The sequence below is a fragment of the Panulirus ornatus genome, chromosome 14 (assembly GCF_036320965.1).
Source record: "Panulirus ornatus isolate Po-2019 chromosome 14, ASM3632096v1, whole genome shotgun sequence".
NCBI classification, from domain to species: domain Eukaryota; kingdom Metazoa; phylum Arthropoda; class Malacostraca; order Decapoda; family Palinuridae; genus Panulirus; species Panulirus ornatus.
In genome coordinates, this window is record NC_092237.1 from 52,774,876 (window position 1) to 52,846,964 (window position 72,089).

Here is a 72,089-nt window from a genome sequence, read left to right on the forward strand (position 1 = left end):
TTGGGGATATGGTGTTGTCTTTAGGGTTCAGTAATGCTGGTGGTGATGGCGCGATGGAGATGGTATAAGGGTACTGTTGTGAAGGTGTTGATATGATGGGGAGGGCGTAGTGGTATTGTGGTGGAAATGCAGGCACTGTGGAGGTAGCATAATGGGTGAATTTTGTGGCGCTGGTCTAGTGGCGCTGGCGTAGTGGCGCTGGTATAGTGGTGCTAGTGTAGTGGCGCTGGTATACTGGTGCTGATTATCTAGTGGATTTACACACTGGTGTTGTCGTGATGTCACTAAAGCGATGGATGTCGTGGTATCGGTCAGGTGGTATTGGTGTGATGACGTCAATGTCTTCATGGTAGTGGAGGCATGTGATGTGTTGATAAACTGGGACATGATGAGAACTGATAACACGAGACATGAAGGTCCATGAAGAGGTTCGTATTGATAGACTGTGTTGTGGTGCATTGAGATGCAGGGCGCTGGTGAAGTGGTGTTTGGAAAGTAGCGTAGTATCAGTGGAAGGATAGTGATGATAGTGTGGATGCATTGGTATAGTGATGATAGTGTAGATACATTGGTATAGTGATGATAGTGTGGATGCATTGGTATAGTGATGATAGTGTGGATGCATTGGTATAGTGATGATAGTGTAGATGCATTGGTATAGTGATGATAGTGTGGATGCATTGGTATAGTGATGATAGTGTGGATGCATTGGTATAGTGATGATAGTGTGGATGCATTGGTATAGTGATGATAGTGTGGATACATTGGTATAGTGATGCCTGTTTGATGGTGTTAGTATGATACATAGCACTGGTTTGGTGTGATAATGTGTGTGAGGGTGATGAGGTAATGTTGGCTGCGTAGGTCATTTTCCTGACGATGGCGCGGTGGGCTAGACGTGGTTGTGTTACATACTATGCAAGTGTGATGCTCTCGCTCTGCCTGTGTGTCTGTGTCTGTGTAACAAAGGTGAAATGATGTTCCTCAGGGCTGTTGGTTTCTTGCGTACCTTCGCCAGTAGCTTGGCCCTGCTATGCTTCTGAAGCTTCAGCGTCGTGTTGGTATGGTAATTTAAGAGTGGGCCGTTTTGATACCTGTTTCTTCCCCTACACCAATAAGCTTTGGAACTCCCACCTTTCTCACGTCTCTCGTGACTACTACAGCTTGATCCATTCTGAAACACAATATCTTCCACTGTTCAAAGACCCTTAAGTATTCTTCTCATTATTTCTCTATCTATTTTGTCCTTTTCCACTTCTATTCACCAGAGGGCTAGATCATCTTTTCGATTTTCCTCGGTTGTAGATACTGTTGTGATGAATGAAAAAAATAATCACATTGGGAGGACGCTTTTATTTACACATTAGACATTTTATTACAAATGTTAACATAACATAGATTGGTATAAACAAGAACATTTAGATTCTGACACTCCACGTGTCTTCACATTCACACCTTACGCACACTCAGTCAACAGACCCCAGTCGCTCGGAACACACACACAACTGGATGTTGTTATCAACTATTTACAAACACTATATTTACAGACTGGGACACTCATATGTCCCAGATCCTATCCACACTATCCCAGATGTGGAGCGCCTCTCACAGCAACTGGGACACTGGCTCTCCTTGATAGAGGAGGGCAGGGAGGAGGGGATCAGAGCATGTTTCTTGGCGTCTGTTCTCCACGTCTGTTGGGAGCTGGCCCGTCGCTGTGACGCTCTTTATGTACTAAACCTCGCTTGGTTAACACTCCAGTATTGTACTTTTCTTTCTTTTATACTATTCGCCATTTCCCGCATTAGCGAGGTAGCGTTAAGAACAGAGGACTGGGCCTTTGAGTAAATATCCTCACCTGGCCCCCTTCTCTGTTCCTTTTGGAACAGTATTGTACTATATATATATATATATATATATATATATATATATATATATATATATATATATATATATATATATATATATATATATATATATATATATATATATATATATATATATATATATATATATATATATATTCACCCTCATAAGGGATAAGGGATGAGGCCTCACGAATACTGAACTCCTTTTCCATACTCTACAAATAGATAATTACACGCACACACACACTCACTCGTACACACACACACACACACACACACACACACACACACACACACCCTCACTCGTTCACATGCACGCACACAATTGTTCATTACTGAACGTCCTTGATAACAAGACGGGAGGATGGTGTGGAGGTAGTTGTATTATCCTTGGGCTGTTAGCACCAGCCTGTTGTGAAGGCACGTGATCACCGGACCTGACCAGTAACTGGACAGACTTGAGCAGGTGGCTGCCATTTGCTCGAGCAAATGGGCCGTGAGCCTGAGAGTGTGGACGCTATGAATCAAGTAGTGCAGGAGAGAGAGAGAGAGAGAGAGAGAGAGAGAGAGAGAGAGAGAGAGAGAGAGAGAGAGAGAGAGAGAGAGAGAGAGAGAGAGAGAGAGAGAGAGAGAGAGAGAGAGAGAGAGAGAGATGTGTGTGTGGAGGTCGTGAGGTTCACTCCAAGGGTGCTGAGAGGTCGAGAGGTCGCTCCTAGAGGGCTGAGGGGGTGGGGGATTGTGTGGTTGTGAGGCCTTCCCCTCCACAGGAGGTCTGAGAGGTCGCGAGCTCACATTCAGAGGTCTGAGAAATTGCAAGATTACCCTCACAGGCTTGCGGGGGAGGGAGGTCTGAGAGGTCGTGAGGTCCTCCTGGCAGATCTGAGAGGTCGTGAGATCACCCCTAGATGCTCCTCTGAGAGGTCGTACGAAGACCACCCTACCTCTCTCTTCACAGGGCGGGGAAGGTGCAAGATCGCCCTCAGGAGTACGAGGGGTCTCATGATCACTTCTGAGAGCGCTGAGAGATTGACGAGGCGTCTCTCTCACAGCGCATGCCAGGCACACTTTAGTGTCCAGGACGCATTTGCGTTAGGCAGACGGAGTAACACAGGGGGGTGTGTGTGTGTCTGTCCTAATCGGAGGTGGTTACACCTGCAGGTAACATTCCCGGGGGCTTCCTCAAGCGTCACTTGGATTTGATGTTACGCGAGTGGTGACTGAAGTCTTTTTTAAGGGTGTTACGGCTTTAGTCGGTTGGTGACGCCGTCACTGGGTTTCGTAGCGACGTCACTCGGGTCATGGTGATGTTGATCGGATGGAATGATGATGATAATGATGATAATGATGTCACTTGATTGACTGGTATGTCGCTCGACTGACGGTGATGTCACTCGAGTGATCATGTTTATCAGGTGATGTGACGTCGTTCAAGGCTCAGGTGATCCCGACGTCACTCAAGTGATGTCACACGAGTGATGTCGACGTCAGAGGATAGCGACGTCACAGGTGAATGACAGCAACGCAGGGGGGATCGCTGATGTCACTGAGATACGTTAAGTCTTGTCAGGTATTACGGGAATGTGAACTTTCGTGAACTTAATTGTCAGATATTACGGGAATATGAACTTTCGTGAACTTAATTGAGAAAAAGTTACGAAAGACTGAAGGCTCTCGGTTCGTGATGCTTCGAACACCTTCGTCGTGTCATAATGACGTAGAAGTCACATAGGAAATTGAAGGAGTTGAGAATCATTGTTTTCTGACGTGAGCGAAGCCTCGAGCTGGGCGGAGGCTGAGGAAGGGGGTGAGGTGTGTGTGCGTCGGCAGGCATGAATGATGGTGCTCAGCCTTACCCAACACCCAAAGCGCAGGTCGCCAAGCCGGTGGAGTTGCGTCCTCGATGCACGAGTGAAACTGGCCGAACAACAGTCTTGGTGAGGCTGAGACATTCTTTGAGTGGGCACCATAGTCTGTGGGGGATAGGAACTCCTCTAACCTCAATGTCCAAGTAAACGAGTTCGAGTAAAGTCTTTGGTGATGACACGTGCATCGAAGTCGAGGTGACTCTTTTGCTCTCCTGTTGTGGAAGGTTCACTGACTGGGTTTGGGAGGGACGCGGCGTCTAGACTAGTGGGACAATACAGTCTTAAAAAAGATTCTGAAATAATTTTCATTTTCGGAAACTCACCGGTTCAACTAAGGATTCGCAAGACTGCGGAGATCTGAGTGAGTCAACCATCTGGACTTGTAGTGTGTCAGGGAATTCAACTAAGGATTCGCAAGACTGCGGAGATCTGAGTGAGTCAACCATCTGGACCTGTGGTGTGTCAGGGAATTCAACCCTGGTGCTTGCAACCCGAGGTCAGGGAGGGGTGACCTCAGTCTTGCTCCTGGTTCTCTGTCGGATCCTTGTCGCTCCTGAAGGATAACCTGATTGCGTCTTGGTAGGACGGCAGGAAGACGTCGTCCTTCTCGTCGCACGAGTCTTCAGCCGTGCCGTCCACCACCAGGTTGGGCACAGTTAAGAACTCCATCTTGTTGAGGAACTGTTTCTCGGGGTCGTGCGCGACAGTCTGGCTGCGGGGTTGCGTTGGGGTGAGGTGGAAGTGTAGGTCGTAGGGAGGCGGCTTCACCACGGCCGCCTCATAGGACGGAGGCTTCTCATTGGCCAGGTTCTCGATGGCTTGCTGCCTCGCCCGCTGCTCCACACCTTCGCTGTCTTCCTCGTCGCCTTCTTCTTCCTGCTGCAAAGGAGCGAGATGGTGATATTAGCACAGCGCGGGACTACCAGGAGTATTCGATTTACCCCGATCAAAGGAGGAGCAAAGCCTTGACAGCCTCAGTAATGCCTTGAGAAGTTTGGCCAACTGTTCCGTGTCTAAGCAACTGCTATACAACGGAAACTCATAAGACTTTGAGCTCACTCTGAAGTCTTTGAGGCAATATACTAATGTAATTACGTATGACTAGAGCAGAATTCTAAATTAATCTATACATATATTGATGTATCATGCATAAAAATCTATACATATATTGATGTATCATGCATAAAAATCTATACATATATTGATGTATCATGCATAAAAATCTATACATATATTGATGTATCATGCATAAAAATCTATACATATATTGATGTATCATGGATGAAAATGTATACATAGAATGATGTATCATGCATAAAATGTATACTTATATTGATGTATCATGCATAAAAATCTATACATATATTGATGTATCATGCATGAAAATTTATACGTAGAATGATGTATCATGCATAAAAATGTATACATATATTGATGTATCATGCATATAGATATAAGTTTGGGGTCATGCACCAGTCGGAGGATCCCTCGTTGTAGTGATTCTTTTGTTTCTTGTCGCTCATTGAAATGAAACTCTCGGACAAGATCTAACTCGTTAAATGATGCTGCTGATGCCATACTGACATGTCTGAATCATCGATGATTAGACGCATGAAGGAAAACCAAAATCGCATCGAACACATTAACAACTTATAATGTAAACATTCTTTCCTTCTCTAAAAACGATTTTGATCAAGCGAAAAAAACCCAAAGAAAGTAATACATGAAATACGAATTATTGACAAAGTCAAACGATAAAGACGCTCAAGAAAATGAATGAAAAGAACATAAGATTCCTGAGAAAGCAGATGATGGACATCAATAGACACGGTTGCCAAAAGGTTCCCACAAAGTCTAAATAGGTTCGTCCCATTGTTCCAAGACTGTGCATCTTCATTCTCATCCGGTAAAGTAACGAGAAGATCTGCTCTTGCTGCTAGTGACGAGAGTTCTGATAAATCTAGACCGCTCCTTTTGTAATGTCGTTGACTGAAAATAGATAGAAATGTAAGGCTGGTGGTGTCAAACTCTGACGAACAATAGCCAACTTAGTGCCCAGTGCAAGTCAAACAGCAGCTGGATACGCAGGAGCAAAATGTGGAAAGAAATTCCCCACAAGAATGAAGAGAGAGAGAGAGAGAGAGAGAGAGAGAGAGAGAGAGAGAGAGAGAGAGAGAGAGAGAGAGAGAGAGAGAGAGAGAGAGAGAGAGAGAGAGAGAGAGAGAGAGAGAGAGAGAGAGAGAGAGAGAGAGAGAGGACCTTCTTGTTACCTGAGACGCAGTACCATGCCCGATGTCGGTAGGTCTATACACGCGAAAGTAGACGAGGGGAAAAGTGAAGATCTAGTATAAGATGACGAAAGAATGTGAGCTTGAAGAAGCACCATTGCTATCGGTAACGAGTTTGAATCAACCTGGGAGAAAAGCGGTGAGGTAGAGGAGGATATGATAAAACTTATGGATCACTTTGCTCACTATGTAACACCACTAGGTACACCATGTGTTATCTAGCCCTAGTGACAGAGCTGAAGGGAAAGGGCAAAAAGGGTGTAGACGCACGACTTTGCCAAATATATAGACTTCGTAGGATTGGAATCCAAGGGAGAGTATGTGTCATTCAATGTCAAAGGTGAGGTAGGGGAAGATAATGACACTCTAATTCGTAGTGTCGTATCGTTGATCTGATGTTGAACAGCAACATCGTAAACCTTTTGTGTTTGTAATATACGAAATAACTAGCATGCTAAATATCATATATCCGTAACTGTCTTAAAGTGGAGTCGTGTTCATTGAAGTATTTTGGACTTAAAGTGGGAATCGTGTTTATTGAAGTATATTGGACTTAAAGTGGGAGTCGTGTTTATTGAAGTATTTTGGACTTAAAGTGGGAGTCGTGTTTATTGAAGTATTTTGGACTTAAAGTGGGAGTCGTGTTTATTGAAGTATTTTGGACTTAAAGTGAGAATCGTGTTTATCTAAGTATTTTGGACTTAAAGTGAGAATCGTGTTTATTTAAGTATTTTGGACTTAAAGTGGGAGTCGTGTTTATTGAAGTATTTTGGACTTAAAGTGAGAATCGTGTTTATCTAAGTATTTTGGACTTAAAGTGAGAATCGTGTTTATTTAAGTATTTTGGACTTAAAGTGGAAGTCGTGTTTATTTAAGTATATTGGACTTAAAAAAGGAGTCGTGTTTATTCAAGTGTTTTGGAAACTTGCGGTGGAAATGATCGGTCTACTCCCCAGGCATCTAAGAGAGTGAGTCGACTTGCACCGGGGCAGGCAGGGTGGCGTGGCCGTCTCACACCAGCTGAATCATAAACACATATTCAGGAAGCTATGTCGTCTGCACCTACCTACCCCGTCATGACTGCTTGGTAAGCCATGGTCTACCCAAGCTAGCAATGACTTCTCCTAACTCTATAATAAAGTCTTTCTCAATAGAAGTTTTTAAAATGAAAATATCTATCTATCGGTGGGGTTTATTATCTATCCTTGAACATTCTCTACGTATGGCAAGTAGTACTAGCGACCCAGGGTACGACACTGACGTACACGACAAATGAGACACCAAAGGGGAACCAAATCGTAGATTCAGCTCACATAGAGCGCTACCGGACTACGCCCACTCGAGGTTACACCGCGAGTGAAAAGTCACCTCTGGCAAGGTTGGTTACTGGAAGTAAAGTCTCGTCATCAAAGAACTTATTCCAAAGGCGTTCACACTGACCTGTTACTGGGGGTAGCGCAGTCTTGGGCTGCAGGAAACTTTGGGAGGAAGTCCTGGGACATACCAGGAATTGTTCTTAGAAAAAAGTCACTGTGGAAATCATAAAATACGTGGGATTTCTGAAGATATTCTGAGAACTCGCATTGCCATCAAAATAACCATTATATCCTGTGCCATCAAATATCCCACGGCATTTCGTTCTCAAGGTAGGCATGGGCCTGCATCTGGTAGAGTTGGAAAGCCTTTCGGAATTTAGAGAGAATGTCTACCTTCCTCTATGGTCATGTGAAGGTCACAAAGGTGAGATAAGGTCAAGGTTACCCTTAAATAAATTATTTATCTTTAGTATCTCATCAACATATGCTATCAACATTTGTCCGTTTGACATGAGTTAGGTGAACTTATAAATGTATCATATTCGAACTCTATATATTCTCAGTCGAGCGGAAAAGGGAGTTTGACTTCCTCAACGAAGACGTTTTAGATCTTTTCCTTAATATCTCATCTATTGTCTGGACTTCAAGAATCAAGAATCCTCAATGACGAGGTGATTCTGAGGGATCCCCAGGTACGTAGTAGGCCATCCTGGTTCTCCTAAAGTCTCTCGAACTCCAGTGTGAGTGATCAACACCCTCCTCCTGCTGAGGTCATAAAGCTAAGGGGACTGATCAGGGTAGTGAGGACCAATGATGCACTTCGGTACTTACGGAAGGGTCGCTCTCCTGTTGAGCTTCGGAGAGGTTGTTCGCGGAGCAGTGGAGTACCCCTCGTGCCTTGAAGAAGCGGACGATAGCATGGGCGCCGACGACGCACAGGAATGCCGAGAACCCAGGCCCGAGACCCCACCAGTAGAATGAGTAGTAGATGATGACGAAGCCCGCGATCCAAGGGCAGAAGTCACAAGCCGTGCGGAGGGACGATTTTAAGGCAGCCTGGACTGTCTGCCTCTGCTGGCAGTTGCCGCAGCCGTTACCCTCCCTGCCTGACATTTGCGGGGACACAAACACCACGAAGTAAGGGCTGCCGCTGCTGTCCGCTGTCTGCGTGGCTACCTGGGTGCCTGCCGGGGGCGCCGCCGGCGGGGCGGCTAGGTACATCGAAGAGGCGCTGTTGCGGCCAAGCGCGATGGCTTCTCTACTGCCCATGGAGGTGGCCAGCGACGTCATGCTGCTGGAGGTACAGGTACACAAGGAGCCACATTCACTGCCTGAGTCGTCGCAGTCATCGTGTCTGTGGGGGTCGGGGTCTTGGCTGTAGGGATCGGGGTTATGCACGACGCACCCCTTCGGCGGCACACAAGACGACGACATGGTTCTAGGGGGGAGGAGGTCGTGGAACCAGAGGTGGTTCCCCCTTTTTTTTTCGTAGCTTGTGGTTTGACTTCTGTGGTTGGTATGATGCTTTAAGTTGCGGTTGTGACCTCTCAGGCGAGCAGCGTAGCAACCTAGAAGGAGAATAGAGCAAATATTAATCCTTTCTGGAGTAATTGTGATCAGTTATCTGTTTATGTGTCAGGAATGAGTTACAATGACTCACACAGCGCAAGTCGGTGAGACGCGTCTTGGGGATACGATCCGAATTTGCTCTCTGCTGTTAAGAACCTGTCTTTCAACACAGACTGAGATCCTTTATGACACACAGAGTCGACCTTTCTTCAAAAAGAATGATGGATCAATTCACAGGCAATCCTCATGTGTTGTTATGATGAGGGGAAAGAAGCTATGTGGGCACACCTCAACCACAGTTGTCTTGATGCCTGGAAGACACCGTGAGATGTGATCGTCTTTGAAACGGTGACAGAACATTTTGCTTTGATCGTCTCTTTAGTCACAAAATTCTCTCATCAGATTCCGAAACCGAGTGAAAACCACATCAGTGTAGGATACCTTCCCTGCTCCCAAGTAGATCTTCCGTCGTTCAAACAGACCACATCTTACTTTGCCAAAGTACCCAACTCCGCATACCTTTCCTGTTCGTACCGAGCCATCATTCCTGGCCTAACCGGGTCATATCTATCCCAACCAACTATTCTTGGCTCTACCAGGCCATAACTGTACCTACCATACTATCCTTTGCTTTAAAAGACCAATTCTATCCCACCAATCCATCTCTGGCCATACGAAACCTTCCCTATTCTCTACCTATTCCATACCAAAATGTTCCTTACTCTTACATACTATAATACTTTTTGTAATTACTCAAGTTATTCCATTTCATGATGACCGATTCATGCACCCACAAAGTGTATTACACACAGCGAACATAATTCAACAAGTAAACGTAGCTGTTTTAGTTCCGCTTAATAGCTCAAAGTCTGGCACATCAAGCATTTTCCACCTCGCTCTATTGTTGAAGATAACATAGACATTGCTAGTTTTTTTCGTCTCTAATTATGCATATCCAGACCCCTCGAGCAACAAAACTACCTGAATCACTGTTACCAGTAGCCTATCATTGTCCACAACAGATCATTTCCAACTCCAACAGCTATCGGGCCATCTTTGGCTCTTTACAGAACTATCTTGGCTACGAAGGAATGGCCTTCGACAAGGGGAGGTGCCACAGAATAGCAAATGGTCAGCAACCTGAACATGAATGGTAGAACCACATTACCTCCTCCATCACGGACGCCTCACAAGGCATGGACTATGCTGGCCAGGTCCTCTGTAACTAAGTTGCAAGACATTGCCATGTGAACTGTATAGATAAAAGGATTACGCAATTTCGTGATGTTTGAATGCACGTATACAGGATCCGATCTACTTAATTCCTTCTATCTGAGTGTCTTATCGTCTTGAGTCATAGTCATGACGCTCAGAATCCCTTAGTATCTATGAATTAGTTGTTTGGATTACCTTCAGCTGTTCCTGGAGGCCTGAATACCACTGTACAATAGCCAGACACCACCACGGGGTCTAACTTTCTCCTCATAAGTCTTTCTCGTAGACTGGCTCTCTCTTTCTACCTTAGCTCCGGCGTTTATACACCGTAAATGTAAACTACGGTCAATAAAGAGATGGACATATCTTTGTGTTAGGTCATTTCATTCTGCTGAATGTACATTAACTAAGCTTTATAGCAGCTGTGAGGATAAACTAAAAATGTGTATGAATGAGGCGTCGACAGTAAGAAAGCGACGTAAATAAGCAACAGGTGGCTGTGAGTCCTGGGCATAAACGAATGTAAGCAAGACTCAGAAAAACAAAGTAGTGCCAGGAAGCAAGAGATGTCGTCAAGATATAAGGTGTCCTTCATGAACTTACTGGGTGTCCATTGAACAAGATGTGTCCCCGATGAAGCAGTAGTCCTAAGAAGCAACGGATGTTCGTAAAAATAATAAGATATCCTTAACATGAATAGAATAAGAGACGCCGTGATGATATGAGGGATTTTACACTGAGTTTTGTGTCAGTTAAAGACCATGGCCTCAATAAAAATGAGGAGTTCTTGAAAAGTTTTTTTCTAATAGACAATACGTCCGTATGATAGGTGTGTTTAGGATAACCATCTTCTTCATGTACACTCTTTTGTTCTATTCATACTTCCTTTATTCACGGTACCACGCATTCATTCATGTATTGTTTATACACGACACTTCTTGTTTCTCCAAACTTGCTTATTTTCGTTGTAGTGAACGACAAGACATGGGTGAGACATGTACTAACCACGGCCATCTTGAATGAAAATAGAATAGCGTAGAAACTGAATGAAGATTTTAATTAGAAATCCTCTAGTCTTTGTTGAGCTGACCCTTGAAAGTAGGGAGCCTACAGGAAGAGAGAAAGCTGAATAGAAATAGAAAATTCCACAACTACGTTCTTCAAGGAGAGAAGAAGGTATCATAACATTCAATCTTTGTATTGACTTTATTGACACAGAGACTACAAGAAACACTAGCCTGAGGTGTGCCTTGGGCCTTCATGGGAGGAGTACAAGCAGACAGGTCAAGGAGGGAGTATCTGAAAAGGGAGAGGAGCAACAGCAACTAGGGGGGAGAGGAACGGATGGTTGGGGAGGAGAGAAAGTGACTCTAGGAGAATTAATAAGACGAAAAGCTTTTGACAAAGAGAAGTGGAAGAGGGTCCACTCTGAGTGTGTAAACACTCCGTATTGACGAAGTTTAGAAAGCAAAGGGTTACGTCACGTCTTGTCAAATGATTTCGAGATGTCGCGAGCCAGCCACTGCAAGATTCACCAAAATATCCTGAGAGAGAGAGAAGAAGAGAAGGATTAAAGGCGTTACAGAGGAGAGAGTGATCACAAACCAACAAGAACTTACACCACGGAAGAATGAAATGTTATTTAAAGTGTTTAGGGAAAGTGAGAGTGTTAGGGAAAATTTAGAAAGGCTTTGGCGATACCGGAAGTGAGAGCAAAGGGACGATAGCTGATTGGGTCAAAACAGTCTCCTTTTTGGGGGGATTGGCTGCACCAAGACATGCTTCCACCTGCTTTGTTTATCCACGACTCTACTGACGTCACTTGGTCTATCCTGTTCTAACCTAAAAGAACGCTTCTTGTTTCCCAGTGCTATCCTGTTATAACCTAAAAGAACGCTTCTTGTTTTCCAGTTCTATCCTGTTCTAACCTAAAAGAACGCTTTTTGTTTTCCAGTTCTATCCTGTTCTAACCTAAAAGAACGCTTCTTGTTTTCTAGTTCTATCCTGTTATAACCTAAAAGAACGCTTCTTGTTTTCCAGTTCTATCCTGTTCTAACCTAAAAGAACGCTTCTTGTTTTCCAGTTCTATCCTGTTCTAACCTAAAAGAACGCTTCTTGTTTTCCAGCTCTATCCTGTTCTAACCTAAAAGAACGCTTCTTGTTTTCCAGTTCTATCCTGTTCTAACCTAAAAGAACGCTTCTTGTTTTCCAGTTCTATCCTGTTCTAACCTAAAAGAACGCTTCTTGTTTTCCAGTTCTATCCTGTTCTAACCTAAAAGAACGCTTCTTGTTTTCCAGTTCTATCCTGTTCTAACCTAAAAGAACGCTTCTTGTTTTCCAGCTCTATCCTGTTCTAACCTAAAAGAACGCTTCTTGTTTTCCAGGGACATAAAAGGACTCATCTTACTTAATGGACAGTGTTTACAGTCAACCTTACATCTTCACAACGTTTTCTTTTTTTTCATTCATCTTGATTTCACAATTTCTTATCATCCACGGTATTATCTTCGTTATCATTCACGACATCTCTCGTCCATCCGCACCTTGTCTCTTCCTATCTATTGCCATCATCCTGTCTGTCCTCACTACCCCTTCACCGGGTGTTGGCCATGGGTCTTTCACTCCACAGCTCCTGACCGGGTGTTCACCATGTGGTGCGTGGTGTGCCCTGGCGAAGTGGTAGTGTGTGAGGTTGGTGGTGGAGAGAGAGAGAGAGAGAGAGAGAGAGAGAGAGAGAGAGAGAGAGAGAGAGAGAGAGAGAGAGAGAGAGAGAGAGAGAGAGAGCCAGCAACAACCGTCTTCCGGACTGCCACACACTGCTACCCTCCACGCTACCACCACCATTATACACACACACACACACACTCTTCTCACTTCCCCTACACACAGATACCCCTCCCGTTGCCGCCATCCACACACACACACACAACACACACACACACACACCAGCTGCCCCTCGCATCACTAGTCAGGTCCGCGCCATCAGGCAGAGATCTAGTAAGGGCACAACACCGCGCCAATGCAACGCCTTATGTGTCGGAAGAACGTGAGGCTTCGACGATGACCATCATTCTCTTTACCTGGGACGAGTGACGGACGTGGCTCATGTGTCAATGCTGATGTGAGGCAGGGAGTGTTCGCGCACGTCCACACGATCACACTGACGATCTGCAGGGGTAAAGTGCCCCTGCAGACTGGGCTGTCGCCTCCCACCTGCTGCTCACATCATGCTGGGGACGCCCTTGACCTGACCACGTACCGCCACATACCACCACACGACATGAAAAATACAACACACGGATCTGGATCACAAGAACGCCACGAACCATCCAACCACAGCGCCACAGAGATGTGCATGGGACCACGACACCACAAAGACACCAGGCAAGACTACAGACACCCACCACACAACATGACTCACCCCTCAACCACCACTGACACACCTCACAACACTTGGACTACCACCACCACCACCACGGAGAAGGAAACTACCAAACAACGCTATAAACTCCCGTGGAAAAAGAAAATACCTAATCACGCAACACATGCATCGAGTGCACAACAGGACAGAGACCTTTTTTACATACCATGACCTTAGGTGACCACAGCCGTTCACCATAATTACTAACTAGACTTCCACAAACTTGTGACACCACAGATACACGATATAACAGATAACCACCATACAGTACCACAGAAACCGACCATATGCTACAGTTTCCAACAGACAGACAACATTTTTGACTCCCATATATATATATATATATATATATATATATATATATATATATATATATATATATATATATATATATACGTGATCACCAACACTGATGATTACAACAATACAATACAGGGACACACACACACACACACACACACACACACACGCCACAGAACACCAGTGGTGCCAACCATATAACAACCACCAGGCAACACTACCACACAACCGACGCCAGAGGAACCTTACTACCGTCGTCTCAAAGCCACTACCAAACAGCACCACAAGACACCTACCACTACACAACCATACAACAGCACAAACACCCGTCTGTATACTCACCACACACAGCCATCAGTATGACACCAGAAATACCCACTGACAACCACGTAGATTCACCACAGACAGCTCACAACAGCTCTTAAAATCCACCCAAGACAACCACCGAACATCACAGACAACCACCACAGTACTCTGGAAACGACAAACACACACACACACACACACACACACACTGCCCAGCAAAAAAAGAAACCTCACTGCCACACACTTCACATCATCAGAGATGCTTGCCACACAATGCCACCGATATATTCACCACAGAACATCGCTAATATACAACACTCAGCACCACTAACACTCTCACCACCTGTGTCACCACACAAGACCGGTGCTATCAACCACACACCACAGCAATGGCACGTACCACACAACACTGGTGTTATCAACCACACACCACACCAGTGACACGTACCACACAACACACCAGTGACACGTACCACACAACACTGGTGTTATCAACCACACACTACACCAATGACACGTACCACACAACACTGGTGTTATCAACCACACACTACACCAGTGACACGTACCACACAACACTGGTCTTATCAACCACACACCACACCAGTGACACGTACCACACACTACACCAATGACACGTACCACACAACACTGGTGTTATCAACCACACACCACACCAGTGACACGTACCACACAACACACCAGTGACACGTACCACACAACACTGGTGTTATCAACCACACACCACACCAGTGACACGTACCACACAACACACCAGTGACACGTACCACACAATAGTGGTGTTATCAACCACACACTACACCAATGACACGTACCACACAAGACTGGTGTTATCAACCACACACTACACCAATGACACGTACCACACAAGACTGGTGTTATCAACCACACACCACACCAGTGACACGTACCACACAACACTGGTCTTATCAACCACACACCACACCAGTGACACGTACCACACAACACTGGTCTTATCAACCACACACCACACCAGTGACACGTACCACACAACACCGGTGTTATCAACCACACACCACACCAGTGACACGTACCACACAACACTGGTCTTATCAACCACACACCACACCAGTGACACGTACCACACAACACTGGTCTTATCAACTACACACCACACCAGTGACACGTACCACACAATAGTGGTGTTATCAACCACACACTACACCAATGACACGTACCACACAACACTGGTGTTATCAACCACACACCACACCAGTGACACGTACCACACAACACTGGTGTTAGCAACCACACACCACACCAGCGACACGTACCACACAACACTGGAGTTATCAGCCACACACCACACCAGTGACACGTACCTCACAATAGTGGTGTTAGCAACCACACACTACACCAATGACACGTACCACACAACACTGGTGTTATCAACCACACACCACACCAATGACACGTACCACACAATAGTGGTGTTAGCAACCACACACCACACCAATGACACGTACCACACACCACACCAGTGACACGTACCACACAACACTGGTGTTATCAACCACACACCACACCAGTAACACTTACCACACAACACTAACACAAGCGACACATCACACAGGAACACTGACTCTCACCACAGAACAACACTAAGAACCTAACACCACACATCACTACACACACACACACCGAGTTGACATAAGACACTGAGAGATACCCACCCTACAGAACCCACGTCACACGCTGTAAGCCACTGACGTTCTCCACACACCCACCTCTGGCACAGCTCAGCACCCACCGCACGACACAGACACCTAGTGCCATAACACTACAGAGTCGCCTGCACTTGGTGGATCCTCTGTGATCCATGGATGATAATGACACAAGAAGACAGAGGACAATGTGATGTCACGCGATCAACAGGTGGGGTGTAGCAAGTGAGTCCATGTTGAAGTCAATGTATCCTTCGTCACAAGCACGAGCTCCGTGTTCACGACACAACTCCTGGGTTGATGTCACTGTTCCTATAGTGATGTCACTGTCTCCATGTTGAAGGCGCTCGCACACTTAAACACTAGACTTTCATCATTTTCTTTTCAACCGGATCACATGAAAATCTACTTTGGCGCCATTCGATCGTCCGCGGGGCATCGTCACAGTCCACAGTCAGTACACTAGGTAGAGGGAGATGGCACCGCGTCTAAAGAGAGAATGTCCGTGGCTCCTGTAGGCGAGCCTACACCCGCCGGAGGACGTGGAACTATCGGCAAAAGCACACACACACACATACACACACACACACACGCACAAAGGACCTCCTTCCTGTTTGGCACGCCTTTGCCACCAACCAATCCTGGCAGGGGTCCTGATAAAAGAATACTGACACCCGATCTTCCCAATGGTAGGATCTTCAGTAGACACTCACGTATATAATCATCAACTCCGGATCATAACACTGGGCTGTATCATCCCAGTGGTGAGGAGAGGCGAGCCTGAGCATCTATCTCCTCGAAAATGGACTGGGGCTCAAGTATACCAGCCTCACATATGGTCTTGTCGTCGCGGAACCCCGTCGAAAAAGGGGAGGAGCAGCACGCTACTCAGTCTCCGGCCACACACTACACTACAACAGCTTTAGTCGCAATCACATCGAGCAGCAAGTGGTAAACAGCTCCGCTGAGGAAGGGGTACGGCTCAACGAGCGGTGTCCGGTGCCAGCACTCACATGTACCACGCTGAGGGCACGGGATCCCACGGTCATCTGGAAGCTGAGGGGCTGAGCCACCCGAATATATAGACCTTCAGTCCTCTTGATGCCACCCCACACACACACACACACGCTACCTTCACCCACCGCTGCCTCCACCCACCAACGATATGATGTCCACCCTCCTCCTCCTCTTCCTCCTTCTTCTTGTTCTTCTTTCCAATTAACAATCACTAGTAGCTACAGTCAGTTCAAACCGAGTTCAAAAGCGCGGCATCACGGCTCATCTGTAAACCTTAATCTCTTGTGACTGGTGGGTGAGAGGGACGGTGAGGAGGGAGGTGAGGCTCCAGCTGGGTTACACCTCATTCGGTATGGGCAGCAGCTACCTCGCTGAGGACTTCCCGCTCTTAGGACCCACACCCGACTCACTGCTATTGGTGGGGGTGAGGAGTGGCTGGCCACTGCCCGTGCAGCAGTGAACTCTCATCACGTGATGGTCTCCTCCCATCAACTACAGTGTATAAACAGTGATTCCTCTGAACAGAACGCGACACCTCTTGGTGTAAGGCGTGAGTCTGTGTCCAAGGAGCTTTCGAAGTCTTTGAGTTACGCCTCTGGATGTATTTCACGTAGTCTTTGGGACATCTGGATGGGGAGGATTCTGCTGCCATTCCGTTAGCATTTCTTCATGTAGTTCTTCTCTCTCTCTCTCTCTCTCTCTCTCTCTCTCTCTCTCTCTCTCTCTCTCTCTCTCTCTCTCTCTCTCTCTCTCTCTCTCTCTCTCTCTCTCTCTCTCTCTCTCTCTCTCTCTCTCTCTCTCTCTCTCTCTCTCTCTCTCTCTCTCTCTCTCTCTCTCTCTCTTCCTTTTCTAAGTGTTATTGGACTCTGCCTATGGTTACACCACGAACGAAAAAATTTGCCTTCGCCAAGTCTGTTAACGGAAAGTGACTTGAGTCTCTTGGCGGGTCTTCTGGCCCGAGAAGAATCCATCCTTTCCAATACTCTTAAGTCGAGGGTCAGCTTCGAAGCTTCAGTATCTCCATAAAAGGGATTCTGAGGCCATAACACAAGTCCGGCATCGCTAGGTATCAGGGCGTGGCCGCCCGATACTAACCCTTAAGCGAGTTGTGGATCATCGCTATGTAGCAAGACCCATGATGTGTTGAGCGATATCATACGACGACGACTTTGCCGTTCCAATGCCCTTCGCACCCGTGGTGGCTCAGGCAAGCTTTGTCTTACAGCCGTGCCAGGAATTCGTCATGAGCAGAACCAGAGCCAACTCCCACATCCGAGCTGGCAAGCTTGATCCGACTTCTTCCTCGGTGTGTATTGCCAGAAACCCTAGCGCCTCCCTAAGCTCCTTCTTCCTCGGTGTGTATTGCCAGAAACCCTAGCGCCTCCCTAAGCTCCTTCTTCCTCGCTGTGTATTGCCAGAAACCCTAGCGCCTCCCTAAGCTCCTTCTTCCTCGCTGTGCATTGCCAGAAACCCTAGCGCCTCCCTAAGCTCCTTCTTCCTCGCTGTGCATTGCCAGAAACCCTAGCGCCTCCCTAAGCTCCTTCTTCCTCGCTGTGTATTGCCAGAAACCCTAGCGCCTCCCTAAGCTCCTTCTTCCTCGCTGTGCATTGCCAGAAACCCTAGCGCCTCCCTAAGCTCCTTCTTCCTCGCTGTGCATTGCCAGAAACCCTAGCGCCTCCCTAAGCTCCTTCTTCGGTATATGGCCCAGCACGACAAGGAACCCAAGTCATCCCTCCAAAGTGTGTGTGTGTGTGTGTGTGTGTGTGTGTGTGTGTGTGTGTCCAGGCTCTAACCCTGTTATTATGCTTCAGGTATCTTCATTATGACATCTTCCGTTGGAATCGTACCCACAAGTTTGGGTGTTTTATTAGGTAAAGTTTACTGAGACACAAGTAACTAGAAGTTAATGACTTTAAAACAGAAATGATTTCTAAAGTCTTGTATATTTTTTTCCTTACTTTCTGCCATTCTAGTATCAATGCTATTTTGAATAATGTGAAGCGTTTAATGTCTGAATAATGAAGTATTGGACAGTAAGATCCTCTGATTACTTGGTCAGGGTTGACATGAACTGTGAGCCTTGTGAGACGGATGTGAAATGTCGGTGAATGTATGGTAAATGTAGATATTTTCTGCTGGTGATGGTGACAACAGGTGTTGGTAATTGTCGCTGGGTGATGGAACAACAGGTGTGTTGGGAGTGTCTGCTGGCTGATGGCAACGAACAGGTGTGTTGGTAATGGTGTCTGCTGGCTGATGGTGACAAACAGGTGTTGGTAATGGTGTCTGCTGGCTGATGGCAACGAACAGGTGTGTTGGTAGTGTCTGCTGGCTGATGGTAACGAACAGGTGTTGGTAATGGTGTCTGCTGGCTGATGGTAACGAACAGGTGTGTTGGTAATGGTGTCTGCTGGCTGATGGTAACGAACAGGTGTGTTGGTAATGGTGTCTGCTGGCTGATGGTAACGAACAGGTGTTGGTAATGGTGTCTGCTGGCTGATGGTAACGAACAGGTGTTGGTAATGGTGTTCTGCTGGCTGATGGTAACGAACAGGTGTTGGTAATGGTGTCTGCTGGCTGATGGTAACGAACAAGTGTGTTGGTAATGGTGTTCTGCTGGCTGATGGCAACGAACAGGTGTGTTGGTAATGGTGTCTGCTGGCTGATGGTAACGAACAGGTGTTGGTAATGGTGTCTGCTGGCTGATGGTAACAAACAGGTGTGCTGGTAATGGTGTCTGCTGGCTGATGGTAACGAACAAGTGTGTTGGTAATGGTGTCTGCTGGCTGATGGTAACGAACAGGTGTTGGTAATGGTGTCTGCTGGCTGATGGCAACGAACAGGTGTGTTGGTAGTGTCTGCTGGCTGATGGTAACGAACAAGTGTGTTGGTAATGGTGTCTGCTGGCTGATGGTAACGAACAGGTGTTGGTAATGGTGTTCTGCTGGCTGATGGCAACGAACAGGTGTGTTGGTAATGGTGTTCTGCTGGCTGATGGTAACGAACAGGTGTTGGTAATGGTGTTCTGCTGGCTGATGGTAACGAACAGGTGTTGGTAATGGTGTCTGCTGGCTGATGGCAACGAACAGGTGTGTTGGTAGTGTCTGCTGGCTGATGGCAACGAACAGGTGTGTTGTAATGGTGTCTGCTGGCTGATGGCAACGAACAGGTGTGTTGGTAGTGTCTGCTGGCTGATGGTAACGAACAGGTGTTGGTAATGGTGTCTGCTGGCTGATGGTAACGAACAGGTGTTGGTAATGGTGTCTGCTGGCTGATGGTAACGAACAGGTGTTGGTAATGGTGTCTGCTGGCTGATGGTAACGAACAGGTGTTGGTAATGGTGTTCTGCTGGCTGATGGCAACGAACAGGTGTGTTGTAATGGTGTCTGCTGGCTGATGGTAACGAACAGGTGTTGGTAATGGTGTTCTGCTGGCTGATGGTAACGAACAGGTGTTGGTAATGGTGTCTGCTGGCTGATGGCAACGAACAGGTGTGTTGGTAATGGTGTTCTGCTGGCTGATGGTAACGAACAGGTGTTGGTAATGGTGTTCTGCTGGCTGATGGTAACGAACAGGTGTTGGTAATGGTGTCTGCTGGCTGATGGTAACGAACAGGTGTTGGTAATGGTGTCTGCTGGCTGATGGTAACGAACAGGTGTTGGTAATGGTGTTCTGCTGGCTGATGGTAACGAACAGGTGTTGGTAATGGTGTCTGCTGGCTGATGGCAACGAACAGGTGTGTTGGTAATGGTGTTCTGCTGGCTGATGGTAACGAACAGGTGTTGGTAATGGTGTCTGCTGGCTGATGGTAACGAACAGGTGTGTTGGTAGTGTCTGCTGGCTGATGGTAACGAACAGGTGTTGGTAATGGTGTCTGCTGGCTGATGGCAACGAACAGGTGTGTTGGTAGTGTCTGCTGGCTGATGGCAACGAACAGGTGTGTTGGTAGTGTCTGCTGGCTGATGGCAACGAACAGGTGTGTTGGTAATGGTGTTCTGCTGGCTGATGGTAACGAACAGGTGTTGGTAATGGTGTCTGCTGGCTGATGGTAACGAACAAGTGTGTTGGTAATGGTGTCTGCTGGCTGATGGTAACGAACAGGTGTTGGTAATGGTGTTCTGCTGGCTGATGGTAACGAACAGGTGTTGGTAATGGTGTCTGCTGGCTGATGGTAACGAACAGGTGTTGGTAATGGTGTTCTGCTGGCTGATGGCAACGAACAGGTGTGTTGGTAATGGTGTTCTGCTGGCTGATGGTAACGAACAGGTGTTGGTAATGGTGTCTGCTGGCTGATGGTAACGAACAGGTGTTGGTAATGGTGTCTGCTGGCTGATGGTAACGAACAGGTGTTGGTAATGGTGTTCTGCTGGCTGATGGTAACGAACAGGTGTGTTGGTAATGGTGTCTGCTGGCTGATGGTAACGAACAGGTGTGTTGGTAGTGTCTGCTGGCTGATGGTAACGAACAAGTGTGTTGGTAATGGTGTTCTGCTGGCTGATGGTAACGAACAGGTGTTGGTAATGGTGTTCTGCTGGCTGATGGTAACGAACAAGTGTGTTGGTAATGGTGTCTGCTGGCTGATGGTAACGAACAGGTGTTGGTAATGGTGTCTGCTGGCTGATGGCAACGAACAGGTGTGTTGGTAATGGTGTTCTGCTTATATGTGTCGGGGAGGTATGCTTCACCCACACTAGATCATAAGAGTGACACAATCAACACTAAAGAGCCAATTGTACATACGAACGAGCACACATATACATCTTACCTCCGTACAATCTCTCTTACAAATCAAGATTAATGACCTTTAACCCCTCATAAACCAAAGAGAATCTTAGACTTATAATAAGTGAAATAGTCAGTCCAGATGTACTAGACCGAGGACAGAGCTACCTGGGTGTTGGGTCGAAATGGTCAGCATATAAAGTGGTGAAATACAATCACGTTTGCCAAGGTAAGGAAGCAACAGACAAACATGATGTCTCCTTCATAGCCATGCGAGACATAACACCACAAACCATAAGGAGAGGCACAGATGCTGTGTGTAGTCAGTACAATGGGTTCATATATGACGAACCTCAAAAATGAAGTTTTTGTAAAACACTCATACTCGAAAGCTCCTAATGTTTTGATTTGGACTCAGCATAGATGTAATGTAGGATAAAGATTTTTTTTGTATCATTTACCTCTTGAAGATGGATATATTGAAGCTAGACTCTTTGGGTCTTATAGTTAAATTGTAATTATCAATGAGGCATATGTTAATCTGTGTCTTTAGAGTTGATGGGCAATCATCACCGAAACTGTAAACCATATCATCATATACCTTAACTGTGTAGATTTAGATCCTGTGTAATAAAAGGGAGAAGGATTCAATATCTCGATTCTCACACCCAGGCCTCAGCACCTTTGTTGAATGGACAGCTGGCTGGTTCTCTTTCAACTGCGTTGTCTGTTCACATGTGTTGTGGTGGCCGAATAGAACCTTTTGATAATATGTATGACACCTTCATGCAGCCTATATTTGACAACCACAGTGTAGTTATACCAAGGCTTACGTCTTCTTTAGGTGAGGGGTTCCTGTCGTAAGCAAGAAGGCGTTCTTAATTTTCATAGTTTCTATATACCTCTCGAAAATTCTGAAGGAAATATACCATAGAAACGACAGTATGTTAGTGTGAACGATACTGTTTCACGATACTGTTTCACGATACTGTTTCATTTTATGACGTGCGTCGCATATCAGAGTAAGGAAGGATGATATGATACGAATCCTGAAACTGGTTTAGTCTAGATACACAGAGAAAATAATATGAAATGCTGAGCGCAGAACCTCCTACATGCCTTGATGGATGGGACGCAGCATTTCAGACCCTGTATGATGTTGAGGTGGGAAGGAACTCGTAAGGTGTCCATAACGGGGGGCGGGTTTGTTTGGTCCAGGTGGGAGGAAGGGAGGGATGTGGATGGTGTCCCGGAGTACGTATTATACAGTGGCTGTGACCACTTACTACTCTCCACCCATCTCGCCTGCTGCCACCTTCCCTCCTCCCCCTTCCTGCTATGAATCCTGACTGTTGTCTGGAATTTCAACCCTGGGGCGGGCATCATGCGCTGCGCACTACGCCGTCATGACCTCCCCTGCGCCAAGTCTTCCTCGTCTTCCCTCCTCCCTCCCAACACCTTCAGGAGAACCCCAATGACCGCTTTTCCTCCTCCATACGAGGCATTTCCTCCCAATACCTGATCCTACGCAGGGAACTACCAAATCTCTAGTTAGTTTGGACTATCTGTCCTAAGTGATGGAGGCTATCCATCCAACACCACAGCTTCCAGTTCCCAGCGATGTTTGGACGATGTCTGGATGTGTCTTCACCACGATGGTGGAATGAAAGATGGTCCTACATCCAGCGTAACACGAGCCTTTACCTTTGGCGACCCGATTAATGGGTCCGGCTGGAGCCCTTTGATCCAGTCCCACCTGTTGGTTTAGAAAAAGACACGACAGACGGAGTCAACCATCTGGAATAAAACACAGCTAACAGACCGGAATGGATGACTGAATATCCTTTGTAGGGCTTCTATGATCATAATGATCTTTTCTTTTTCCTTTGTTGATGTGTGTGTGTGTGTGTTGTGTGTGTGTGTGTGCGTGTGTGTGTGTGTGTGTGTGTGTGTATTCTTTCTCATTCACATAGATCAGTAGAAACAGATAAACACAGTTCACAAGCATATATACTTAGATGCGACATCAGATCGAAACACTTTTACTTTATAGTCTCTCACAAGAAAGGGGGGTTCGGTTGGGCTTCATTCACTGGTTCGAATACGACTCTGACGACGAACCTCACCCAACCCATTCACTCTCCCACAAATGTGTGTTTGCACTCGTCTCTTCCTTAAGCCTTTAGTGGTAGCGTCCCCGAGCGGCGTCCCGCTCCCTTGACGCTTGGTGCGTAGTTAACTACGGACTAACTCGTCATGCATTGTGAGGTGGTCTTCCTCAATGAGTCATGCGCAGTTAACTACGTATTTCCTATAAGTCTAAAAGGATTTTCAGTGCACCATTTTAGGTTTTCTCCACCAGAATACTTATGGGAAATGGGGGTTCATGACCAACAAGTTATTGAAGACAGGACTCAAGAATTTCTGGAGGACGGTGGCCATAGATCGGATCTGTGGAGCGAGGGAGGACTTCAAAGGACAAGCTGAGACGAAGGAGACCAGATGGAGCAACATGGTATGTCTCTGTAATCTGATGCGTAAGAAAAGTGACGGTAGATAGGAATGGATGGAGAAACTAATGGAAGAAGGGCAACTGGGAGACAGGAGATATTTAGAGAACAAAGAAGATAACTGGGAAACAGGAGATATTTGGAGAACAAAGAAGATAACTGGGAGACACGGGATATTTAGAGAACAAAGAAGATAACTGGGAGACAGGGGATATTTAGAGAACAAAGAAGATAACTGGGAGACACGAGATATTTAGAGAACAAAGAAGATAACTGGGAGACACGAGATATTTAGAGAACAAAGAAGATAACTGGGAGACACGAGATATTTAGAAAACAAAGAAGATAACTGGGAGACGGGATATTTAGAGAACAAAGAAGATAACTGGGAGACACGAGATATTTAGAGAACAAAGAAGATAACTGGGAGACACGAGATATTTAGAGAACAAAGAAGATAACTGGGAGACACGAGATATTTAGAAAACAAAGAAGATAACTGGGAGACACGAGATATTTAGAGAACAAAGAAGATAACTGGAAGACACAAGATACTCAGAGAACAAAGAAGATAACTAGGGAACAGGAGATACTTAGAGAAGAGTTTGGACGAATCTCAGAAATAGAGAGAATCTTGCTTTAGAACTAGAGAGAAAAGAAATAATATAAAGAAATATTGACTGAGGGCGGGAGTCCGTCAAGCGCTGAGCATAAAAATGGAAGAGCAGGGCTGAGGGAGAGCAGCATACAAGTTATTGTCACTCACCATCAGCACACCCCCACAGGACCTGCCATTCCCGCACACCCGGTTAGCAAGGGGTTTACCCCCCTCAGAGACACACAGAGAGACACACACACATCATCACTTCCTTCCTGCACAGAGACAGTGTGTCCACCCTCCCTCCAACATTGGGGTCCCGGGTGGTTAGTCAGGCCTCCTCCATCATGACCACCACCAGAAGCACGAGCAAGTCGGGAACGTTGCTCACGACCTCCAGCCAGCAGGTGCTAACGTGTTCCCATGACTGATTACAGTCGTCTTTCACAGGAATCATGTCGGTGAATTGGGCTGATGTACGGGTGAAAGGACTGTAATATCTCACGTCTGGTGTACCCAGTGTGTGTGTGTGTGTGTGTGTGTGTGTGTGTGTGTGTGTGTACACTCGAGAGCGGTGTGTTGGCTTCGGGTATGGAGGGATGTGTTCAGTTAGAACGTCCAAGAAGTGAGTGTGTTGTTAGATTGATGCCGGACTCAAGGTGACGATACAGTTATTCTCTCCATGGCCCAAGTACCTGAGTCGCTGTGTCTGGTGCGAGGCATTGCAGTGGGGGCGAGAGATGACAGACAATACACATTAAACTAGACCTTAGAAATAAAGGTTGCTGCAGCCGAAGGATATGGAAAACAGAAGGGTACAAAGGCGAGGAAATGGGGGAAAATTCTATACACTCTAAAACCGTAAATATAAGAAAAAATAAATGACGAACGCGTGAGAAGATTCAAACTGAGTTCCAAATGGGGAAAAAAAAGTTTATCTTAAGAAAGTTTGATTCTTTTTTTTCTTTGGTCATCGCCTTGCCAAGAGGCTGCGCCCCGAGACGCCCTCCCTACCCGGGTGCCTCGTCACCAGCAGCCTGCTCGGCCTGGGTTGTAATGATGACCTTAATAGGTTCCGCATACAAATACAGGGATACCAACCACCTCATCTGCGTCTCCCTTCGTCATACTCATCACACAGAGGGGTGGGTTCTCATGCCTTCTACCCAGTACCAGTGGGTCCTTTTTTAAAACACCTATACCCACCTCTCATGAATCATCATATTTCAGACCATGGCACGGGGTTTACTTGCACCATACCTACTTCCCGTGCTCCTTTAAGGGCTACATACCCACCAAGTGTTGTCTTCTGTTTCCATATTCATCACCTTTGATTTCCTTGTTGGCTACTGGAGGCTCCTTTGTGCCCTCCCAACCGCACCCAAGGTTCCTCTGCATCACTGCCCACTATAGCAGGGTCCTCGCCCTGTATCGATCAACGTCACCTCCTCTTACATTCAAAAGCACACCATCGCTAGTCATCCACGGTGTCCCGAAGCCTTACCTAACACCACTTACTCCCACGATCATCTGTATATAGACCTGACCATCACAGGTCATCTACTACGTAAAACCACCACCTCTAAGTCCTGATGTAAAGGCTACATATATCGTAATCCCTGATTCTCTCACTGGAGCAACCATCTTAGGTCCTCTTTGGGCATATTTAGCATTAGGAGTCTCTCGCGTCGAACCCACCGCCCCAGGCCACTTCCCACAATCACATTCGTTGTTAGTCACTCTAGAATTCCCTTCTAATCACATCAGTCGTCACTGCAGGCCTTCCCTTCTCTGACATCATCACGAGCGTCAGTGTTCCCGGAACTGTAGGAACAAGTCAGCACTTCCTCTCTATCCTGCCAAGATCGGGACGTAGATTCCCTGGGTGAATTGTCATTCATGACGAGACACGGGTGGATGTTATGGCGCTCAGTGCCCCGGTCCTCTCGTCATTTCCGGCTGTCAAGAGTAGGTATCCTTTGTTACAGGACTCCGTCCTTGCGCCTGACATAAAAGAAGGATTACCACCAGCATTCCGTAAGGATCCACTTGCGCGGGATGGCTAGGCGAACATGGAATTGGTAAATTGGGAGGGACGTAGAAGTAGCCCGCTGGTCTTTTCAGTGGCACTGCCGTCTCTCAAGGCCACGGTAATTCCACCAGGAGGAGAATATCCCGCCCCGCCAATGCACCACCATTCGCCGTACGGCTTCGCTTCTCTTCCTGCCCTTCCTGCTGCGTACTCCACAAGGCTTCCTGGAGGATGTATGAATATGTAAGCAGAGGAAAGGCTAGCCACGAAAGCATGGGTTGGGACGATGTGAGGGAGCAGCTATCGTGACAGGGGGAGGGAAGCTCCGACAATTTGACTACTCAATTCACCACAGTTTGATCATTATAATCGCCCTTGATAGACAAATGAGACACAGTGATTATAATCGCCCTTGATAGACAAATGAGACACAGTGATTATAATCGCCCTTGATAGACAAATGAGACACAGTGATTATAATCGCCCTTGATAGACAAATGAGACACAGTGATTATAATCGCCCTTGATAGACAAATGAGGCACAGTGATTATAATCGCCCTTGATAGACAAATGAGGCACAGTGATTATAATCGCCCTTGATAGACAAATGAGGCACAGTGATTATAATCGCCCTTGATAGACAAATGAGACACAGTGATTATAATCGCCCTTGATAGACAAATGAGACACAGTGATTATAATCGCCCTTGATAGACAAATGAGGCACAGTGATTATAATCGCTCTTGATAGACAAATGAGGCACAGTGATTATAATCGCCCTTGATAGACAAATGAGGCACAGTGATTTATGATCATTCTAATTAGTCCATCTTTTTGAATATCGAGTTGAAATAGAGAGAAATTGATGATACTAAGGTACAGAAAAGGACAGAAGCCTTGTATACAGTAGCTGTAACTCTGTAGTCACTTATACGAAAAGAGGTTTCAGAGAATTTCTTTCTCTGGCTACAGTAGACCTTTCTTGGGAAATTTAGTACCCAGAATATACCACTACAGAAATCAGCTTAACTTCTAAGTAGCTAGAATATACCCCTATAGAAATCAGCTTAACTTCTCAGTGCCCAGAATATACCACTACAGAAATCAGCTTAACTTCTCAGTACCCAGAATATACCACTACAGAAATCAGCTCAACTTCTCAGTGCCCAGAATATACCACTACAGAAATCAGCTTAACTTCTCAGTGCTCAGAATATACCACTACAGAAATCAGCTTAACTTCTCAGTGCTCAGAATATACCACTACAGAAATCAGCTTAACTTCTCAGTGCTCAGAATATACCACTACAGAAATCAGCTTAACTTCTCAGTGCTCAGAATATACCACTACAGAAATCAGCTTAACTTCTCAGTGCTCAGAATATACCACTACAGAAATCAGCTTAACTTCACAGTACCCGGAATATACCACTACAGAAATCAGCTTAACTTCACAGTACCCGGAATATACCACTACAGAAATCAGCTTAACTTCTCAGTGCCCAGAATATACCACTACAGAAATCAGCTTAACTTCTCAGTGCTCAGAATATACCACTACAGAAATCAGCTTAACTTCTCAGTGCCCAGAATATACCACTACAGAAATCAGCTTAACTTCTCAGTGCCCAGAATATACCACTACAGAAATCAGCTTAACTTCTCAGTACCCGGAATATACCACTACAGAAATCAGTTTAGCTAATGTCTCTCTCGTCAGATGATGCCTTCGACGTCCAAATGGTGTTCAGATGTGGATGCGACTTGACTGCCAGGCTCGTCCTCTGTGAGCGGTTGCTACGTGAGGCGACAGGCAGGGTTTGGGGGAGGGAGGGGCGCCAGGGGTAGGCAAATTGAATGAGGAAGGTAGTAGCAGGGTGAGAGGGTCAGTCCGTGGTCATGTAGGTTGAGAGGGTCCGTGGTCGTGTTCGTGTAGGGTGAGAGGGTCCGTCCGTGGTCGTGTAGGGTGAGAGGGTCCGTCCGTGGTCGTGTAAGGTGAGAGGGTCCGTCCGTGGTCGTGTAGGGTGAGAGGGTCCGTCCGTGGTCGTGTAGGGTGAGAGGGTCCGTGGTCGTGTAGGGTGAGAGGGTCCGTGGTCGTGTAGGGTGAGAGGGTCCGTGGTCGTATAGGGTGAGAGGGTCCGTCCGTGGTCGTGTAGGGTGAGAGGGTACGTGGTCGTATAGGGTGAGAGGGTCCGGCCGTGGTCGTGTAGAGTGAGAGGGTCTGTGGTCGTTTAGGGTGACAGGGTCCTTGGTCGTGTAGGGTGAGAGGGTTCGTGGTCGTTTAGGGTGAGAGGGTGAGAGGGTCCGTGGTCGTGTAGGGTGAGAGGGTCAGTCCGTGGTCAGGTAGATTGAGAGGGTCCGTGGTCGTGTTCGTGTAGGGTGAGAGGGTCCGTCCGTGGTCGTGTAGGGTGAGAGGGTCCGTCCGTGGTCGTGTAGGGTGAGAGGGTCCGTGGTCGTGTAGGGTGAGAGGGTCCGTGGTCGTATAGGGTGAGAGGGTCCGTCCGTGGTCGTGTAGGGTGAGAGGGTACGTGGTCGTATAGGGTGAGAGGGTCCGTCCGTGGTCGTGTAGAGTGAGAGGGTCTGTGGTCGTTTAGGGTGACAGGGTCCTTGGTCGTGTAGGGTGAGAGGGTTCGTGGTCGTTTAGGGTGAGAGGGTCCGTGGTCGTGTAGGGTGAGAGGGTCCGTAGTCGTGTAGGGTGAGAGGGTCCGTCCATGGTCGTGTAGGGTGAGAGGGTCCGTGGTCGGACAGGAGGGTAGACGGGATGTAGAGCTACGTGGGGGTCATTAGGTAGGCTGCTGAGGCGTTGGACGACGTGATGCGACGTGGTGCTACGTGTGTGTGTGTGTGTGTGTGTGTGTGTGTGTGTGTGTGTGTGTGTGTGTGTGTGATAGACTGGGGTGGTGGAGGAGCGTTGAGTGGTAGACTGGATGGAAGAAGGTCGTTGAGGTGGTAGACTGGGATGGAAGTGGGGCGTTGAGGTGGTAGACTGGGATGGAAGAGGAGCGTTGAGGTGGTAGACTGGGATGGAAGAGGGGCGTTGAGGTGGTAGACTGGGATGGGGGAGGGGCGTTGAGGTGGTAGACCGGGGCCACTGGAGGAGGAGCGTTGAGGTGGTAGACTGGGATGGAAGAGGAGCGTTGAGGTGGTAGACCGGGGCCACTGGAGGAGGAGCGTTGAGGTAGTAGACTGGATATGGAGGGGTGAGGGACCTGACTTGACCTGAAGGTACCCGGGTGCTGACTCCACCAGACCGTGTTGCTCCACCATCATCAACACGACTAATGCCGCCCTGCTGGTGTGTGTGGAGGAGGTGGTGGCAGCACTGCTGGCATGATGGAGTGGCTGGCCACAGGATACGACAGAAAAGTCTTCTCAGAGCCATGAACGTCCCTGTTCTTCAGAACACCTACCTGAAGAACAGGCACTTCAGTCCCTGGGGAAAGCAAAGCTGTTCTGGGCACCACTATAAGAGCGAAAATGAGAGTTAACTACCTGTTTTCTTCGTCTGTAGGAAATATAACTGACATATGTATTATCACATGTGTATGATCCTATATACAGGATTATATATGCAGGATCACACGGGCATGATCCCATACACAGGATCACATTTGAGTTGGCAATGTGATTAAAGGGTTCGGGCCCCATCCTTTGCTCACAACTCATACGATAAGACTTCATGGTTGTACTTTGCCTTATATGTCTTATATTTTAGATCATATTGTACAACTCATCAAAGTTTCCACTACTACTACTATTACTGCTACTACTACTACGACTACTACTACTACCACTACTACTACTACTAATACTACTACTACTACGAGTGTTACCACTACTTCTACTACTATTATGACGGCTACTACTACTACTACTACTACTACTACTACTACTACTACTACTACTACTACTACGACTACGACTACTACTACTACAATGCACTTGACAACAAAACAAAAGAAAATCGCCAGAGAGGATGTCAAGCGGGTAGACAGAGGTTCTGTATGGTGACGTGAAACAGATGCTGTCGCGAGGCTGTTATACGAGGAGCGACGACAGGCCAGACAGGAATATTAATCCTGTAGGTAACGGGGACCGCCCCACAGGAAGCAAGAAGGCCACCACCACCACCACCAGCAGGCTGGTCCTTCAGATGAGAGAAATCCTCATCACAACCACTCGACGGAGAGGCCAAGACGTATGCAATACGCACGTCCCCTCACGATCATGGAGGCTACTCTTCAACCTAATTTTTCTCGGGGAATGAACACCAAAATATGGGGGACTATAGAGGGTAAAGTATCATCTCTTATATCTCGTATATGGATGGAAATAACAGCCACCTACCGAGACACAGAAGAAAGGGCGAAAAAGAAGTCTGTGCCTCGTCTATGCACAGCAAGGAGTGCCATTAGGTCAAGTTCTTCTGCGTTGCACGGTTCTCCGGGTGGAAAATTCTACGTTTGAGTCATGGTCTTAAATCCCCCAGGGAAGCGACTCCCTACGCTTGCACAAGGACCTCTGATCCTGGGAACTGCTAGGGAGATTACTGGGATCCTTCGTGTCCTTGGGAGTTCAATGAAACGCCCGTCGATCCCAGGGGCGTGAGCAGCAGACGCTAGATCAATCAGCCCAGTGTTCACAGCAGAGGTGAAACTGATAATTCTAAAGTTCTCTTACCTGTCGTTTCCCAGCGCGAGAATCGGCACACTGATGCAGGAAGACACAGTGTTATGATCAGGTTTGCTGGATCTTCTCATCGCCACCGATTATGTAACACTGAGAGGGAGTGACGCCCTCTTTGTGTGGAGGTAGAAACTACTGCCAGTCATAAGCCCTCCCTAGATTAACCTGCCCTCTCACGAGCTGGCAGGTACATTTGCTTATTGAAGATCACGTTTATATGGAATTCAGTCGTATGGTCTACACGTAATTGGAGACAGACACTAAGATATTGGAGAGAGAGAGAGAAAAAAAAAAGCGTGTTGGAGTGGTGTAGATGGGAGAGAGAGAGAGAGAGAGAGAGAGAGAGAGAGAGAGAGAGAGAGAGAGAGAGAGAGAGAGAGAGAGAGAGATCCGGTTTTCTCTCTCTCTCTCTCTCAGCTGGAGGGATTTCCTTACTTTGACAACACAGCGCGTCGATGCCCAAGGTTACCAAGTCTTGAATTCACCCGAGGTGATCTCCCAGCGTACACAAGACCCACCACCCACCCTTACCTACACTACTGTATGACGTACACTACGGTCTTCGTACGAAAACAAAGAAACATCTGCTGCTCCCACACAGCAATGTCCTTCCTCGTCCTCACGTCATACAAACTGAAGGTAAATGAAACACATGAACCATAGACGGGAGTACAGGGAGGAAGCTCTTCTTTGTTGCTACCTCTCCTTACACAGTCCTGCCCACGGATGCGGGCGCGCTGGTCTGTATTTTTGTGTGATTGGATGCAACGGTAAAGGTTAGAATATTCATCCTTATCTGTCATAGTATAAGAGTTTATCACTTATATTAAGGATTTAATGTGTGATTTTAATTACTGATGATGATACGAGACTCTCACAAGCGGCCATACAGTTTGATAAGCGAATGTGAAATAAAGAAAGAGAGAAGTGGACGGTCGTGAGGGCAGCCACTCGTCTTCAATAGGGTGCCACAGGGGCGGAAAAAGTGAGCAGTTATGGCAATGTTGGTGACACACACACACACACACACTGAAGCGTATCTCTCCCTCCCTATCTCTCTACCTCCTTCTCTCTCTCTCTCTCTCTCTCTCTCTCTCTCTCTCTCTCTCTCTCTCTCTCTCTCTCTCTCTCTCTCTCTCTCTCTCTCTCTCTCTCCACTTGTCATTACCCATGTGTACTTATGAAGGGATGACTTTGCTGTACTCGTGGAGTCTTTGTCTCTTATTCCTGCATCTTTCTTTGTCTTTAAAAAAAAGTTCCAGTGGTTGTAGCCTTCACCTCTGCATCCCTCAGCTCGCTCCGAGACCAAAACGACTGAGACAAGGATGGGAATGGAGCGAGACCAAAACGACGAAGAGGGGAATTAGAAACTGTATACTGAGACAAGGATGGGAATGATTGCTGGCGTCTGTAACAGAGATGGTTGGCAAAAGCAAGACGAAGACATGGGATAGACGTGGTAACCAGTGTTGTCAATGGGAATTGACATTATAGATTGAGTTGGATCGCTTTCAGGTGGAATATAACACCTTTGTTTATTGCAATTTTGGTCCTCATGTATACGTATATATAGATGGAATAACTAAGTAAACTTAAAGGATTACTACGTGTGAAAGGGTTAGAATTATTCTTCTCGGGTAATAGAGGAAAACAATCACGCATCAATGATCTATATTGATTATTTCCCTTTTAGTTCTGATATCAAAGGGCATGACTGATCAAATGATTCTCAGTGTTTCAACACAGAAGTTCGTGAAGAATGTGGGTCTACAAAGCTTTGAATTGTGGCGCCTATCACCGGAGCAAGCCTAGTCACTTACCTTCCCTCTTGCACATCAATGAATCACTAACACACAGTAATGGAGTGAATCTGAATAGAAAACTACTATTTTCCAGTTGTGACAGACTCGGCAGAGGCAACAACAGACTGGTGACGATTCACAAGAAGGGATTTTGTTTTGGATCCTCCAATACAGATTGCAATCGTTTCGTGCATCCGTTCAGAAGCCAAGTTAAAGGTTTTATGGAGTCTAGACAAGCACCTGGTGTCGGAATGTGTTCGTCATTCCGTAGGACAATTATTTGTGAATGTCCTCACGCGCAGCGCAAGGACATTCACAAATGACTTTGGGACGCCGTAGGTTTTTCTTCCTGTTCTACCTGTTAGAGCTTAAATAGTGTGGCACCAGTTATTTTCTAATAGTGTGAGGAGTTGGTATAGAATGCTTCTTCCTCAGCAATATTTCTGTCATTCAAAATCCTGCTCACTTATTGGGGGACTAAGCATTATAGGGGTAAGAGTTATGCCTGGTACAAAAAAAAACAAAACAACAGCAATACCCTATATCAAACCAGCAACAACACCCTATATCAAGCCAGCAACAACACCCTATATCAAGCCAGGAACAGCCTATATCAAGCCAGCAACAACTCCCTATATCAAGCCAGCAACAACACCCTATATCAAGCCAGCAACAACACCCTATATCAAGCCAGCAACAACACCCTATATCAAGCCACCTAAGTTAGAATTAATCGAATAGAACTTGTGAATCCTCTTCACGATGAATTAGCCAAGAATGTCAGCGCCATGAGAGCAGCACTAAGAAAATCTATGGCTGCTAAGGAAACCTGGTAAGTACGCATATGATAAACTTATTAAGTAAGTGTCCCCTATCTTCTCTGATTCAAAGAAAACTACCAAGAAGGGTAAACATAGATAAAAGTCCATGATATCATTCGTCACATCAAAAAGTTCCCCTACTTCTTAACCACCTCATTGTTTAATGGCTTCCCAAAGAATAGGTTTTGTAGGTCACTTAATCAGCTATTAAAATATGTTAGTTTGTAAGGTTTTGATAAGATTATTGCAGTCTGAGGTATATTACGGTTTCTCAAAAGACTGAAACCACGTCTGTCAGTTGCTCAAAACGATGTTGTACTCATTCATTTACAAGAAGAGAGCGCTGCGTTATCACGGTTCGATCTGTTGACAACTTGTCCTCACCTGGAAGTACTTTAGAGCACTTAGCTACGGCCAGGGGAAGGTGTGGTTGAGAGAGGATGATTGCTACCTTCTTTAACCAAGTCTCTGTTACCTCCCCACCAAACATAACACCCATCTGAAACTACACTCTCTAAACACGTAACCATTAATCCTTCTCGTCTGTGTCCTGATTGTAAGTAATCTTTCTATCATTACAGACTTTGATTTAACATACAACAAGACCGCTGATGCCCGAAATGCAACTTTTATACTTTGAACGTTCACCTTAGCTTTCGTGTGCGCATCACAGGAAGATGTGTATACAACATCATCACACATGGTTGGCCTCTGGCCCCGTCTGGTGGCTGTGGATCTAAGACGCAACGTCGGTTCCCTTCTCCCTCTTCCACAGGTATTACTCCGGTTTTTGCTCCAGAGTGCTGGCTGCTTGCGTGCTCCCCCCACCATTAGCTACACCAGGTATCACTCTGCAAGCTACATCGTCACTGTAATTGCTCTGTCCCGTTGGTACCTCAAGGGAGGGCTGGTGTGATATCATTTTCTTCTCTTACACCTCGAAGCTTTGGACCTCTTTACCTCTTCATGTCTCTCTTGACACCTATGACCTGTACCCTTTTAAAACGGTGAGTTTTACATTTCCTCCTAAATTTTATTAATTTATGTTCCCTCCTTTTTTATTTCTCTTTCTCATCAGCATTCCTCGCTCTGCATGTAAGGCCGGTCCTCCCAGTGTGGACTTCCCTTCTTTCGTCTCATCTTTGTTACGTCCACACACACACACACACACACACACATTCAGACACCCCAGTCTGAGCCTTCTAAGATGATGAGGACTTCCCGCTTGACTCCTTGACGCGTCCTTGGCTGAAACTTCCAGTACGTGTATATAAGCAGCAAAAAGGATGAAAATGTTTCTTGGTGTGTGTGTGTGTGTGTGTGTGTGTGTGTGTGTGTGTGTGTGTTTGCGAAATAGCGAGAGAAACGATAAGACTGTCATGCGCATGTGTAGTGCGGGTTTATGTTTGACGGCAGAACAGCTCTAGAAGGATTTACTGTGATGGTTTCATGATGACTATGTTCCTGTGTGTGTGTGTGTGTGTATGTGTGTGTGTGTGTGTGTGTGTCTAACTTGCTTCCCAAGCTGCGTGACGACATGTAAACACAGCACACAATATACCACCAGCGTTGCTATTTCTACAGGAGTGTTTGACGGGGGTTCAGATGCTCCTCCCTTCCCCCGATTACCAGATTGGCTAGAGAGAGTGAGTGATGCTCAGCATGACCCTATGACAATCACGAGGAGGTCTATAGTTTAAAAGGGTGTTGTATAACAGTCGCCAGCAACTTGTATCTAACCGCGTACGTTGTGTGGCAGCTGAGGGGTGGCACGAGTCGATGTTTCTCGAGACATTCTTATCCTCTTGGGTTTTCCTTCCCTCCTCCTCCTCTCTCTCCCTCCCTCTCTCTCTCTCTCTCCCTCTCTCTCTCTCTCTCTCTCTCTCTCTCTCTCTCTCTCTCTCTCTCTCTCTCTCTCTCTCTCTCTCTCTCTCTCTCTCGGGGAACGCACTGTGGAGTAAGCAGTGGGAGCTGGGATGTCCTTAGAGCTAGAAGCCGTCCTGTGACTCACCGCCGTCAGCGTCCTGTTGATACGAGACGTCGGGTGTGTCGTAACGCCGGTGGTGGAGGAGATGGTGGTGGTGGTGGTGGTGGAGGAGGTGGTGGTGAGGGTGAGGGTGAGAGAGTGAGGAGGGAGGGAGGGTTGTTGTTAAGAAAGAAAGTGTTAAGAGGTGTTCATGGGAACCAACCCCCCCTCGCAATGATGGACGAAGTGCAACGCCAGGTGAGCGAGTTGGTGTGCGTGTTCTCTCTCTCTCTCTCTCTCTCTCTCTCTCTCTCTCTCTCTCTCTCTCTCTCTCTCTCTCTCTCTCCTCACCCCCCTTATTCCCGTTTTCGCCAGTGGCCTTGAGGGAATTCATTCCAACTTAAGAAAATGAGACTCTCAAGAGGGTACATAATCCAAAGCACGATATGCTGAAGTGCCTGCATTACGGTAATTACCATTGACGGCTGCCATAACCCCTGCCCTTGTGCGTGTGTGTGTGTGTGTGTGTGTGTGTGTGTGTGTGTTGGGGCTGGCCAGTGGGTGACGTCACAAGTCTTCCTGGTATAGTGACAACAGCACCCACGACCCGGGCCAGTCCCCTGGGATCACAGGGGTGGAAGATGTCGCTTACCTTTTCCCACTGTCGTTGACCTCTTTACTCTCTCTCCCTCTCTCCTCTCTCCTCCTCCTCCCTCCTTCTCTCCTCTCTCTCCCTCTCTCCTCTCTCCTCCTCCTCCTCCTTCCTCTCTCTCTCCCTCTCTCCTCTCTCCTCTCTCCTCCTCCCTCCTTCTCTCCTCTCTCTCCCTCTCTCCTCTCTCCTCCTCCTCCTCCTCCTCTCTCCTCTCCCTCACACTCTCTCCTCCCGAGGGATAAGTTCTCACGTGAGACACGTGAGACAGGGAAGCACAAGACTTCGAGTCGGGGCTGAGGGGTTGCGGGTGTGTTTATAGATTAGCGTCTCGTTTACCCTCCCTGGCGTCGCGGACGGTGTCGTACCGAGATGAGGGCGTGGATCAGCCAGCGAGCGAGCCAGGTAGGGAGGATTACGTAATGAACTCGGGGTTATCATATGACGCGATGAAAAAAGAGTATGTTCCTTATTGTGATATGTCAAAAAATGGACGTTCGGTCATTCTCTCTCTCTCTCTCTCTCTCTCTCTCTCTCTCTCTCTCTCTCTCTCTCTCTCTCTCTCTCTCTCTCTCTCTCTCTCTCTCTCTCTCTCTCTCTCAGTCTGTCTTTCTCCCCTCCCCACTTCCCCCCCAACCTCATCTCCTGCAAGCATCTTAAAGAGTTGCAGGAATCCTGCATTCCTTCCAAAAAGTTTTTTCACATCCGTCATCAACCCGGGTCCCTCACAGGGCAAAGGAGTCTTAGGAGCAGATCAAGTAGCCTCATCACAAATTGGGTTTTTTCCCTCTGGGGATTTCTATGTGTATCGTCAGGGAGCCATTGAGGTTTCCACAACCAGGGGAGACTGATCGAAGTAACCACAGCAATGATGGAGATACTTGGATCATGATGGAGATACTTGGATCATGATGAAGTTACTTGGATCATGATGGAGGTACTTGGATCGTGATGGAGGTACTTGGATCATGATGGAGGTACTTGGATCATGATGGAGGAACTTGGATCATGATGGAGGTACTTGGATCATGATGGAGGTACTTGGATCATGATGGAGGTACTTGGATCATGATGGAGGTACTTGGATCGTGATGGAGGTACTTGGATCATGATGGAGGTACTTGGATCATGATGGAGGTACTTGGATCATGATGGAGGTACTTGGATCATGATGGAGGTACCAGTGAAGGCGGTGTTGTGTTCAAGGGTCCTTCAATACGGCTCTCGTGTTGACGACAGTGTCACCTTCTTGTGAAAGATGACATTATTAGGGGAATGATAATGAAGACGTTTTATATAACGTATTTTATTCAACAAATATTCTTAAAAGTTTATACATGTACAGAGTTGTTAGTACTTATAGGAATATCATATATATATATATATATATATATATATATATATATATATATATATATATATATATATATATATATATATATATATATATATATATATATATATATATATATATATATATATATATATATATATATATATCACAAAAGTCTTTTGTGGAGGTAATAGCCTTTGGTAATGGTGCTAAATATGAGTTCCATCGCTTTTGTTGTCATTTTAGGTCGAGGTTTGGCCGACCCTCCACTGAACGGGCTGTGGGAGCTTATTTCAGAGAAGGGTGGGAAAGTGGTCGCTGAACATCTTGATTGTTCAAGAGGTCACTAGTTGACCCATTCGCGTGCCTCTTCTTCCGTGACAAGGCCAGCCTCGTAGATCTTCTTGACGAAATCAGACGTCGTCTTCCCCACAACCCCAGTCTTACTCCGGGTCAAAGCTGTAAACGAAACAGACATAAAGTCTAAGGACTTACGACACGAGAGATTTGCGGGCTCAGTCATCCTCAAAGCAGCGATGACCGAGACTTCATTGAAAGAAAGAAATAAAAATATTTACATTTCCTTAAACCTTAATTTTTTTTTTTTGAAGAACTTAAAACACCACATCGTTTCTGATGACACTTAATTCAACAGTGACGGAGATGGAAGCCAAACAGTAGAGGAATACTGACCTTCGCCTCTGATCTTTGTCCACCCGGGGCACCAGACACTCCCCTGGAAGTACAACTCAAATTTTATGATCGTCGGCTTCACGGCGTAGTTGCAGTAATGGCCCAGTAACTCCATCTCTCCATCTCGCCACAACCTGCCGATGATAGCCACACTCTAAATGCTGTCTATATATTGCGTAGCTATATTGCCGCCCTTTCCCTTTCTTATAAATCAAAGAAAGTCTTCATTGATATACTTCAACCCTTTTCCCCTTTCTCACAAATTAAAGAGAGCTTTCATAGACATATATCAACCCTTCCCCCTTTCTCACAGATTAAAGAGAGCTTTCATTGACATATATCAACCCTTTCTCACAGATTAAAGAGAGCTTTTATAGACATATTTCAACCCTTTTCCCCTTTCTCACAGATTAAAAGAAAGCTTTCATAGACATACATCAACCCTTCCCCCTTTCTCACAGATTAAAAGAAAGCTTTCATAGACATACATCAACCCTTCCCCCTTTCTAACAGATTAAAGAGAGCTTTTATGGACATATATCAACCCTTCCCCCTTTCTCACAGATCAAAGAGAGCTTTCATAGACATATTTCAACCCTTTTCCCCTTTCTCACAGATTGAGGAAATTCCCGAACGCAGAATGAGATACGGCTGGAGTCGACTTACCCACTGATTTGATCGGTGAGCACAGGGAGGAGTGAATCGAGGCTGAAGCCTTGGCACTGAGGGGCGAAGATAACCAGCGCCCCTGCCATGAACACCACACTCATCAACACACACTGACGCATCGTCTCTGTCTATCTGAGGCGTGTGGAAGGACGGGCTGGGAGGTGATATCCTGCCGGAGTGGTCTGTTGCTGTGTCTTATAAGGTCCCACCCCGACCACCAAGTGTAGATGCCAGACATGTCTTGCTAGCATGTACTCCGCTTCCACTCACACTGTTCACGAAACACCTCATTGAACTGAAGATTCATTGAACTGTTTATCTAATACTTGATGTCTTATTCATCTGATGATTTTGTGTCAGAAAACGTCCCTTTTTTTTTTGTTCTCCCCTTTGTTTTTCGCGTATTGTCAGAGAGTATAAACGAAGGAGGTGTGTGTGTGTGGGTGTGAGGGGTGTGAGGCATCGTGCAGCTAGCCGGGTAAATCCCGAACCTTACCACTAGGAAAGTCCACGACGTTTGATTCTTGGAAATGAAGTCAGAGCTTCAACGTTTTCATTCCGTCATATATACCACACGGGCCAGGTTGACGTACATCCCGGTATATTGCACAGTTTGCAAAATCACTGGGCCTTTACCCCCTTGTGTTAGATGTTTCATCGTTCCATTCGATTTCAATTCTTTCTTTACTGGATCGAAGAACGGGATCCTAATGCTGTTACTAGGTTAACCTCCCCACCTGTAATCTGACTTACATCTGTATGTGTCTATGAATGATAATGGTATCGTCTTTTTTTTTTTGCATCAGATTTGAAGCAAATAATGATTTTCAGTTGCACACACACACACACACACACACACACACACACACACACACACACACACCTTGGGCCCACTTCTTTAGCATACACACACACACACACACACACACACTCTCTCTCTCTCTCTCTCTCTCTCTCTCTCTCTCTCTCTCTCTCTCTCTCTCTCTCTCTCTCTCTCTCTCTCTCTCTCTCTCTCTCTCTCTCTTCTTTAAGGATTGGTCGATAAAATGGGTACGTAATGTAGGCCAGTGTGTGTGTGTGTGTGTGTGTGTGTGTGTGTGTGTGTGTGTGTGTGTGTGTGAATACAAACGTTGGGTGAGGAGATATGGTACAATACATACAAGGTTAAGAGATGGGGCAGCACGAGTGTAAAAATCTCTCCCCGATACATTTAAATAGTTATCACACAGTAGCCACGATATAGAGGATATCATTATGTGATACATCGGTAGAAAAATAAATGATCACATAACGCTTAAATTTGATGTTGTGGTACATAAGGACAATGAAAAAACCCCAGTGAAACGTAATTCAAAGTGGAGAAACACTATTCGTGGAAATTACATACAGAACTCAGTCATTTCTATGGTAATACAAACTAGGTCGGTAGCTAAGACCAGCAAAGCGCTGTGGTAAAAGGTTCCATGGAATTTGCACGTAAGGTGTAGAAACATAGGTGGATGCCTTTAAACTGGAATACGTGGCTTAGGATAAACCTGGGAAGCGTGGCTCAGTTATAGATGTCAAAAAGGTTGTGTAGCCTAGTCATCCGTTGTGGCACCGATGCAAGCGATGCTCCAGCTAGCCAACCAGCCAGCCAGCCAGCCAGCCAACTAGTCAGCCAGCCAGCCAACTAGCCAGCCAGCTAGCCAACTAGCCAGCCAGCCAGCGTTTAAAAGGTGTACGAGACGATGAAAAGGCTATGACAGGATAAGAAAGGAGGAACAAAGGAAAAAGAAACTTTGAAATAATTATTATGGACAAGGCATAAAACAAGAGAAAAACCCTCAAATTCATCGAGTAAATTATCATCAGTTAAATGACGACCACGAAGGTTAAGGGATTCAGACGGAGGAGATCCAGAGGAGGATGTGAATATATGAAAGGAATTGAATGATACGTATTTTCACAGCAGAAGATCCGATAGCGTTATCGACAGCGAAGTGGAATAGAAAAGAGGTGAGAATTCAATGAATTATCTAGAGTTACATAGAATATTGAAGGATCTTGTCCTACGTATATAAGTCTGATGATCTTATCATAATATTCCCATATGTGCTGAAGCTAAGGGTGCAGATTCACTCGACAAACCGCTTGGAATGTTGTCCAGGATGTTGCGAGAAGTACAAAGTGCCAAGGGAGTAAAGCAAATGTCATACATATCGATAAGAAAGGAGATCGGAAGGAAGTGTTGACACACACACACACAAGCCTCTCTGACGACAGTGGTCTATGAAGGACCGGAAGAAGAAAGATAATCAGAATACAATAGGATGACAAAATTGAAAAGGGGAAACAATATAAACGAGACGACACAGTATGAGGGAAAGATCATGTCGAACACATGATACTCAAGATGCTGACCCGAGAGTGGATTGTAAAGAATGAGGAGGATTAGTTTAATCGACTTAGATTCGAATGCCTTACCCATGCATCCAAGAAGTGAGCTCACCTTATTTACAGCTTTTGTTCAATGGTTACTTGGAATTAGGCCATCAGAGAGGATCATACCTTAGTCTCTTTTTTTTTTTCCCTTCATATATCTTTTGCAACACAGCAGAATTCACACTGCAACTCACCCTCACGTTTCGAATACCGATATGAAAAAAAAAAGAATGTTATGGAAGGTGAACGTCATGGTAAAAGTGTCATAAAATGTGAGGATGGGGTTAACACCCACACAGGACACACCGCAGCCTCTGGTCGACAATTCAGGTCTCCCCGCCACTTCCCTTCCCTGGTCACGTATGTCGGCGCCATAACTTGCCCTCGTAAAACATCAACCCCATTTCGGGCTTTCAAAGAACCCGTCAGAAATTCTGCTACTTATTTGTGCATTATCTCGTGGCACATCCACACTTGCCAGATGGTTGTTAGCCACGCAGTCCCCTAGCTAGAGCATCGCCTGTTCCTCCATGTGTTGGATAGTCTTCCCGGCCGAAACCACGACACAGCCACCCACAGTCTGCTGCAACGCTCGTCGGGTGCTGGAGTGACTCCTCTCTCTCTCTTGGGATGGAACCAATGAGGATTGTGTGTGTCCTGGTGGCTACTACCTGGGTCGCTTCGACACGGGCGTCTACCACCGCTCCCGTACCCCTTACAGCGGCAGCGAAGGTACGTCTGAAAGGCTGAGGGGTATACGGTGGTGAGATGAGAGGACTCATGACATACTATTGCTTCAATCTGATCAACGTTCTTCTTTTAGTCTTATCATGAGAAATCTACTCCAGGTGCTATACACAGCCCTTGATTTACGTTCAGGGTGTTGGAGAGAAGCGAGTTCTCCACACCACTTGAGTACCTACCTACCTACAGTACACAGGACCAGCACTCGTTCAGTCAGGTGTCCTTCCCACCCCAACATGTCTTGTGCATAGATCTTCTTGGTCAGCCGGTCGTTCTCTCGTGCTCTATATCGAAAGCCTTACGTCTATATGTTTCTCTGATGGATTCGCAACATGCACACTCCTCGCCATCATACACATATTTTCTTCTCTTTCACCAGAGGCGTCAGGAGACATTCTCGCTCTTCTCATTTCGCACTGCACTTCCTTACTGGTCATCACTTCCCCACAGATATTAGTACTACATTGATACCCTCCACATCACAAAAACTCTGGTCTCAAAGGAATAACTCGTAAGGTCTACAGTAGGAATACAGTTGTGTGAGCAAGATCACGACACCCATTTCTACGTAAGAAATAGGATCTCAGGATGGGGAAATGGGACTACAGACGAAACATTTGCGACTAGGGAGGTTTTGGAGAAAGACGACATGAGAAAGAGGCGAGCACACCTATCATACTTTAAAAAAGGGGATTGATAAAGGATGATGCAGTTTAAAAAGTGAGGTAGAATGGTATAATAGAATGCGACTGAACTGTGAGGGAACAGATTGAGAGATACTACAGTTTTTATGCATTAGGCTCATGTTGAGCTAAATGTTTGATCACAAGAGTTGGATGTAGTGGTATGTCGCTCCACCGAGGTTAAGACTTTCCCTGTGATTATCCTGTAACACGTCCTCAAGGTTGATACGACCCCAGTGTACCTTCGAGACACTTCACTGAAGGTGGCACGACCCCAGTGCACCCTCGAGACACGTCACTGAAGGTGGCACGACCCCAGTGCACCCTCGAGACATGTTACTGAAGGTGGCACGACCCCCAAGTGCACCCTCGAGACATGTTACTGAAGGTGGCACGACCCCAGTGCACTCTCGAGACACGTTACTGAAGGTGGCATGACCCCAGTGCACCCTCGAGACATGTTACTGAAGGTGGTACGACCCCAGTGCACCCTCGAGACACGATACTGAAGGTTGATACGACCCCAGTGTGCCTTCGAGACACGTTACTGAAGGTTGATACGACTCCAGTGTGCCTTCGAGACACGTTACTGAAGGTAGCACGACCCCCAAGTGCACCTTCGAGAGACGTTTTCGAAGACTGGTCGACCCTAGCACACCCCTCAAGACGCGTCGTTGAAGGTGGCACCACAGTAGGCACCATTACCTATACTCAGGCAAGGGTTGGGTGGTAACCTCATCTGACATGTCGCTGAGATGGTTCAATTCATTTTCCATTATTGGAAATAACTTGTCCTTTTCATGGTTCTTTTCTCAACTGCACATTTTTTCCCGACATTCTGTTGCAGTGTGTGGTAGTTAAAGTTTTATACACACATAACGTCTCTCGTCAATCTGGCCAACAAAACACCATTTTCTTTACATAGAAATATACATGTAAAAAAGGAATGATCATTATGTATATATATGTATAAAGTGTTGTTGTCGGCCTGTGGAACAGTGGATGATGACTCGACAGTCACTTGACACTGGTTGCGCTCCAGCTGACTGAGTGACTGTGTGTGTGTGTGTGTGTGTGTTTGTGTGTGTGTGTGTGTGTAGTCCATCACTGGACTAAGACGTCCGTGGTAACAGACTGGGTTCCTCTCTCATCTGGCAGGCTATGAGCTGGAACTGGGCCGAGAATTCGACAGGACTGTGCGAGGCGCTGGGAGGAACCTGTCGCATGGCTTCCCTGAAGGATGACCTTTGTCAAGAGGTCCTGAGGGCCGCCTCCTCCTGCCTACCTCCTGCCATTTGCTGTAGGACGTCCCCCCAGCACGGTAGGACAAGGACAAGGCTCTTGTGATTTCAGTGACAAAGGATTTTACAATAGAGTCGGCATGATGCGTTCATCTCCATCTGATAGAGGTCAGAACGTGAGTGGAGAGTGGCTGTTGACGTGGCTGTATCAGCGTCAGTTGACGAGAGAGAATACAGTCTTGTCAGAGAGCTTCTTCTCGCTAAAAAGGAGTCCATCCTGTCCCTGCTACTGAGTGGAGCGCAGCCTAATAGCTACAGGAACGCTTAGAGAAGGCAGTCCTGAGGTTATATGATAATGATAATGATAATAATAATACAATAATGATAATGATAATGAAATAATGATCATGATGATTATAATGATAATAGATCCATTATCTTTCAATGGTAAATCGATCACTTTAATTCCAAATTGCGAACATTCAGTTCCTTAGCTATTATCTTTACATATCTCTTTTTTTCCAGGAACTGTTCCCAGTAATAAACATACATGATGAGTGACTACTATTTTCATAGGGAAAACAGTGAAAAAAATTTGTTTTTGATGAATCTGCTTTCTGCTCCCAACAGTCAAATCAAGAAGGCGAAGACGGGACGCTTCTGTCGACCAGAAGACTCATAGCCTCAGCAGTGAGGAGAGAGTTTCATCCCCAGGAACTGGACGGGCTGGACCTGAGGAGGCTGAGACTGGCGGGAGAGCCTATGGCAGTATGAACCATCACACCAGGCAGGTGGCTCCCTTTGGAAGCGCTGAGGAACAGGTCGCAGGGCGCGGACTGTCGGGGACACTGCCCGGGGACGACACCAAAAGCAGCTCCAAGAACATCGAGAATACGAAGAAAAGGACAGAGAAAAGGAGAGGAAGTGTTGGTAAAGTGGATAGTGAGGACGTAAAGAGGAGAAGAGTGCCAAAGATAAGAAGGAAGTTTGATGAAAGAAATGAAGGCGATGGACAGAGACGGAAACCAAGACGAAAATTTGATAAAGCAGGGGAGAAAGAGGAGGAGGAAAAGAAGGAGGGAAGAAAGAGGGAGGGAGGAAAGCGGAAGATAAGGAAGAAGTCGAGAGGGAATCCCGATAAGGCTGTTGGAGATGGAGAGACGAGAGGAACAAGGAAAAAAGTGAATAAAAAGCTTTATAAAGTTCAGAAGAAGGACGAAGGCAAACGAAGAAGGAGGAAGAAGAAACTGAGAAACAAAACTGATAATGTTGAGGAGAGAGATGGAAAGAACAGAGAAGGCAAAAGGAAACTTAGGAGACGACCTGAAAAGGAAGGGCAGAATGGAGCAATGCGTGGCAACCGTGAGCAACAGAAATCTGATGAAAGAACACATAATAAAGATAAAAAATCCAAAACAGCTACAAACAAAGGCAAAAGGAAGTTGACAATGAGATATATGAAATCTGGAAAGAACAGAGAAGCCAAGAGACGATCTGGAAAGGTAGAGCAGGGTGGAACAGTGCCTGACAAACACAATTCACCGAGAATAGATGAAAGAACGCATAATAAACATAAGAAATCCCAAACAACTCCAATGAAAGACAGAAGAAAGTCATCAATGAAACAGAAGAACTATGGAAAGGATAGAGAAGCCAAGAGACGATCTGGAAAGGCAGAGAAGGATGGAACGGCGCGTGGCAACCACAAGTCACAGAGAACTGATGAAAGAACACAGAGAAAAAAGAAGAAACTCAAAGCAATTCCAAATAGAGACAGAAGAAAGTCATCAATGAAACTTAAGAAATATGGAAAGGATAGAGAAGCCAAGAGACGATCTGGAAAGACAGAGAAGGATGGAACAGCGAGTGGCAACCACAAGTCACAGAGAACTGATGAAAGAACACAGAGAAAAGAGAAGAAACTCAAAGCAATTCCAAATAGAGACAGAGGAAAGTCATCAATGAAACATAAGAAGTATGGAAAGAGTAGAGAAGCCAAGAGAAGACCTGGAAAGGCAGAGAAGGATGGAAAAATACATGATAACCGTAAGCCACAGATAAGTGATGTAAAGACACAGAAAAAAGATAAGAAATCTAAAGCAAATCCAAAGAGAGAGAAGATAAAGTCATCGGGAGAAAATCAACGAATAAAGAAAACGAGAACAAAAGGATCCAAAACCTTTTCCAGCCAAGTGTCTGGCAATAATCCAGAGAGAAAACACAAGAGACTCTCGGGGAAAAGACATCCACACAAGAGGCGACTCAAGAAGAAAAAGATAAAAGAAAACTCTGAGAAAATGGGGGAAGTAGACATAAAGAAGAGGGATAAGAAGCGAAGATTCCCCAGTGAAGTTGAAGGCAGAGTAGAGAGCCAAGCGAAGGATAAGACACCTAGAGACTCAGGATATAACCACGGAAAACCCAAGGGAAATACCAGACGCCGTAGAAAGAGGCCCGAAGGCATAAAATCTGCCCCGAAACTGAAAAAGAAAACGAGGACCCGAAGGAAAAACAAAGATCTTAAACGTAGGGACAAGATCTTCAGACGGAAGGTCGGCCACGACAGTAACGACAAACGTAAAGATAAGAAAATGAACGATGAAATAAGCAACCAGAAGAACATGAAGAGGAAGTCAGCTGATAAGATCAACGTGGAAGAAACGAAGAAGAAAAAGACTAGAAAAACAATCACCGATAAGGGAGATAAGAGTAAGGGTAAGGGTAGGAAACGGAAAAACAAGAAAAACAGACTGAAGGACAACAGAAAGAACGGGAAACAGATGAACAAGGGAAACAACAACAGAAAGAACGGGAAACAGATGAACAAGGGAAACAGACGACGGGGAGAGAAAATCAAAGGCAAAATGAGCAAATTAAAACATGATAAGAAAAAGGCCAAGAAAATGCAGGAAACAGAGAGCGCTAAGAAAGAGGGCAAGAGAAAACGCAAGAAGAATAAGGGCAGAAAAGGCACAAACAAGAGAAAACACAGAAAAAACAAGAAGTTTAGGAGCCACAGAAACAAAGATAAGAAAGATACGAAAAATAAGAAGAAAAAAGACAATATAATGCGCAAAGGCAAGGAGACTGAACGAAACAAAATGATTGGTGGTAATAGAAAAAAAAACAAGAAAACTGGAAGAAAAAATAAGACAAGTGACTCTACCAATAACAGAAAACGTAAGGGAAAGAATAAGAAAACGGACAACAGAAGTACAGATGATCAAGAAAATAAAGAAAATAGGAAAAAGGGACATAGAAGAATGAGAATAAAGAACGCAAAAGGCAAGATAAAGAATGCCAACAGCACTGTGATGGAGGAGACGCCAAGATATGAAGTGGAAATCCACGGTACGTAGACGTCTGAAGGTTTACAGGCGTATTAGTGTACCAGTTTACCGGTGTACTAGTTTACTGGTTCATTGGTATACAGGTGTATTAGTGTACCAGTTTACTGGTGTACTAGTTTACTGGTTCATTGGTATACAGGTGTATTAGTGTACCAGTTTACTGGTGTACTAGTTTACTGGTTTACTGGTATACAGGCGTATTAGTGTACCAGTTTACTGGTGTACAAGTTTACTGGTTTATTGGTATACAGGTGTATTAGTGTACCAGTTTACTGGTGTACTAGTTTACTGGTTTACTGGTATACAGGTGTATTAGTGTATCAGTTTACTGGTTTACTAGTTTGCTAGTTTACTGGTATACATGTGTATTAGTGTACTGATGAACTGCTGTACTAATTTACTGCTTTACTGGTGTACTCATGCACCAGTGTACTGGTGTACTGGTTTACTGGCTCATTGGTGCACCAGTGTTCTGGTGTATTGGTATACCATTGTACTGGTGTGTTGATATACTGGGTAATGGACAGTGCACCTTTTTAAGCCAGTTTCTTGTAGTGAGTGAGAACCTTATTGCTTGAGCAGCCGAGATATGGGTGTTTTAGCGCTACCTCGATCTGATAGCTTTGAAAAGGAAGAGGTGAGTTTAGGAAATATTTCATACGATCTGATTTAGTGACATCAATGACTTCATACAGTCTGATTTTGTTACATCAATGAGTTCATACAGTCTGATTTTGTGACGACAGTGACTTCATACAATCTGGCTTTGTGACATCAGTACTTCATACACTCTGGTGCTGTATTATCAGTGACTTCATACAGTCTGGTGTTGTGTCATCAGTGACTTCATACAGTCTGATTTTGTGACATCAGTGACTTCATACAGTCTGATTTTGTTACATCAATGACTTCATACAATCTGATTTTGTGACATCAGTGACTTCATACACTCAGGCGTCGTGACAATAGTGACTTCATACAGTCTAATCGTAGACTGGAAACACATGGATTCGTCCATTGCAGGATGAAGGGCCAAAGCGTCTGAGATAACCACAGTGAGGAATGGACAGCGTTTGCCTACGTCCCTCTTCAGCTTCTGTCTTGGTACTCAAGTCTTTAACCATCACTAGATTCTAGATGAAAAACTGGGTGCTGTAAATCACCTCCCTCAAATACAAAAAAAATCACTGCAGGTAGTTCCTGTAAATGACTCAAGCTGTTTCACTAGGCATGCTGAAAATTCTGTAAGAAAAATTACGAATGGACCGAGACGAAGTTTAATGTATGAGTATAACAACGTAATCAATCCAGACCCGTCTAACCTTCCAAGGGCAGTACACAGACACTCAACCACTCACTCTGGTGCACACCAGACCCATGGCATGTCGTTTCCTGCTCCTGTGGTCCTGTGGGCTTCATTGGGTCGAGAATGGCATTGGAACTTCTTTGTGAATAGGATTCGATGATACACAGTAAGTCACCAGCTCGAAGGAAGGACGTTGATATGCCTTGCATCATCGGATGTTCAGAAAGACGTTCAAATACCATCCATGTCACGCTGAAGGCGGTCTGATTACTCTTATCTCTGTTGTTTTGCCGTTTTAGTAACTCTTGAACGCGAGCTACCAACATAGTCAAAAGCTCAGTACACTAAAGCTCTTGACTTATACGTTGGGATATGTTTCTAAGGTAATGAAGGAAAGGGGAATGGGTCAGTTGCTTTGTACCACCAGTGGATGACTTTCTGCATTGAGTTTAGTGTTAGTTAAGAGTAAGTGAGATGCACCAAGCCTTTTGCATTTTGTATATGTGAATCTATCTGTCACTAAAATCAGGACTTTTGGGCAACGGTGACAAGTGAGCGTTCTCCAGTACACCACTATTTCAAAACATACAAATTACTTGGAATTTATGCAAATAACAGGAAAAATGTATTTAGCCCACTCTGGTGGTAGCTAAATATAGATGTCTTGTCGTCATAGGTTGATGACGTCTTGAGGTTGATGACGTATTCCTACAGGTGATGCAAAAGGCTGTGTGGGCAGCGAGACCTGCAACATAAACGGAGGGAAGTGCAAACGGAAGTGTGGCAAGAAAGAGGAGGAGATCGAGGACGGGTGTGGTGACGAGACAGGTAAGAAGAACAAGAAGAAGAAGAAGAAGAAGAAATGCCGGTGCTGCGTGAGGCGATGCCAGGCGACGAGCTGGTGTGAGGAGCAAGGGGGCCACTGTGTCCATATGAAGAAGGACTGCGGAGGCAAGGCTATGAAGAGGGGATGCAAAGGAGGATCTTGCTTTTGCTGTATAGCAAGTGAGTACATCTCTTTGTGTGGGTTGCTTTGTAACACTGTGTGTGTGTGTGTGTGTCTTGGTATGTAGAACTGACCGTTTTATGTACGTGACACTACAGAATTGACCATTTTACGTACGTGGTACTATAGATCTGATCGCTTTACGTACGCGACACTATAGAACTGATCGTTTTACATACGTGATACACACACACACACACACACACACACACACACACACAGAGGAATAATAAGATATTATGGAGAAAAAAAATCTACAAACGCTGTTGGGATTTCTCTCTGTAATAATTTCAATGGATACAATTGAAATATCTTGTGGGAACACACAGGTTCTCCCAGTCATATGTTGGGCAACGCTGGCGACGGCTGAGAGAGAGAGAGAGAGAGAGAGAGAGAGAGAGAGAGAGAGAGAGAGAGAGAGAGAGAGAGAGAGAGAGAGAGAGAGAGAGAGAGAGAGAGAGAGAGAGAGAGAGAGAGAGAGAGAGAGAGAGAGAATATTCCATTTCCTGTTCTGAAGATATATTTTCTTTTTCTTTCTTTGTCATTCCTTCCAGAAGAAGGTAAATGTCAAGGGAAAGAGGGTAAGGCATGTCAGAAATCCGGAGGGACTTGTAAGACATCTTGTAAGTCCAACTTCCAGGAGGTAGAAGGTGGGTCGTGTGGGAAGAGCTGCGTCTGCTGCGCCAAGCCTTGCAAGGCTAAGGCCTCCTGCTCGGACCTCGGCGGCTACTGCGTCAGGTCCAAAAAGGAATGCCCAGGCAAGACGAAGAATCGAGGCTGTAAAGGCAAAAAATGCAAGTGTTGCCTCTTAGGTGAGTTGCTGTGTAAGTTTCTATTTTTGTGTGTGGTGTAACATCCACGTCAGTCACTGTCCTGCAGTGCCTTTTTCCGCAGTGATATATTCCATATTCAGATGACCTGTGGTGCTCTGAGGTAGATTTATATAAGGTAATGTAAGTTCATGTGTGTGTGGCAGTGGTTGTATGGATGGATTAGGTCCGAGTTTACATAACAACAAGAAACTTCACAATTTTGAATCTTCATTGTTAGATGAACCTTCTCTTGAAGTGCTCCTTAATCTTGCTTATTCTTAAAGGTTTAAGCATTCTATTTCTTAGGTTTATGTAAGATGTAGTAGCGTATGTGGGGTTGAAATGTAGATACGTTTGTTGAAGGAAGACACACTGCATTTCTATACTGTGTTACGTTCTTCATCTGTACACATGCATGAAGCCCACATGATGTCTAATCATACACTTACCCCCTCATATACCAGTGACATGACTGACGTGTGTTAGAACCAACGACCCATTCTAATGTACGTCAGCCAAGCTGGACATTTTGATACTTGTATTTAAAAACCAGCGGACAGCCCCGTGAAAATTCTAGCTCTGAGATGATAGAACAACTGGGAGATGAATTGTGTATATCAACATCACTTAGTAACGAGTGACGCAACATTTTACCCCAGAAAGTAAATATTGTTGAACATCACTTCTTAATGAGTGACGCAACATTTCATCCCAGAAAGTAAATATTGTTGAACATCACTTCTTAATGAGTGACGCAACAATTCATCCCAGTAAGTAAATATCGTTGAACATCACTTCTTAACGAGTGTCGCAACATTTCATCCTAGAAAGTAAATATCGTTGAATGTCACTTAACGAGCAAAGCAACATTTCATCCCAGAACGTAAATATCACTGAACATCACTTCTTAACGAGTGACGCAACATTTCATCCCAGAGAGTAAATGTCGTGGGTCAGAGGACGACTACTGCCTGCACTACGGGGGAAAGTGCAGGAAATCCTGCAAGCATGACTGGACGAGGGTCGAGGGTGGGTGTGGGGCCCACGGCTGCGTCTGCTGCGCCAAGCCCTGCAAGCCCAAGCCCTCCTGCCTGGAGCACGGTGGCCACTGCGTCATCTACGAGGCGGAGTGTCATGGGACTCTACACGCTCATGGGTGCACTGGAAAGAAGTGCAAGTGTTGTGTCAAATGTAAGTTGGATTGGGTTTTTTTCATCTCGAAATTTTTAACTCCATAGGGCTATTGAAACGCTTATTATGGTTTCTGGTAGTGTCATATATATATATATATATATATATATATATATATATATATATATATATATATATATATATATATATATATATATATATATATATATATATATATATATATATATATATATATATATATATATATATATATATATATATATCATGCATCTGTTCCTGCTGACCAAATCTTGTCATGCACTTGATATATAGACTGAGGCTAACTGGATGTTCTATATCTATACAGCTAAGGCCAAGTTAACTACCGCAACCAGCACCACCACCACCACCACAACTACTACTACCTCCACTACTACTACCACCACCACCACCACGACAGGTAAGATCTCGTATTTGTGACTACCATTCTCGATGTGTCAGGTGGCCCTTGTGACAACACACACACACACACACACACACACACACACACAGAGGGACAGTGTGCCTGATAGATCTTTCATATATGTAATAACTACCCATTTCCTCTTTTTTCTATTTTGCCTTTCAGACACATTTCCCTAAAAACCCACTTAAAATAACTACCTATTTCCTCTTTTTTTCTATTTTGCCTTTCAGACGCATTTCCCATTTAAAATTCTAAGAGAAAACTTTGCCGATTGAGTAGCGTTCGAGGGAAGAGGTCCACCAACACTGGTCAGGTCCGGGTGTGTGTTACTGACCTATAAGGCGTCTTTTGACTCGAACGAAGTTAACTTCGCCTCTAGAAGCACCGGGGGCATATGGTCAACCCAGCGTCCGAGCAAGGCTTCCCTGAAGCGTTGACCATAACGAGAATCTTGCCTGATGCTCTCTCTCTCCCTCACTCCGCTCATACAGCTGGCTGGCCTGATGTGCGCTTGCATCACTCTATGTATACTCTCTAAGGTTGGCGACCGAGTGCAGTGTGTGTCTTGCTCACGCCATTGCACGTGGACAGAGTAACAACTCTTTAGGTGTCCCCGTGGTGAATGCTGAGAGAGAGAGAGAGAGAGAGAGAGAGAGAGAGAGAGAGAGAGAGAGAGAGAGAGAGAGAGAGAGAGAGAGAGAGAGAGGAGAGAGAGAGAGAGAGAGACTGACTGACTAGCTCTCTGGTGTGTCGGTCCAGCAGCATTCGCCGCTTCTGTGAAAGAGAAATGTGTTTATGAGACGCTGTTCAACTTTAGAAAGTATAAAACGTTTTTTCTCCCCTTTTTTTTTTTCTCTCCCTCCCTCCTCCTTCTCTCTCCTTGCAAGAAGAATAACAACAGCTGTAGGAAGGTCTGCTGCATTCATCAGGGAATCAATTGTACCTGCAGGTCCCCGAAACACCACACAAGTGTGTCATGTGTTTGTGTAGTAGGTCTTCGGCTACAGATGATAAGAGAGATTGAGTGCTAAGTGCGAAATCGAATTATATCGTTTGAAGGCAGACGCGTATGTGTGTGTGTGTGTGTGTGTGTGTGTGTGTGTGTGTGTGGGAGGAGCAGCAGCAACAGATCGATATGTGTGTGTTCGTTCGCGAGTTGTTCCGTGTTCACCAGAACAACGCTCTGAACACCTTAGTGAAAAGGGGACAAATTTTCTGTTATGAATATATACATCGATCGTAGCGCCACACGATGTTCCTTCCCTCTCCAAGCATGCGCGCGCGCACACACACACACACACACACACACACACACACGAGCCTCAGCGGTATAGTGGTGGGTTGTTAGCCTTATTGACAACGAGTCAGCACGGGCCCACCCGCAGGTCAGACACGTATAGAAATCGACTCCTGGGGCGAGGCGGTCGGCCCACAGCAATCACAGGTGTTCATCCTCTCCCCTCGGGGGCGTACCGTAGCTTAGGCTAGGGCGTCTCTATCTATATGTGCGTGTAGACACACATAAGGGTAAGGATGTGGTATGCATATATGAATAAATATATACAAAGGTTTAAAAAAAGGACAGGGCGACACAAGACCCCAAGCAATGTGCAGTGACATCAAACACTGCGCATGATCGTGCGCACACTGTACACCGGAGGCACCACAACGGTGAGGAGCAGTGATATCTGTGTCTATGACGAATCTCGGTTTCTTATCACTGTTTTTACCGTGACTGATATCTTAGATTTATTAGATGAAGGGAAGCAATGTCATGCACAAAAAAGGTTTCCTCTACCAGTTTGCGCGTTAAAATACTTATACATCCTGTAATGAGGGTATCGTGTTATCCTGTAATGAGGCTATCGTGTTGTCCTGTAATGAGGCTATCGTGTTATCCTGTAATGAGGGTATCGTGTTATCCTGTAATGAGGGTATCGTGTTATCCTGTAATGAGGGTATCGTGTTATCCTGTAATGAGGCTATCGTGTTATCCTGTAATGAGGGTATCGTGTTATCCTGTAATGAGGGTATCGTGTTATCCTGTAATGAGGGTATCGTGTTGTCCTGTAATGAGGGTATCGTGTTATCCTGTAATGAGGGTATCGTGTTATCCTGTAATGAGGTTATCGTGTTGTCCTGTAATGAGGGTATCGTGTTGTCCTGTAATGAGGGTATCGTGTTGTCCTGTAATGAGGGTATCGTGTTATCCTGTAATGAGGGTATCGTGTTATCCTGTAATGAGGGTATCGTGTTATCCTGTAATGAGGGTATCGTGTTATCCTGTAATGAGGGTATCGTGTTATCCTGTAATGAGGGTATCGTGTTATCCTGTAATGAGGGTATCGTGTTATCCTGTAATGAGGTTATCGTGTTGTCCTGTAATGAGGGTATCGTGTTGTCCTGTAATGAGGGTATCGTGTTATCCTGTAATGAGGGTATCGTGTTATCCTGTAATGAGGCTATCGTGTTATCCTGTAATGAGGCTATGGTGTTATCCTGTAATGAGGCTATGGTGTTATCCTGTAATGAGGGTATCGTGTTATCCTGTAATGAGGCTATCGTGTTATCCTGTAATGAGGCTATCGTGTTATCCTGTAATGAGGTTATCGTGTTTTCCTGTAATGAGGGTATCGTGTTATTCTGTAATGAGGCTATGGTGTTATCCTGTAATGAGGCTATCGTGTTATTCTGTAATGAGGCTATCGTGTTATCCTGTAATGAGGGTATCGTGTTATCCTGTAATGAGGGTATCGTGTTATCCTGTAATGAGGCTATCGTGTTATCCTGTAATGAGGGTATCGTGTTATCCTGTAATGAGGCTATCGTGTTATCCTGTAATGAGGCTATCGTGTTATCCTGTAATGAGGGTATCGTGTTATCCTGTAATGAGGGTATCGTGTTATCCTGTAATGAGGGTATCGTGTTGTCCTGTAATGAGGCTATCGTGTTATCCTGTAATGAGGGTATCGTGTTATCCTGTAATGAGGGTATCGTGTTATCCTGTAATGAGGGTATCGTGTTGTCCTGTAATGAGGCTATCGTGTTATCCTGTAATGAGGCTATCGTGTTATCCTGTAATGAGGGTATCGTGTTATCCTGTAATGAGGGTATCGTGTTATCCTGTAATGAGGGTATCGTGTTGTCCTGTAATGAGGCTATCGTGTTATCCTGTAATGAGGGTATCGTGTTATCCTGTAATGAGGCTATCGTGTTATCCTGTAATGAGGGTATCGTGTTATCCTGTAATGAGGCTATCGTGTTATCCTGTAATGAGGGTATCGTGTTATCCTGTAATGAGGCTATCGTGTTCACGAGGTGGTTTTATATATCAAGTCACTGTTCCCTTACAGATATCACAACGACAACAAGGACAGCTGCAATGACCACAACTACCGCTGGGCCAGCCACCACAACTACTGTCGAAACTACCGCCTCAACAACTACTGCAGCTACCTCCTCAGCCACTACAGCACAAACTACCACAACTACTACTGCTCCTACCACCACAAGTACTACTACATCAACCACCACAACTTCTACTGTACCAACCACCACAACTACTACTGCACTAACTACCATATCTACTACTGCACCAACCACCACAACTACTACTGTATCAACTACCACAACTTCTACTGTACCAACCACCACAACTACTACTGTACCAACCACCACAACTACTACTGCACTAACTACCACATCTACTACTGCACCAACCACAACAACTACTGCTGCACCAACCACCACAACTACTATTGCACCAACTACTACATCTACTACTGCACCAACCACTACAACTTCTACTTTACCAACCACCACAACTACTACTGTACCAACAACCACATCTACGACTGCACCAACCACAACAACTACTACTGTACCAACCACCACAACTACTACTGCATCAACCACCACATCTACTACTACTACATCAACCACTATAACTACTACTGTGCCAACCACCACAACTACTATTGTTCCAACCACCACAACTACTACTGTGCCAACCACCACAACTACTACTGCACCAACTACCACAACTACTACTGTACCAATTACCACAACTACTACTGTACCAACCACCACAACTACTGCTGTACCAACCACCACAACTACTACTACACCAACCACCACAACTACTACTGTACCAACCACCACAACAACTACTGTATCAACCACCACAACTACTACTGTATCAACCACCACAACTACTACTGTATCAACCACCACAATTACTACTGTGCCAACCACCACAACTACTACTGTACCAACCACCACAACTACTACTGTACCAACCACAACAACTACTACTGCATCAACCACCACAACTACTACTGTACCAACCACCACAACTACTACTGTACCAACCACCACAACTACTACTGTGCCAACCACCACAACTACTACTGCACCAACCACCACAACTACTACTCTACCAACCACCACAACTACTGCTGTATTAACCACCACAACTACTACTGTATCAACCACCACAATTACTACTGTGCCAACCACCACAACTACTACTGTACCAACCACCACAACTACTACTGTACCAACCACCACAACTACTACTGCATCAACCACCACAACTACTACTGTACCAACCACCACAACTACTACTGTACCAACCACCACAACTACTACTGTGCCAACCACCACAACTACTACTGCACCAACCACCACAACTACTACTCTACCAACCACCACAGCTACTACTCTACCAACCACCACAACTGCTACTGTACCAACCACCACAACTACTACTGCATCAACCACCACAACTACTACTGTACCAACCACCACAACTACTACTGTACCAACCACCACAACTACTACTGTGCCAACCACCACAACTACTACTGCACCAACCACCACAACTACTACTGTACCAACCACCACAACTACTACTGTACCAACCACCACAACTACTACTGTGCCAACCACCACAACTACTACTGCACCAACCACCACAACTACTACTGTACCAACCACCACAACTACTACTGCACCAACCACCACAACTACTACTCTACCAACCACCACAACTACTACTGCACCAACCACCACAACTACTACTGCACCAACCACCACAACTACTACTGCACCAACCACCACAACTACTACTGCGCCAACCACTACAACTACTACTGCACCAACCACCACAACTACTACTGCACCAACCACCACAACTACTACTGCACCAACCACCACAACTACTACTGTACCAACCACCACAACTACTACTGTGCCAACCACCACAACTACTACTGCACCAACCACCACAACTACTACTGCACCAACCACCACAACTGCAACTGAACCAACCACCACAACAACTACTACTGTATCAACTACAACAACTACTGGTGTAACAATGATCACAACTACTGCTGCACCAACCAATACAGGTACGGCTGCACCGACCACCACAACCACTAGTGCCCTAACCACCACAACTACAACTGCATCAACCACCTAAACCACTATTCCACGAACCATCTTAACTACTACTACTTTACGAACGCAACCATTGATGGCCCAGGAACTTGAACAACTACCTTGCCAAAGACTTACCATTTGACATACCTCCATAACTACCCAAGCGTGCACGACGGTGTAACTTGTGAATTTCTCTGTCGTGTGAATGTACGTGTGGATGTACGTGTGAATGTACGTGTGAATGTACGTGTGAATGTACGTGTGAATGTGCGTGTGAATGTGCGTGTGAATGTGCGTGTGGATGTGCGTGTGGATGTACGTGTGAATGTGCGTGTGGATGTGAGTGTGGATGTACGTGTGAATTTACGTGTGAATGTACGTGTGAATGTGCGTGTGAATGTGCGTGTGGATGTGAGTGTGGATGTACGTGTGAATGTACGTGTGAATGTGCGTGTGAATGTGCGTGTGGATGTGAGTGTGGATGTACGTGTGAATGTACGTGTGAATGTGCGTGTGGATGTGCGTGTGGATGTGCGTGTGGATATGCGTGTGGATGTGCGTGTTGAGAATGAGTTATATACACGGCTGTTTCGTAAATGTGTGTGTGTCTTGTCGGTGTTGTGTTTGTGAGGACCCAAATGCCTTAAGCATCCCTGTGTTATCTTGGTGAGGGCCTGGCCCTCTACACATCCCTGTGTTATTTTGGTGAGGGCCTGGCCCTCTACACATCCCTGTGTTATTTTGGTGAGGGCCTAGCCCTCTACACATCCCTGTGTTATTTTGATGAGGGCCTGGCCCTCTACACATCCCTGTGTTATCTTGATGAGGGCTTGGCCCTCTACACACCCCTGTGTTATTTTGATGAGGGCCTGGCCCTCTACACACCCCTGTGTTATTTTGATGAGGGCCTGGCCCTCTACACATCCCTGTGTTATCTTGGTGAGGGCCTGGCCCTCTACACATCCCTGTGTTATCTTGGTGAGGGCCTGGCCCTCAGTGAGGCACTGGTGTCATGTCACAGTGAGATGATGTGGGGGTAAACCCTCATGTCACATCCAGTGGTGATGCATTACGTGAAATGATTTCGTTTGTGAGGTGTGAGATTGTGAGTAATGTAGATGCCCCATCACTTACAGGGAGCACAACTACCGGCGGACCATCTACAACCGGTACACGTACCGCTACAAGCACCCCTGCAACGACCCTCAGGACTACGACTCCTGGTATTTTTACGACCACGACTTCTACTGCAACGACCACAACCACACCCATTACAACTACTGTTGCAACTACCACCTCAACTACTAGATCAACCACCACCACCACAACTACTACTGCTGCCACTACCACCACAAGTCCTACTGCATCAACGTCTACAACTAATACTGCTACTACCATCTCAACAGCGACTTCAACGACCACCTCAACTATTACTGCATCAACCACCACAACTACTGCTGCATCAACCACCACAACTAGCACTGAACCAACCACCACAACTACAACTGTATCAACCACCACAACTACGACCGCATCAACCACCACAACAACTACTGTATCAACCACCACAACCACTACTGTATCAACCACCACAACTACTACTTTACCAACCACCACAACTACTACTGCATCAACCACCACAACTACTACTTTACCAACCACCACAACTAGTACTGCATCAACCACCACAACTACTACTTTACCAACCACCACAACTACTACTGCATCAACCACCACAACTACTACTGCATCAACCACCACAACTACTACTGTATCAACCACCACAACAACTACTACATCAACCACCACAACTAGTACTGCACCAACCACCACAACAACTACTACATCAACCACCACAACAACTACTGCTTCCTCAACCACCACAACTACTACTGTATCAACCACCACAACCACTACTGTGTCAACCACCACAACTACTACTGTATCAACCACCACAACTACTACTGCACCAACCACCACAACAACTACTACATCAACCACCACAACTAGTACTGCAACAACCACAACAACTACTACTGCATCAACCACCACAACAACTACTTCTGAACCAACCACCACAACAACTACTACTGAACCAACCACCACAACAACTACTACTGCATCAACCACCACAACTACTACTCTATCAACCACCACAACTACTACTATATCAACCACCACAACAACTACTGCACCAACCACAACAACTACTACTGCACCAACCACTACAACAACAACTACTACATCAACCACCACAACTAGTACTGCACCAACCACCACAACAACTACTACATCAACAACCACAACAACTACTGTTTCTTCAACCACCACAACTACTACTGCACCAACAACCACAACAACTACTTCATCAACCACCACAACTACTACTGCACCAACCACCACAACTACTACTGCATCAACCACCACCACAACTACTACTACATCAACCATCACAACAACTACTACTGCACCAACCACCACAACAACTACCACTACATCAACTACCACAACTACAACGACTACATCAGCCACCACAACTACTACGACTACATCAACCACCACAACTACTACAGCACCAACCACCACAACTACTACTGCATCAACTACCACAACAACTACTACTGCACCAACCACCACAACAACTACCACTACATCAACTACCACAACTACTACCACTACATCAACCACCACAACTACTACTGCACCAACCACCACAACTACTACTGCATCAACCACCACAACAACAACTGCACCAACCACCACATCAACTACTACCACATCAACCACAACAACAACTACTGTACCAACCACCACAACTACCACCGCACCAACCACCACAACAACTACTTCATCAACCACAACAACTACCACTGCATCAACCACCACCACAACAACTACTTCATCAACCACCACAACTACTACCACTACATCAACCACCACAACAACTACTGCACCAACCACCACAACAACAACTACTACATCCACCACCACAACTACTACTGCACCAACCACCACAACTACTACTGCATCAACCACCACCACAACTACTACTGCACCAACCACCACAACAACTACTACTACATCAACTACCACAACTACTACTGCACCAACCACCACAACAACTACTACTACATCAACCACCACAACTACTACTGCACCAACCACCACAACAACAACTACTACATCAACCACCACAACTACTACTGCACCAACCACCACAACAACAACTACTACATCAACCACCACAACTACTACTGCACCAACCACCACAACAACAACTACTACATCAACCACCACAACTACTACTGCACCAACCACCACAACAACAACTACTACATCAACCACCACAACTACTACTGCACCAACCACCACAACAAGTACTACTACATCAACCACCACAACTACTACTGCACCAACCACCACAACAACAACTACTACATCAACCACCACAACTACTACTGCACCAACCACCACCACAACTACTACTGCAGCAACCACCACAACTACTACTACATCAACCACCACAACGACTACTACCGCACCAACCACCACAACAACAACTACTACATCAACCACCACAACTACTACGACTACATCAACCACCACAACTACTACGACTACATCAACCACCACAACTACTACTGCACCAACCACCACAACTACTACTGCATCAACCACCACAACAACTACTACTGCACCAACCACCACAACAACTACTACTACATCAACCACCACAACTACTACTGCACCAACCACCACAACAACAACTACTACATCAACCACCACACTAACTACTACATCAACCACCACAACTACTACTGCACCAACCACCACAACAACAACTACTACATCAACCACCACAACTACTACTGCACCAACCACCACCACAACTACTACTGCATCAACCACCACAACTACTACTGCACCAACCACCACAACAACTACTACTACATCAACCACCACAACGACCACTACCGCACCAACCACCACAACAACAACTACTACATCAACCACCACAACTACTACTGCACCAACCACCACCACAACTACTACTGCATCAACCACCACAACTACTACTGCACCAACCACCACCACAACTACCACTACATCAACCACCACAACTACTACTGCACCAACCACCACAACAACTACTACTACTACATCAACCACCACAACAACTACTGCACCAACCACCACCACAACAACAACTACTACTACATCAACCACCACAACTACTACTACTACATCAACCACCACAACAACTACTGCACCAACCACCACCACAACAACAACTACTACTACATCAACCACCACAACTACTACTGCACCAACCACCACAACAACAACTACTACATCAACCACCACAACTACTACGACTACATCAACCACCACAACTACTACTGCACCAACCACCACAACAACTACTACTACATCAACCACCACAACAACTACTGCACCAACCACCACCACCACAACAACAACTACTACATCAACCACCACAACTACTACCACTACATCAACCACCACAAGTACTACTACCACATCAACCACGACAACAGCTACAGTTCCCTGAAGTGTTGAGCCATCAGCAACAGATATTAAACCAACGATCGCTCCTAAAGCTGAATAAGACCTCTTTTATAACCAGTGGAACAACCATTCCATCGTCCACTATAACTTTTTATGCATCAGACATCGCAAGTTCTACTTTGCCGACCCCCAGAACAAAATTCATGGGGCCATTTGTAGCACTGCATTCACCACTACAACTATCACGCCACCAACTACCACAACTACTACCGCGCCACAAACCACGACTGCTAATTTCACCAACCACCACTATCCCACAACCACTGTTGAACTAACTACCGCACTCATATTGCATTAACTACCTTTTTAACAACTACTCCACAGAACTGACAACTATTACTTAACCAGCTACCATCATTCTTAGTTCACCATCAACCATAACTACCATTAAGCCAACCACCGTGAATGACTACCGCCCCAACCACCATGAACTACTCCTACACCACCAATCAGAATGTATGATACTGTATCAACCACCCCAGCTGCTCCTATATCAACCAATACAGCAACCGCCATAGCCACCAGCTCAACCATGGCCCTAGCAGCGACCCCCACCACAATCACCCCCGTCTACCACACTCACTAGAACACTCGACTTCATGGATACTACTACCACATCAAAACAATGACTGGACTACTCTCAAGCTCACGTCTTGAATAACCATGTACAACCATTACTACTACTGTTACTACTACTACTACTACTACTACTACTACTATACGACTACTACTACTACTACTGTTAATACTACTACTACTACTACTACTACTACTACTACTACTACTACTACTACTACTATACGACTACTACTACTACTACTACGACTACTACTACTACTACTACTACTACTACTACTATAACAAAACCACTGCCTCTAAACTACTACTTCTACTACTGCTACTAAATTACCACTACTACTACTACTACTACTAGCATTACTACTACTACTACTACTACCAGCATTACTACTACTACTACTACTACTACTACTACTACTATTACTACTACTACTACTACTACTGCTACCATTACTACAAGTGTGGAGTCGAGTTTCACCAATCATTAGCCACACGAAACCCACCAAACCTCCTGACTGATGAGGACCCACGTGTCTGACTTTTCTCTCTTCCTTCTAGATGTCTTGCAGTATACATGACTCTTCTCTCTTCCTTCTAGACGTCTTGCAGTATACATGACTCTTCTCTCTCCCTTCTAGACGTCTTGCAGTATACATGACTCTTCTCTCTTCCATCTAGACGTCTTGTAGTATACATGACTCTTCTCTCTTCCTTCTAGACGCCTTCCAGTATACATGACTCTTCTCTCTTCCATCTAGACGTCTTGTAGTATACATGACTCTTCTCTCTTCCTTCTAGACGTCTTGCAGTATACATGACTCTTCTCTCTTCCTTCTAGACGTCTTGCAGTATACATGACTCTTCTCTCTTCCTTCTAGACGTCTTGCAGTATACATGACTCTTCTCTCTCCCTTCTAGACGTCTTGTAGTATACATGACTCTTCTCTCTTCCTTCTAGACGTCTTGCGGTATACATGACTCTTCTCTCTTCCTTCTAGGCGTCTTGCAGTATACATGACCTTCCTTGGCCCAGAATGGTGCCAGGTGACACACTACACCACAGACAATGGTCCATCATAAGATTCAAAGGCATAAATTTACTAAATGTTAACCTTGCAGTCAAACAAACAAACAAACAAACAAACTAGTGTTCAGTTCTATGCATTTCTGAAGGTTCGTGTGTGTGTGTGTGTGTGTGTGTGTGTGTGTGTGTGTGTGTGTGTGTCAATCTTTATTTGTATACTACTTTATTACCTCTGATATGTTGGTTTTGTGTGAGGGGGGTCTATTCTTAATGTAAGACCAATGTCTTCTCGTACTTATAACCAGTGTGGGAAACTATAAACTATTCTTGAAGGATAAAGTGTGTTTTGATCTGTGTATCTCCACTCCAGCCTTAGAGATAATTTCTCTGACTATCAAAGTATGAGTTCATGAGTTAGATGATACAGTATCATAACTTTCTGTTGTCTGGATCTGTGGAGAAGTGTCTCGATGGTGTTCTGTCTCAATAGAGAAATGTATAGTTGGTGAGGAGAATGACAGTAGGAATGTGCCAGCTGATATGCCCACACTGGGGTCCTCACTGTAGAAGGATTCGTGTGTGTGTGAGTTAGTTCAGAGCAGGATACAGGAAGGTGTATCATGTCTTCTTCCTTCTACCATCACCTCCCTTCAGCTCAGCCATGGCTTCTTTCTACCATCACCTCCCTCAGCTCAGTCATGGCTTCCTTCTACCATCACCTCCTCTCAGCTCAGCCATGGCTTCCTTCTACCATCACCTCCCCTCAGCTCAGTCATGGCTTCCTTCTACCATCACCTCCCCTCAGCTCAGCCATGGCTTCTTTCTACCATCACCTCCCCTCAGCTCAGTCATGGCTTCCTTCTACCATCACCTCCTCTCAGCTCAGCCATGGCTTCCTTCTACCATCACCTCCCCTCAGCTCAGCCATGGCTTCCTTCTACCATCACCTCCCTTCAGCTCAGCCATGGCTTCCTTCTCCCATCACCTCCCCTCAGCTCAGCCATGGCTTCCTTCTACCATTGGTCAAGCACTGTCAATCAAAATAGGATAAATTTGACTGATGAATCTCAATTGTTTTACATCCCCAGTGACCATTTGGCCACGTCCCTTTTTTTTTTCCTACCTTTTTTCCCTCTTTAGGTACCGGAAAAAAAAAGATATCCTTACGTATAAAAAAAGCAGGCCAGTGTGGTCCCTGTTGTACAGAAGAGACGTTGAACAGGGAAAAAAAGAGTTGACGAAATTGTTGGTGATCGATGTCAAGTGGCTTTTTTTGGTATCATGTATGTGGTCTTGGTGGACGGCGGAGGCATGTGAGGAGCCAGCTCGCGGGAGGGAAGACACAAAGTAGTTCACGAGCTGTTGTGCTCAAGGGAGGCAAAAGATACCCCACATGGCTACAGGCTGATGAACACCTTCCTTCAACGCATAATCAATGTTGTGGTTGTCCGCGGGGCGTTAATTCAAGTCATGCGTGACTTAACAAGCGACATATTCTGATGTAGAATTACCTTTACGAAGGGTTACATTACTAATTATTAATCGTAAAATAGGATAAACTGTCGTCCAGTAAACTAGAGGCTTTGATGAGTCGATGTAAATATGGATGTTCGAGGGTGTACACTGAGGGACATCGAGAGTTGGTTAGCAGTGAGGTGTAGAGATGGAGGAGGGAAGTGGGAAGTGGGAATGGTGTGGGCTACCTGAGGGTGGTTGTCGAGGGTGATGGTGGCGAGTGGCAGTGGTAGTTGGTAGAGAGGTATGGCTAGGAGTGCAGGGCAGGGCCCAGGGGTAGTTATAGTATCTACCAGGAGGTGGTAGGGGATGGTAGATAGGAGTGACAAGTGGCAACAGATGATGGCTTTAATGGGTAGCAGAACTGAATGGGTGGCAGTGGTAAGTGGCAGGAGTGGTTGAAGTGGCAGTAGTGAGTGGTGGTAATTGCGAAGTCCTTTCGGGTTGGTCAAGTGATGGTGGATGTGAAAGGGTGTAGCGAATCGTAGCAGTAGGTAGTGGTAGGTGACGGTAATGGAAGGCATGAGGTGATTGTGGTGGGTGATGGTGGTCATTGCGGGTTATTGGTGGTAACGAGTGGTGTGGTGGATGGTCGGTCTCTAAGGGAGGCGAGGTGTCAGTCGATCGGCAGGTGCGGAGGAAGACACAGGTGAGTTGATCTGAGTTCGTATCATACGTTCAACAGAAGAATACCCTCACCTCTCACTCACGCTATAATTCCAAGCGTCACATAAGGTTTCTTTACGTATATATGATGTCTCGAAAAATCTTAGACACTAAAAGATGCTGCAGTCTTACACGTTTTTGCTTTCAGTGGGTGTTCTCCACCGTTAGATCCACTGTATAGTAGTTGTATGGGCTTGGTCTTTCAGTGGGCTGTTCTCCACCGTCAGACCTGCTGTACAGTAGCTGTATGGGTCTGGTGTGAGGCTAGCACGGTGGGTGAAGCCAATGTTCATGTTGAAGATCGCACCAACTGGCCTCCAGCAAAGCACTTCATTTCATGGTGTTCTTCGTCAGCCATTTAGGAGAGTCATTTTACACAGTCTCAGGAACAATACAATTTGCCTGCCACCCTCATATTCCTGCTTTATATCTTTGTTATCATTTGTATCCTTTAGGAAGATCCACTCCGATGAGAGGTGTTATACATTCATAAGAATTAATCATTAGCTAATCTTCCTTTATCTGTATTTATCTGTGTTAGCCAAGCGCACGATAAAAGGGAGCTTTGTGTTTCATTCCAGTGGATCTCGCGAGATGGTTCGTTCCCTGCAGGAACTCCTGAGCAACGCCTCCGTTGTCAGCGACATGGTTCACAACCCGAAGACATTCAGGTAACTATATTGTGTGCTGCAGAACAACGAGGTCCCTTGCGCACCTTGCTGAGGCCACAACACTGCCTTCACCTACATCCTGAAGCCTTGCCATAGACGTTTGCGCTACCTCGAGAGCTGATGAACAAAAACCTCACAATACTGGTAACCACATTGGTACAGATGTCTGTATACAGTCTTACAGTTACATCATCGATGTAGTTCTTATCTCACCGATAACTCATGTATTTCGGCCGCTGATTTGAGTATTCTAAGCTCAGACTCTACCTCCTGTTTGTTATTTCACCACCACTTCTGGAAGTACGATTCTAGTGGCGTAGATTACACCCATTCCTCTACTTCTGTCTATTTGATATACCCTGAAAATCATCATCCGCCATATTGATGAACCACTGCTTCTGTCTCAATTACGTCCTTCGTTAAAACTTTATACAATGAAAACACAAAGTAGTTATTTTCAGTTTGATTCTCTAGTGCACACGTGCACATTCCCCTCTACCCTATGTAGTTTTACGGTAAGGTATATATACATCCTTCAGCAGTGGACATCGTTACATACGAAAAGTGAGAGCATAAACTATTGTTGAGGAAGACTTGCATTTCTATGTTTTTGCAGGTTCAGGGATGGTGCATCGCTGGTGGCGGCGGTGGTAGACTGGCCGCCCCACGTCATTCTCAAGGGAGACACTTCGGCAGGAGGCGCCAGCAGCACGGGTGGACGCCGTCACCTCTCCATACGAGGACCCATGGCTAACCTCCTCACAGTGCTAACTCAAAAACTGAATTTCACGTAAGATACCTCAAAGTCTTTATTACTTTTCCTTACATGATTGTTTCTATCATACATAAGATGAATGATAAAGATCATCATAAATACATAAATGATAATTTTTCTAATTTTTGTTTCTGATTTAGGTGTCAATATCATTTCAAAGACTTTGCATCTCACTAGTTTCTCGGTGATGAGACAAGTATGGTGCTGACGATAGCTTTCTTCGTCAGGTATACTCTGGTCGAGCCAGATGACAGGGCGTGGGGAACCAAGCTCCCCAACGGGTCGTGGACTGGCATGTTAGGCCTCGTCAGTAGACAGGTGAGGGAACCTCGTCAGCGGGCAGCTAGATGGGACTTCGTCAGTAGAAGGTATGAGGAACCTTCTTAGTAGACAGGTTAGAGGGGGGACCACGTCAATCGCTAGGCGACGGAGATTTCGTCAGGAGACAGGTGAAGAGGGCCTTTACAGGATTGAACTAATGGATGCTCAGAACTCAAGCCACTCTGACATGTATTTATATAAACATAAAACGATCTTGATCCCTTTGCTCTGACACTATTCTCATAACATTAACATCGTTACGTCTCCAGTAAGAAATCTCTATAATTTCATCACGAGAAATCCCAAGTAAATAGATCATGCATGACCGGATTACTCCTCCCCATCAGGTTTCAAGTTTTAATCAAAGACAAGCGGGTCTTAAGCAATCCTTCTCACTTTCCCTGCCACCCGCAGGAGGTGGACATCGCTCTGGGGCCCTTTGGACACACAGAGAGTCGGACAGAAGTGGCGGATTTCACTCGATCTTTCTTCTTCGACGACCGAAGTATACTAGCGAGGAAAGGCGTGCCGGAGATCGACCCCTGGAGCTTTGTCTTCTCCCTGGCGCCCATGGTGTGGTTAGTTCTGCTGGGGGCGCTGCTGGCGGTGTGGGCCGCCATGTGGCTACTCACTTACGAACCCAGGGCCTCGGGACACCGCCTGCAGGTGGGGGCGATACTCTTCCACCATCTCCGGGTCCTCCTACACCAAGGTGAGTGTACGTAAGGACACTAGATTTTAGTCACACTCAGTAACACAACCTCCCATGTGAGACCTACTTCATGCATACCTCTGCAGGAGAGTGAGTTTTCTGTACTGTACTTCTCAAGATGTAATAAGTTATCTACGCGAGGCAGTGTTCCTATATTATGAGAGACTTTGAGGAAATATATGAGAAATATTCGACGGTGTCCAACTGCAAGCTGACACGTTCTGTATTGTTCAGTGCGTACGTAAACCTTCAAACTATTTCATTTTCACATATGCGAGCGACGACTGCAGTTCATATACAAAACAGAAAGACAGAGAACACAAGAGAGGCGCACAACACACACACACACACACACACACACACACACACACCTAAAAGCACATACACTCGACCTGAGCCAGTAATGACATACCCGAGAACACCAGAGGAGAAGGGGACAGAATTTGGTGAGTAGCTGAGCAGACATGTCCCACCAGATCGTACACACACCAGCTGAAGTGGACAGTAAATCAGGGTGATTCAAACACAAGGAAAAATGATCCCTAACACTCTGTTTTACGTCGTTCTAGCAACCTTATGGAGCGTCTACCCCCAAGTCTGTGGTTATGATTGTTTGAGGTCATGGTTGGACCAGTTATACTCACAGAGAACAGTCACTTTTACAATATACCCAAAGCATCTTGCTCAGATGATGATGTCTACACATCTGGTTTTCCCACGAAAGCCTCATTCGCTTACGATGGAGACTGAAGAATTGTCCACATTCCCTCATGGCTTGTGGTTGCATGGTGGTTGATGTGACCACTTAGCATCAGCACCACTACCGCCACACATTACCCAGGGTGTGGTGGTGGTGGTGGTGGTAACAGAGTTTACCCAGGGTGTGGTGGTGGTGGTGGTGGTGGTAACAGAGTCGCAAATCTCCTGATTGTCAGTCATGAAGGACTGTCTACGGTTGCTTTAAGGCTTCCAGACCCATATCACAAAACAAGAACGCACTCGAACGTTCAGTGAAAACTCCGTATCGTCGGTTGTTGCAGAGGTTTGCACGATCATCGAACACCAGATGCAGACGCTACAGGATATGGCACAAGTGAGGGAAAAAAAGACTGCTGTTTACGAAGTGATAGACTGGCAGGATAATTCTGTGGTTCCTCTTTTCATCTTGGTATCTTTTCAGGTTATTTTTTGTGTAGACGAGACTGAAGATGTAAAGTGTTGTGTAACGTGAGTGTGGTGGCGTCTGCAGACATGACGTGGACGGCTGTGACAGGGCGTGAGATGGTGGTGGTGGGCGGTTGGTCTCTGACGGGCATGGTGGTGACCTGGAGCTACTGCAGTAATCTCATGTCACTGCTGGCGGTGAGGCACGTGGCGCAGCCCTTACACACCGTCAGGGCGCTCCTCGACGATGCCTCCATCACCGTCATCCTCGAACCCGGCACCGTCCTCACTGACGTGCTGGAGGTGGGCACCACACACACACACAAACACACACACACACACAAACACACACACACAACACACGGAGACGATGATGATGATGATGAAGCTGTTCAAATGTGTTTATGAGACCATAAAATCTTCTTTTACATCATAGATTTGTATCAGACAGTTTCAAATATATCATTAGATAAAATGTGTTTATGTATGTGCATGTCGTATGTATATTTATAAGTGTTTGTGGGTATAGATATATGTACTGTTTTGTATGTACGTTCAGAACAGCAAGTCAGGTGAGCTGCGGGAACTAGGTGAGCTGCGGCAGGTAGGTCGTCTGAGGTACCAGGTGGCCACCACCTTCCCCGAGGCTCTGGACACCCTGGTGAGACGTGGGGACCACGTCCTCGTCAGCACCTCCCTGTTTGCAGACCTCCTCATCTCCCACCTCTCCTCACACACAGGTCAGGCCACACCTCTCTCTCCTCAGTACGTTACCTCTGGTGCGTACATGTGATACATACCTGACTAAAGGTGGAGTAAAGTCACTTCATGAATAAGGAAAGGTCAAGAGATGGGGATCTTACGATTGTAGGACTCTCTACTGTACAAATATGGAATTACACACACACACACACATGGACACAACCAGTTGTCGGTGACTAAGCGCGAGATGGAATTAATCTGTTTGTAATGATCTATTTGTACGAAATGGGAAGAGAGTTCTACCCTCTTCAAGAAGGAGAAAGACGACAGACAATCTAGTCTGTGAGACACAACTCGACAGTAAATGTTATCAGAAATCCTTTGATACGTTTTTTTTTTTTTTTAACATTTTCCCTTATTTTCACCCGCTCCCGTTGCAGGTCGCTGTGACTTCTACAAGGCCCGCCAGACCTTCGTCACCTCCACCTACTGTATGATCGGCCAGAAGGGCAGCCCTCTCGTCCCCGTCATGAGCCACAGGTAAGGATGCCAAGGGCCGCCTCAAATAAAGGTTCCCTTCAGGTAGAGGCTGAGGATGCAAAGGGCGTCGCGAGTGGCCCTCCAGCCGTGTGAATAAATCAATAACAGAAGACAAGAATTAGTTTTATTTTGTCTTTTTCTGTTTCGTGGTTCTGTGTCACTCGTGTTACTCCGTTTTCCCTCCACTTTGTTTGTGCGTCTGCAGGATCCGTGCGCTGGTGGAATCGGGTCTTTACAACCACTGGCTGGCGTCCAGCATCCCTGAATCCAGCAGTTGTCGCCACGCCCCTTCGAAGATCACCGTCAAGGAGCCACTGGCCATCCACAGCGTCTGGGTAGGTATTCCCCAGCGTCGCAACGAATGTAAACATAGCCACGCGTACACATACTGGCTGCCCTGTCCAACTGAAAACAGAAGGTCTTCATAACTATAGAAATTCAGTGGAGTAGCGCGCCGTAGTGTTTACATAGTTTCAGCTGACCGGATAGCATATGACGATTCCAACTTGTGCCCTGATATCTATTCTACGATAACATAGGATCACCTGATGAGATTTACTTTTGTTGACGTATCAGATGAATGGGTTCCCTTCTCTTCATGACACCACTACTCACCCTTGTCATGATTTCTGTTGCAATTGCCTCGCAACCATACCAGGTTGGTTCAGAATGTGCCACGTATGGAGTTATGTGTTGGTCTGGGAGCATTCAATAACCGTTGGTATATACCTTACTACTAATGATACTTCTCTTGTATGTGTACATTGTTTACCAGTGATGTGTATTCCGTTGGCAGGGGATGTTCGTGGTCCTGGGCGCTGGCCTTCAGGTGGCTACGCTTGTGTTCATCCTGGAGATAATCCTCGGC

General features: G+C 45.8%; 4 protein-coding genes across 8 annotated transcripts in view; 2 read left to right on the plus strand and 2 right to left on the minus strand.

Moving 5' to 3' along the window:
* Positions 1 to 1,333: 1,333 nt before the first annotated feature.
* On the minus strand, positions 1,334 to 31,538 carry LOC139753435 (uncharacterized). Of its 5 annotated transcripts, none has more exons than XM_071669942.1 (3): positions 31,416 to 31,538; positions 8,169 to 8,905; positions 1,334 to 4,612 (listed from the first exon to the last, which is right to left on the minus strand). In XM_071669942.1, the coding sequence occupies exons 2-3, from the start codon at positions 8,769 to 8,771 to the stop codon at positions 4,247 to 4,249; spliced, it is 969 nt and encodes a 322-aa protein (XP_071526043.1). In that variant the 5' UTR covers positions 8,772 to 8,905; positions 31,416 to 31,538; the 3' UTR covers positions 1,334 to 4,246. The 5 variants fall into 5 exon arrangements, with proteins under 5 accessions (XP_071526043.1, XP_071526044.1, XP_071526041.1 ...); XM_071669943.1 differs by lacking the exon at positions 31,416 to 31,538 and adding an exon at positions 16,568 to 17,265 and having other exon boundaries at positions 1,334 to 4,609; XM_071669940.1 differs by lacking the exon at positions 31,416 to 31,538 and adding an exon at positions 16,868 to 17,258.
* A 6,411-nt stretch (positions 31,539 to 37,949) lies between these two features.
* LOC139753095 (anti-lipopolysaccharide factor-like) lies at positions 37,950 to 39,535 on the minus strand. The gene is made up of 3 exons (XM_071669185.1): positions 39,352 to 39,535; positions 38,686 to 38,819; positions 37,950 to 38,451 (listed from the first exon to the last, which is right to left on the minus strand). Exons 1-3 carry the CDS (start codon positions 39,471 to 39,473, stop codon positions 38,339 to 38,341), a joined length of 369 nt encoding a protein of 122 aa, XP_071525286.1. The 5' UTR covers positions 39,474 to 39,535; the 3' UTR covers positions 37,950 to 38,338.
* A 2,710-nt stretch (positions 39,536 to 42,245) lies between these two features.
* LOC139753547 (uncharacterized) lies at positions 42,246 to 59,270 on the plus strand. Its single transcript, XM_071670196.1, has 12 exons — positions 42,246 to 42,510; positions 44,364 to 44,526; positions 45,077 to 47,797; positions 49,817 to 50,107; positions 50,663 to 50,920; positions 51,857 to 52,111; positions 52,419 to 52,511; positions 55,871 to 56,616; positions 57,325 to 57,891; positions 58,092 to 58,517; positions 58,751 to 58,998; positions 59,099 to 59,270. The coding sequence occupies exons 1-12, from the start codon at positions 42,409 to 42,411 to the stop codon at positions 59,268 to 59,270; spliced, it is 6,042 nt and encodes a 2,013-aa protein (XP_071526297.1). The 5' UTR covers positions 42,246 to 42,408.
* Positions 59,271 to 66,930: 7,660 nt separating this feature from the next.
* The window catches only part of LOC139753548 (glutamate receptor U1-like), a 5,440-nt gene continuing 281 nt past the window's right edge, over positions 66,931 to 72,089 (plus strand). Inside the window, exons 1-11 of the mRNA XM_071670197.1 lie at positions 66,931 to 67,007; positions 67,624 to 67,797; positions 68,010 to 68,100; positions 68,518 to 68,815; positions 68,902 to 68,905; positions 70,024 to 70,282; positions 70,539 to 70,712; positions 70,975 to 71,023; positions 71,122 to 71,221; positions 71,427 to 71,556; positions 72,018 to 72,089. The exon at positions 72,018 to 72,089 is cut by the window's right edge and continues 281 nt beyond it. Of these exons, the coding sequence (XP_071526298.1) occupies positions 66,931 to 67,007; positions 67,624 to 67,797; positions 68,010 to 68,100; positions 68,518 to 68,815; positions 68,902 to 68,905; positions 70,024 to 70,282; positions 70,539 to 70,712; positions 70,975 to 71,023; positions 71,122 to 71,221; positions 71,427 to 71,556; positions 72,018 to 72,089 (1,428 nt within the window). The remainder of the gene's footprint in view (positions 67,008 to 67,623; positions 67,798 to 68,009; positions 68,101 to 68,517; positions 68,816 to 68,901; positions 68,906 to 70,023; positions 70,283 to 70,538; positions 70,713 to 70,974; positions 71,024 to 71,121; positions 71,222 to 71,426; positions 71,557 to 72,017) is intronic.

What these genes read in the sequence shown, in the direction of transcription:
- LOC139753435 (XM_071669942.1), bottom strand. Translation starts at nt 8,771, where the DNA reads ATGTCGTCGTCTTGTGTGCCGCCGAAGGGGTGCGTCGTGCATAACCCC. An exon ending in AACAGGAGAGCGACCCTTCC is followed by an intron (nt 4,613 to 8,168) that starts GTAAGTACCGAA and finishes GCTCCTTTGCAG; the next exon opens with CAGGAAGAAGAAGGCGACGA.
- LOC139753095 (XM_071669185.1), bottom strand. Translation starts at nt 39,473, where the DNA reads ATGCGTCAGTGTGTGTTGATGAGTGTGGTGTTCATGGCAGGGGCGCTG. An exon ending in CTCACCGATCAAATCAGTGG is followed by an intron (nt 38,820 to 39,351) that starts GTAAGTCGACTC and finishes TATCATCGGCAG; the next exon opens with GTTGTGGCGAGATGGAGAGA. An exon ending in GACAAAGATCAGAGGCGAAG is followed by an intron (nt 38,452 to 38,685) that starts GTCAGTATTCCT and finishes TTTCGTTTACAG; the next exon opens with CTTTGACCCGGAGTAAGACT.
- LOC139753547 (XM_071670196.1), top strand. Translation starts at nt 42,409, where the DNA reads ATGGAACCAATGAGGATTGTGTGTGTCCTGGTGGCTACTACCTGGGTC. An exon ending in ATATGAAGTGGAAATCCACG is followed by an intron (nt 47,798 to 49,816) that starts GTACGTAGACGT and finishes GTATTCCTACAG; the next exon opens with GTGATGCAAAAGGCTGTGTG. An exon ending in CACAGTGAGATGATGTGGGG is followed by an intron (nt 58,999 to 59,098) that starts GTAAACCCTCAT and finishes CATCACTTACAG; the next exon opens with GGAGCACAACTACCGGCGGA.